At 40.2% G+C, this 72,089-nt stretch overlaps 2 protein-coding genes across 4 annotated transcripts; one reads left to right on the plus strand and one right to left on the minus strand.

The window, feature by feature from the left end:
* Window positions 1-4,418: 4,418 nt before the first annotated feature.
* Window positions 4,419-45,691, minus strand: LOC133127311 (protein FAM110B-like). Of its 3 annotated transcripts, XM_061240095.1 has the most exons (4): window positions 45,614-45,684; window positions 27,339-27,396; window positions 22,941-23,019; window positions 4,419-7,756 (listed from the first exon to the last, which is right to left on the minus strand). In XM_061240095.1, exon 4 carries the CDS (start codon window positions 7,448-7,450, stop codon window positions 6,338-6,340), a length of 1,113 nt encoding a protein of 370 aa, XP_061096079.1. In that variant the 5' UTR covers window positions 7,451-7,756; window positions 22,941-23,019; window positions 27,339-27,396; window positions 45,614-45,684; the 3' UTR covers window positions 4,419-6,337. The 3 variants fall into 3 exon arrangements, with proteins under 3 accessions (XP_061096079.1, XP_061096078.1, XP_061096080.1); XM_061240094.1 differs by lacking the exon at window positions 27,339-27,396 and having other exon boundaries at window positions 45,614-45,691; XM_061240096.1 differs by lacking the exons at window positions 22,941-23,019; window positions 27,339-27,396 and having other exon boundaries at window positions 45,614-45,687.
* Window positions 45,692-62,889: 17,198 nt separating this feature from the next.
* bpnt2 (3'(2'), 5'-bisphosphate nucleotidase 2) lies at window positions 62,890-68,273 on the plus strand. Its single transcript, XM_061239404.1, has 5 exons — window positions 62,890-64,001; window positions 64,708-64,870; window positions 65,099-65,194; window positions 65,402-65,563; window positions 66,114-68,273. The coding sequence occupies exons 1-5, from the start codon at window positions 63,663-63,665 to the stop codon at window positions 66,383-66,385; spliced, it is 1,032 nt and encodes a 343-aa protein (XP_061095388.1). The 5' UTR covers window positions 62,890-63,662; the 3' UTR covers window positions 66,386-68,273.
* The last annotated feature ends 3,816 nt before the right edge of the window (window positions 68,274-72,089 follow it).

Consider the following 72,089-nt stretch of genomic DNA (forward strand, 5'->3'; position numbering starts at 1 on the left):
ACCAGTAAGTTAATTTTCCATTGCATTAAGCATTATGTTAACCAAATTGATATGGATCCAAGTACAACTTCTCTGGGCCAAGTCATCGTTACATAAACAAACAGGATTTTAAAATAGGCTATATATTTGATGCTATTATTGCACTGTAATCCAAGGAGATGATCAAGCCATCCTTCAACAGATTATACTAAATCCATGCTTTGTTATTGCACTTGAATGCTTGTGCAACAATATGTTCAAACTATGTTTATTCCTCATGGCTTTATATATAAACAAAAATTTAATCTTACCGACATTAAGCAGTTTTTTTCTTCGCTGAACGACTTCCACACTCCCTTTGGCAGGACAGTCTGTTTTGAAAGAACACTCAGCGTGACTCGCTGACTGCGGTGTGCCGTTGGTCTTCAAACAGAGCATTCCTCCATGGGAAGAGATTCAGCTGGCACAGATGAATCAATTCAGACCTGCTTTTAGGCCTCTTAAAATAAATTTCAGCGATTTCAGCCGCGTACCGAACGCAAACCCCACGGAGTTAAGTAAACAAAAGTTTCAGCAAGACGAATGGTTCTTTATCTTTTATAGATGTGTCAGTAAAGGAAATGAGGTAGTCACTACACTAAGATAGACAGCTTCCTATTGCAAGAGAGCAAAATGACTGCAGCGATAAATATAGTGGAATTACTCAACTATTCCTCTTCTTACTTGAACAATGTGAAGTGCTTAAACTGTTTATTGTTAATCCGAAAATAAAGATGATAACAACCATGTGGTTTCAAAGCACCATACTGTATAACATACCATACATACAGTGGAGCAGCTCTATAACAATCACACCGACATTGTGGGAAATCCCACAGGTAATTAATTTCCTTTTATTGTCATTTTTTCACCAATAAATCATAATAATAAAATACAGTATACGACACATCTCCAGATATTTCATATGCTTTCAGTGCTCAAACAAGGAGTGATTTAATGTTCTACTGCATTCAAGCTATCATATATAACACTGATTTACTGTACTAAAAACACCATGCCTTTAATTCAGGCTTAATTCTAGCAAATCATTTTCATACAGTGCATCCTTATTCCAAAATTGATTAAATTCATTTTTTTCCACACACAATACCCCATAATGACAATGTGAAAAAAGTTTTTTTGAGATTTTGGCAAATTTATTAAAAATAAAAAACTAAGAAATCACATGTACATAAGTATCCACAGCCTTTGCCATGAAGCTCAAAATTGAGCTCAGGTGCATCCTGTTTCCACTGATCAACCTTGAGATGTTTCTACAGCTTAATTGGAGTCCACCTGTGGTAAATTCAGTTGATTGGACATGATTTGGAAAGGCACACTGTCTGTATAAGGTCCCACAGTTGACAGTGCATGTCGGAGCACAAACCAAGCATGAAGTCAAATGAATTGTCTGTAGACCTCCGAGACAGGATTGTCTAGAGGCACAAATCTGGGGAAGGATACAGAAATATTTCTGCTGCTTTGAAGGTCCCAATGAGCACAGTGGCCTCCATCATCCATAAATGGAAGAAGTTTGGAACCACCAGGACTCTTCCTAGAGCTGGCCGCCCGTCTAAACTGAGCAATCGGGGGAGAAGGGCCTTAGTCAGGGACGTGACCAAGAACCCGATGGTCACTCTGTCAGAGCTCCAGCATTCCTCTATGGAGAGAGGAGAACCTTCCAGAAGGACAACCATCTCTGCAGCAATCCACCAATCTGGCCTGTATGGTAGAGTGGTCAGACAGAAGCCACTCCTTAGTAAAAGGCACATGGCAGCCCGCCTGGAGTTTGCCAAAAGGCACCTGAAGGACTCTCAGACCATGAGAAACAAAATTCTCTGGTCTGATGAGACAAAGATTGAACTCTTTGGCATGAATGCCAGGCGTCATGTTTGGAGGAAACCAGGCACCGCTCATCACCTGGCCAATACCATCCCTACAGTGAAGCATGGTGGTGGAAGCATCATGCTGTGGGGATGTTTTTCAGCGGCAGGAACTGGGAGACTAGTCAGGATTGAGGGAAAGATGAATGCAGCAATGTACAAAGACATCCTGGATGAAAACCTATTCCAGAGCGCTCTTGAACTCAGACTGAGGCGACGGTTAATCTTTCAGCAGGACAATGACCCTAAGCACACAGCCAAGATATCAAAGGAGTGGCTTCAGGACAACTCTGTGAATGTCCTTAAGTGGCCCAGCCAGAGTCCAGACTTGAATCCGATTGAACATCTCTGGAGAGATCTGAAAATGGCTGTGCACCAACGCTCCCCATCCAACCTGATGGAGCTTGAGAGGTGCTGCAAAGAGGAATGGGAGAAACTGCCCAAAGATAGGTGTGCCAAGCTTGTGGCATCATATTCAAAAAGACTTGAGGCTGTAATTGCTGCCAAAGGTGCATCAACAAAGTATTGAGCAAAGGCTGTGAATACTTATGTACATGTGATTTCTTAGTTTTTTATTTTTAATAAATTTGCAAAAATTTCAAAAAAACTTCTTTCATGTTGTCATTATGGGGTGTTGTGTGTAGAATTTTTTGGAAAAAAATGAATTTATTCTGGTGCAGTGGGTAGCACTGCCGCCTCACAGCAAGGAGGTTCTGGGTTCGAATCCCCGTCGGCCGGGGGCTCTCTGTGTGGAGTTTGCATTTTCTCCCCGTGTCTGCGTGGGTTTCCTCCGGGTACTCCGGTTTCCTCCCACAGTCCAAAGACATGCATGTTAGGCTGATTGGAGAGTCTAAATTGCCCATAGGTATGAGTGTGTGAGTGAATGGTGTGTGTGCCCTGTGATGGACTGGCGACCTGTCCAGGGTGTATTCCTGCCTTTCGCCCAATGTATGCTGGGATAGGCTCCAGCCCCCCTGCGACCCTGTTCAGGATTAGCGGGTTAGGATAATGGATGGATGGATGAATTTATTCCATTTTGGAATAAGGCCGTAACGTAACGAAATGTGGGAAAAGTGAAGCGCTGTGAATACTTTCCGGATGCACTGTATATTTAAGAACAATGTATTATTGTTAAAGTGTGTTTACTGCATATGCATGCAGTTAAAATATTTGAAATAAAAATGTGTGGAACACTGAATATTGTTATTTCAAATATATGAGAGGAAAGTGAAGACCTGTTTAGTGAAGTTCCTGTTTAGACGAATAATTTTAAGGTGAGACAACAGACATCTGATATAAAATCATTATAGAGTTAGACCTGGGCTCCTGCTCATCTTGCTGACTGCACTGCATTTAATTTTTCATGAAAGAAGTGCGCCTTCTCCTCAATTACTGACATTTTAAATGAATTAGGTCATTTCCTCCCACTGAGAGAACGGGTGCCTGAAAAGAACCGTTTTACCAATCCGCCAGACACCTCCCACTGACTTTACGTATTCCAGATGGAAGATGGAGAGAAAACACCTCACATTTTCACAGCTTTGGAAAAAAAAAATCACAAAGCTGATTTTTTTGGCACAATATGGTGTGTAGTAACACTGACCATATCAACCTAATACGTTAATAATACTGCAGCAGTGCAATAATGGCTGTGTAATTGCACATCTTTCAGGTTTGTGTTAATGGCAGAAAATCTGGACTGGTTTTGCTGATTAATCTTTCCCTCTCACTCCATCCATTGTCCTTTGAGTGGATGAACAGTTCATCCACTGATATTCTTGGCTCTTCAAGGGAGGGAAGGCCTCAAGTCAAAACACACGTTTAAACATTTGTCCTGCTTAACTGGAAATAAATAATAATGTTTGCAAAATATCTGATACAAAAACAAAGCCAATTAGAATGGCAAGCATTATATCTGATCTTGCTCATTGCTAAAATGTGTAGGAACAGTTTTATATGTGTTTTGTTTAGACTACTCTAAGAACATGTCTCAGGCGTTGAATCTCATCATGTGACTGAATGGTGACCCCTCTGGTGGAACTGGCATTAGCTGTCTCTCTGCACAAGCTGCACAAAGGCAGTACACCTCCTAAATAAGGACAGCTCTGTTGGTGGACTGGTGTCACTGGCAGAACTGGTCTCACAGGACAGAGGCTGTGGCTGTGATTACAAAGGCTATAGATACTGGGCAAGAGATGGGATAAAGCTGTTTAAAGCTGGATTAATACAAATCAGGAACTGTGTATTAAAACCTATTTTACTGTCATTTATGACAAAACCACAAACAGCACTTAAAGGTCCCATATCTGAACTGACTTTGCCTAGTTTTGCAATTGATCATGCAGAGTGGTATGGCACTTATGTGCTGGTAAAATATGAACTTTGTTCTACTTCACATTTTCTGTTTGTATAAGAAAGTTTGGAGGGTCAGAATGTCCAATCAATAAGCTTGTGTACGGCAATGGTGGCATGACACATCATGTTAAAAGAAAGGAATATACACATTAAACCCACACATTATTCAAGACATCACAGGTGATTTATTCAAATTCAGAAATGTGCAATACCTAGAAGTAACAAATATAGTAGAAATACACTAAATCTCTAACAATGACAGGTTTTCCCACGAAGCCACAATAATGTTTCTTTCAATGCAGGAACCAAGTTTTCAGAAAAGTAAAAAAAAGAAATGAGTTGATTCATGGCCAACCTGAGCAGCTTATCAAGACCTATGGTGTGCAAATGATCCTAACAATACATACTGTTTGGAATGTTTACCAGCCTGAAGGCCAACTGCTTTCATCAAAAACAATGAAAAACGTTCATTTCTGGGAGAAAAGTTAATCATACATATTATTTCAAAAATATCTAAGCTTTATTTACTTTTTCAGTCAAAGATCTGAATAAAACAATCCAAGTGCCCAGTATCCTTTTCAGTAGTAGATGTGTTCCCCATACTGAAGTACCTGTTGTTTGCCTCCACTCCAAGATCAATTACAGATCTACCCAGACGCACATCATCAAAAAATTAATAGCGGCACTATTGATTAGCATGGTTCTTTTGTCTGGGAGAGTGATATTGTCTCTTGAACAAGACAGATGCTTTGATAGAGATACTTGCATTAGTTGTAGGAGCTTGAAGCCCGACTTTAGAAGCTTGATTCATTTAGTGTGAATCAATAGTACCATATGTTTGTGTCAGTGGGTGGAGGACAACATGTAGTATTTCTTAGTTATGATTATTGCACTTCAACAGCCACAAATTCAGCCGCCATCAGCACTTTCTCTCCATACAGTGACACCCAGGACAATAAGGCCACAGTGTTTCATCACATGCTGTATACTTTCACTCAAATAATACTCAGCTGACCTACTTCTTGAACGTGATGGGAACATTATTGCAAAACAAATTAATGTGAACAAAGCCATTTCAAATGTCTCCATTTATAATCAATGTTCCTTCCTGGAGTGTAAATGCTCAATGCCTAAGTTTAAAATGAGTCCTTTTTTGTTTTACGTTTATTGTCAACAGAGTATCAAACATACTCTTGCAGTGCAAGAACAAAGCAAAGAGTAAATGCGCCAAAAGCTATTTATTAGCATAGCATACTCCGCTTTACAGATTTGGTAACAACTTAGAAGTTATATACATATCCTTACAGCATTTACACAATAAAAAAGGTCATTATTCGCCAATGAAATAGAGTGGTTCTGCTGTGTATTTGACACCCAAATACTACAGGTTATGAGGTCAATCACTGCGCTCACTTCCATTCCTCAGTACCACAAAAACCCGCTGCTGATGAGAGAGGATGGAGAGGATGCACCAGATGGAAGCGAATCACAGAATGCTGATGGTATTACAATACTGTCTGCACCACATCACCAGTGCAAAACAGGACAGCTTAATGAAAACAGCAACATGTGTCCGAGAGTACATCTAACCCAGACTGTAACATGCTTCTACAGCCCACAGCTTTATACAGACAGCATGACTGCATCCATACACATTGAAAAGTAGAACTACTGATTTTAACACTGTATCCTTGCATTCACACTGATATGGCTACATGACTCACACAGGCTCAGTATGCTGAATGCTGCACAAAGTGGAATAACATTGAACAATGCACCCAGAGGAGCTGACATCATAATGCTTGTCTGATTGATATAAGCAAAATACTGTACTCTAAGGCAGAAGGCCAGGAACGGCAGCCATCTTAAATAGGTTGTTTTGCTTACATTTGCATCGGGAGGCCAAGTCAAAGTTGCATGTCGAGAAGCATGCAGATTCTGAAGACATTGCACACTGAACGCAAAGCAACTCAGAGGCTGTGAACTTGGGACTCACCATCAATTCAAGATTCAAAGCCAGTACACGGCTTTCAGAAAACATAAACATACGAAGAAATGAAAAGAAAAACGTGTGTCTTTTCTCAAACATGAGAAACTTTCTGTGACTCTCGGGCCTGCTTGATGCTGTAGAGCCATTTGATGACTCGGGCGTTCCTCTCGACGGCCGAGATGCCGTAGGGCACACGTTCGCTGGCGTCCTCGTCGTCCGTCAGCTCGTCGTTGCTGTGCCGTGACTGATCACAGTCTGAACTTATCATGCTGGCGCTGCGGAAGTTAAGCGATATGATATCTGAGTTGGCCCGGGTAAAGTTCTCCACGCCAAAGTTTTCAAGCTCTTCAGGATCCAGTCCACAGTAATTAAAAAAGCGTTCCACGTCCGCGCTGGCGCGGGCGTACCGGTCGCTCAGGTCAGACTTGGACCTGTGCAGCGAGGGCCTCCGGCTGACCGCGCTGCCAGGCTCCACCGGAGCCTCGTTCTCCGGGGACTTGAGCGTGTTGCAGGAGGAGACGTTGGGCTTGGGTGGCAGGGGCGGTGCGGAGCTGCTGCTGGGGGTGGCTCTGTGGGGCTTGCCGTTGCATATTCTCCTAATGTCCGAGGAGCTGTGGGAGACGTGCAGGGACGAGTCGCTGGAGTGCTCCTCGAAGAGCCGCTTGCTGATGTTGAGGTTGCTCCCCTGGGGGCTGGAGTGAGTGGGGAACACCTTCAGGGACTCAGCGAACGAGCGGCGGTTCAGTTCGGTGGACTCAGAGCGCTGGGGCGCCCAGCTCCGGGTGCTGTGCTTGTGGACCGTCCCCGTGGACGAGCCTTCCGAACTGTTGAGGATGTTCTTCAGGATCTCCAGGTTCAGGTTCTCGCGCTTGACGCAGGTGTCCGACTTGGAGTTGTTGTTGGAGGCCTTGAGGGCCGGGCTGCTCCCCGCTCTCCTGGTGACTGGGCAGGCTGGGGGCTTGGGCAGCACGGCTGGCTTCACCGGCTCCTGCTTGGCGTTGATCACCTCCTGGCTCTTCACGTATTTGGCCTTGTCAGCCTCCAACCTCTCCACCGCACTCAGCCTCTTGGGGTTAGGCTCCGCCTGTCTGCGGAAATAATCCGGCCCTTTGTTCAGGATGCGCAAGGGCACGGCCGAGGCGAAGGAGGTGGCTTGGCCGGCAGGCTTGACCATGCTATCTGTCTGTAGTGCTTCTGTAGGCATGTTTGACGGTATCTCCCCAGCAGCCGTTTTGGATTCCGTGGTAGGCTCTCCTCAGGGGATCGCTCAGGAACATGTACATGAAGCCAGATGAATGGACGATTAATCCTTTCTCCACTGGCTGTTAGCAGCAAGGCCTCATCTCACAGCTCATTAAATAGCACTGCGCTCTCTTTCAGGTTAGCCTTTGTGAGGAGAACAGAGGCGCCAGACACAAGTCTGCGTTAATCTGGTCCGGAGGATTCTTTCAGCTGAAAGAGGGGACGGAGGAGCCGCGTCTCTCCCTTTGTGCTCAGCGCAGGCAGCGATCTGAAACACAGAACAACCAACCGTGTGTCAGAGACAGTGTGACATCACATTTATAGCAACAACAAGGAGAGCTCTTGAGGGAGGAATACAGTTGGCTGGTAGAACCACAGGAATCAGAGCCATGACTCATGTACCCAGGAGATGATGGAATGGGTCTCAATGTGACAAGCAAATGGGGTTTTGGTTGACAGCATCAAATTAATTCATGTAAAGAATCTCTTCTTTGGAGCTATTCTTGTCTAATATGATTACACATTCACAAAGTATATTCAAAATAAAGGTCAAAGATAAAAACTGTCAAATAATGCATTGTTTTCCATATGTAGGCAATTAGACCTGATGAGACTCATGAAGATCAAAGCAATAAAAATGTTTCATTATACCATGATACAGTCCCAGATGAGATCACATTCAACCTAGACTTGACTTTCATTTGAGTCATTATGGGAATCTTATTCTCATCCTTCCATACATGTTAAGTAATAAGCAACCAAATTAGTATCGGCAAGGAAACCAGCGTTAAACATATATGATAATTAACATTGTAAATAGCTAAATTTAATTAAAAAACATATGACAAAGTATATACACACATGAAACACTATATGTCAACTGGGCTAAAATCTAATTTCATCATATTCCATGCATTGTCTGAGGATGTGTGCTTTTATGAATTCAGACAATATTTAGCATGAGGCAATGATCCGACAGTTCCAACCGAGAATGTCCTGGTGGGGGTCAAATGATGTTATATGACTTATTCTGACTTGAAAGTACAATGTACTGCTGACTCAGCTGGACTGTTTCTATGACATTCTCTGTCCCTGCAAAGAGCGGGCTCAACAAAACAGGGGCACACGAGATGCTGGCTTCTGTCAAGGCCACCAGGCTGGCACAGAGTGGAGTTGCAGAGGGTGCTTGAGGCACATTTAAAGTAATTACAGGGGATTTGGGACAGCACTGTCAGGGTAGATTAAAATAGAATGAGGTATAGCCATTACTCAGCACTTTTACCCAAACATTACCTGGCAGTTTCAATTGCATGGAAAAGAGAGAGCATACCTCTTTTCCTCCATACATCTGTGTCTATTTAAATATGATCTAGACTAGTGACACTACAATACTCATACCTGATAAATGTCTTCTGATTTAAGGGAAAAACTTGCCATCCAGTAGGTACCTTTTTGCATCAAGCACTACAATGTTGCTAAATAGCTCAGATGACATGTATCAAAGATGTAACTCAGCTAACTGTAACTGTATCATCTACACTGTGAACAGCTCTACACAGTAGGCTGCATCAGAACATGTAGCTTATTCGTAGTATGTAAGTCACTTTAATTTGGGTCAATATTGTACTTCCTTGTTTCCATCAGTTTCCTTCTACTGTGCATTATACCATATGATCTGGTTTTCTGTAATTCAATACATAATACTGCACTGGCCAGTACTTCCCTAGTTATTCATCCTTACCCATGTTCCCTTTATATTATGCAAAAATGGATTATCTAGCTTGAGAATGACATAAAGAGCATGAAATTAATGGTTGCCAGATTTCACTCAGATTTTAACCCTTAGAAGAGTCCCAAAAGCCAGCCATGATAACGGTTAACTCACTTCTATTTACTTTATTTATTTCTATACCTTTATATAAAAGTATTATAAAATGGATCCAATAAAAGCCCACACTGATAATACTATCCCACAGGGAAAGACACTTACAAAAGTCAAAACATATTAACTTTAATACATTCAAGATGAAAGGAAACTCAAGGCCTGATAAATTTTTTTGACCTTGACAATCGCAATTCTGATCCAATATCAACCCCTCTCAGCGTAGCCTAGTTCATTTGCAGCGCACCAGGGACTGTTTCCCCACAGAGGCACAGCTTGCCTTGTGATGCTTATTAAGTAAACATGAAATACCAGTCTTTGAATGCCATTAAACACCGCACCTAGGCCACACACAAACACTTAATGGTGCATCTATCATGGAAAGCAGGAAGTCTACAAATGAATCAAAACATCGTTAAGCCATTTGAGTATGATGTGAAAAGCAAAATGCTTAAACATTTATTTGGATCTGCGCTATTTGTGAGTAAAGTCCTACTAACAAATACTATGCACACAAACAGCTTTCTGTTAAATGCATAACCTCTAATAATCATCTGATTAATTACCATGTGACAAAAATATAATCCTTGAGACATGAACAAATAAGCAAATAAATACATATTTTTTTCTTGTTATAATGAGTAGCAGGTATGCACAATAGAATCAGTCAACAGAAGACAGAGGGTAAAAGGATAACACAAATAGAAAATCAGCTGTCATCTCATCCCCATCAATATCAGTGTCATCATGTCATTGAAATGCACGGGAGAAAAATTTTTTAGGGGCAAGTCAAATGCAATAAAACAAATATAGAAATTAAAAACGACAAATTAAATTAAATTAAGGGCAGCCTGTAGCTTAGTGCTGGCAAGGGTATGACTGGGACCCAGAAGGTTGCTGGTTCAAGCCCCATTGTAGCCATGATAAGATTCGGACAGCTGCTGTGGCCTTGAGCAAGGCCTTAACCCCACATTGCTCCAAGGGGATTGTCCCCTGCTCAGTTTAACCACTGTAAGTCACTTTGGATAAACTGTAATGTAATGTAAAACTTTCTACTATAAAGCAACAGTGTTACAAACAGTGCAGAGCCTGACAGTGTCCATTGGATGTCGTGCCACTTCCAGTCACCAGTCACTGGAGATTCAAAATGTGTCAGGCGGAACTAATCAAATGCGCTGGAGCCTTTGTGGCATGCCTGAATCCAAAGTTATTAGCCACTCTGTGATCATGAAAGGAAGTACACAGCCAGGGCTTATAATGATGCTTTTCACACACAGCCAATCAGCAGGGCCAGAGAAAATAACATTTGCATGATTGACCTCATAAAGAGAAACACGCTTGAAATAACAGTGGAAGACAGTGGCAACGAGAGAGCTTGCCGAGTTGAAAAGAAAAGAGCTTTCTTGCCACCTCTGCATGACATCAAACTGCCTGGCACATAGAGACAGAGTCTCGAAATGAAGGCCGACAGTGAGGAAATCGCAATGAAGGATAAACGGTGATGAAATCATTCATCTCAGCACAGCCATCTTTGTGACTGGCTCTGTAAGCCTTCAGTGCTGATGCACCAGCTGCCCGTTAGCCTGCATTTCCCTGGATGGATGACACAAATCTGCCTCTGTGGCATCACAGGTGTAATGAGCTTTCAGAAGGCTACGGGGATCAAACGAAAAATGTCAACATGCGCAACAAGCATGGTAATGCGAATTATAATCACTCTAAAAATGATGCGCTCTCACCCAATAGCGATCATACTCCTGACAGCTAGTCCGGTGTCACAGACTTCTGCTGAGCGGAATGAGCAGACCTAGTCTGCAGCAAGCCCTGACCACTTTAAGATGATCATTTCATTTAGGATTTTATTCGGTGATATTCACACAGTTGTTTTATATCAGTATGTCTCAGATGGGGCAGCTGATTGCTATTATACATAGCTTATGAATAAGAATGAAGTGAGAATTGGGTAGTGGGTACATACAAAACCATACCATGAAATCATAAGCTGCAATTTTCAATTATCATATAACTTTCCTTTTGTGGCACAGAGAGGTTATTGTTAGTGAAACAGCTGCAGCCGTGATTTAGTTTAGATCAATTCACTTGATCTACTTCAAGTAAATAGAGAGAGAAAGAGAATGAGAGAGAGAGAGATAGAGAGAGAGAGAGAGAGAGAGAGAGAGAGAGAGAGAGTTTAATCTGATGTTTCATTTCACAGTACATTTTAACAAACCACAGGGGCACACAGTACTAGAAAATTACAAAATGTTCGTTAAAATGTCGGGTTTAGACTTCCAAGGTTTTGCTAATTTGAGTTTCAGTTGCTACTTTTCAATTTAACATTCCTTTCTACGGAATGAACACATGACAGCCACGTGAGGGAACTATGTACAGTAACAAGCCCAGGGAGCACAAACTGCTCACTGTCTGAACATTACAGGCTTAAACGCAGTCACATTCAGACTGATTTCATTTAATATAGGAATAAATATTTTTAAAGAAAATATCAATGATGATGAATACTGGGCAACTGTTTCTGTGAGCAGTGAATGCCTACTGATTCCTGCAGTAGCATATATTTAAATATATATTCAGCAGTGCTGAGGCCCATAATTTAATGCCTGAGTGGATTAAGAAGGACTCATGTTTAGGTGTGTGTCTCAACCCCCAACAGCACTGAAAGCACTGATTTATTCCCCTCATCTCTCTGTTAATTAAACTGTCACATCGTATTAGAAAATACCACTTAGTTCTACCCACAGGACCTGTTTTCAATCAATTGCACTTTGAATGTACAACCTGTCTGTTACTTTCATTTTGTTCCTCCTCCACAGATGATGAATCTGTGTTTTTTCTTTTGAGCAAGGACACCACTTTCTGAGTCATTTAGTTTATTACAGAAAAACACACACGATTGACTGCAGCACCTAGTGTCTGTATATTAGATATGGTCATGATTGCTTTGCGCAGCATATACACTTATCCAGACACCCTATATTGGTTTGTGGTTTTTCAGGAGGGATGTGTTCCTTTTTATCCCATTTCAAATCACCAATTACCGCAATGCCACACATACCCATCAAAGTAGAACCTAGAACCTAGAACATTTAGCTGTCCAGTGAGTAGGTTGCTGGGATATATGCATCAGCAATCTGGGGGAGCCTGGCCCATCTTGGGACAAACCCATTTATGTCCAGCTGATGTGTATCCCCCGTCATAGTCACCTAATGATGTCATACAGACTTGAACTAGTTATGTCAAGGCCATAGCACAGATCTTGAGCTTACGCACTGAGCCCCTCAGCAGCCCACAGCCTGTATTGACTTCCAGCAGAAAATACGCTGCCACAGACAGTACCCCTAATACAGAATCCCAGCCTTCACACCAGTCAGACACGAGTAAACAAACCCACTGTGAGTAAATCAACTGAATAAAGTAATGTTTCATCCTCTACGATAGTGTTACCTCTGCATGCTTTATGGTACAGTAGCTGACTAACCTAATGTTGACTGGTTTGGCTGCTGCAGTCTGTTAAATTGCCCTGTCAGTTAGGTCTAAGAGAGAGTAATGCAGACAATGCCATGGACATGCAGTAGATAGAAGGATGACAGTTACCACTAAAAACAGCAACAGGAAGATATGGGTCAATGTGATAAGACTAGATAGACAGGGAAATTGTGAAGGGAAGCCATTAAGATTACATGTAAAGTTAAGCCAGACCACAACAAGCTGGGCTATCATTTACAGACTTTAATGGTCATACATTTCCGTGGGCAAACAAACTGCAATATGACGTGAAAATCAGTCAGAGGGGTCAATCAATTACTTTTATTTGATCATTGCAACATGAACATGAATGATATGTAAATAGCAAGGTTTGATTATGGTCGTTGACATAATACAGTAGAATTACAATAATTACGAAGATAACTACAATTAGCCTGAGTTTGAAAAAGTATTTTCATTAACACCCACTGTTTGCATGTGCAGCTAAATGTGATCTATTGGAAAGCACTGTTTACAATATACCTTTGATTTAGTATGTTGAATTTGTAGTGACACTCTGTGAAGTGACCCATCTTCTGCATGTTTACATTTCCCAACCCAAAACCATGTTGTTGATGATGATGATGATGATGATTAACCCTAACTCTAATCGCAACCCTCAACACCTGCCTCATCCATTTATATAGTCAGTGGAACAATCAAAGCAGGTACCATGCAACATTTCCCCAACATTAGAATTAGGAAACAGCTATTTTAAGGCTTACACTTACACTGCCGAAGTCTGCTCGATAAACAATATTTAATTAGATATTTTAACATATCCTCTTCCCCACAGACACACATTAACCTAAATAAAGACTAATTAACCTATAAAACACTATTCTTAAAGTCAAAGAGCAGCCATATGTGGTTAGATAATTCCAACCAAAGGGGCTAATTTGCAGGATTAAACAGAATTCACAGATGGGGCCTTCACCTTGGGGAGACCCGTGACTGTCTCAGCTCAACGAGCCAATATGCCACCTGCACGTACAGGGTGAAGGCTACATCGCAGCAGGGCAGTAATCAGGACAGCACCAGGGCATGTGGTGACTCCTCGGGTCAACACGCTCTCTCCCAGCCACACAAGGAAAGTGCCATTGCTGATTTCATGTGACAAAACAAACATGTCCTACAATTTCAGGACAAAAACCTAGCAGAGAACCTCAGACAAGTCCGTATAATATTACAGTATTACAGGACCAAAGAAATCCAGAAATAAACTCCTACAGCTTAGCATGGATGATATTAGCATGTGTCATCATAATAGCAAGAGCAGCTTTTAAAGGTTGATGCAATTATTGTTAATGCATGTATTAATGCCATTTCCAACCATGCCATTTCTTTGTTGCTTAAGTGTTGTTTGAAATTGGAATTGTAGCCATCTGCCCTACTACCTCCCACAAATGCTTTGTTGGAATCAATGCACTTAGATATGTGACTTTTCCATACAATGAAGTTCACAGCTACTGAGAATTATCACACACAGTAGCAATTTCAAATGAAGGACCACCTTCACTCCAAATGACCTTTTGTTTGCTTATCATTCTACTGGGCGTATTTCCTGTGCAGTCTAAAAGGAACTCGTTCTGCATTTGTCCTTAAAAAGCACTGTTCCCACTGCAGAGAATAATAAGTCCCTCTTAAGTCTTCTCACACTCTCTCACTATGAGACACACTCAGTTTCCCTAGTTGTATTTCTTGGAGGGGATCAAGCAGTTTCTGTGTATTTTCTCAGTGATTACATAAGCAGGCCAATAACTGGGCATTTGTTCTCGTTTCTGGAGCTCAAAGGGCCGTCTGATTTTGTGTAGTGCTGCTGGACACTCTCACAGGGGCAGGAGAGAAGAAAGGGGTTACTCTGATCCGTCAACTCAAGTGATAACACCAGAATCATTCATGGACCTTGGCACAAGCTCCACTGGGAATTCAAATCCAAATAAGCCTTAAGGTATCCATCATAGAGCAAAAAATGTTCTAAAGATTTCCTGGACACCCTGGGAAAAGTGGATCTCTGCCAGACAGCACCTTGCTGGGCCTTTAGAAAAGCCAAACATAGCTCCTCTAGCCCTGGGAATGAAAACTAGCTTCCAGTGTTGGGGAGTAGCGGAACTAAAGTACGTGTAATGAAGCTACTAGCTTAACTGAATTTCCTAGCAGCGTGTGGGAGCTTAACTACTATGAAAAACAAGTAGCTTTCAAGTAAAGTTATTTTTGGAAAGTAGCGTGAAGAAAGCTACATTTAAACTGTCGTAGCAAGATTAGCCTTTTAGAATTAATTTAAATTGCAAAAATAAATAAATGAATGGAAATAAACAGCCTATTGGCCTGTGCAGCTGTCTCTACTTGGCACGTGGATGATGTTCTGCGTTCACTGGTGTGAAAGTGAGGGTTGGTAAAATCTATATGTGAAGCGAGTTCTTCCCAGTGGGATTCTGTCCCTCGTCTGTCAGATGAAGTTAGTAGCATGCTAAGATATTTTTTAATGCAAGGCACATTTTGCTAGTGTAATAATAATAACAATACTATTAAACAAACTGAGTAATTTAGGAAGTGTGAAACGGTTTTTGCCAGTTTGTGGCTTTTGGTTTCATTAATGAGCAAGTGGCAGAAATGTGTCTGGTTAGCTAATGTTAGGTCATTCTTTATTAATACTGAACAGTGTTTATGAGAACTTATCTTCAACATGTAGCTTGACTACTTCTAGTGTCGGGAATCCGGTACCTCAGTTAACTACACTCACTGAGCACTTGATTAGGAACACCTATACTCATACTTATTCATGTGATTATCTAATTAGCCAATCGTGCGGCAGCAGTGCAATGCAAATACGGGTCAGGAGCTACAGTTAATGTTCACATCAACCATCAGAATGAGGGAAGAATGTGATCTACGTGACTTTAACCGTGGAATGATTGCCAGACAGGGTGGTTTGAGTATTTCAGAAACAGCTGATCTTCTGGGATTGTCTCTAGAGTTTGCAGAGAATGGAGCAAAAAAACAAAAAACATCCAGTGAGCAGCAGTTCTGCAGGCAAAAAGCCTTGTTATTGAGAGAGGTCAGTGGAGATTGGCCAGACTGACAGGAAGGTGACAGTAACACAAATAACAAGCATTGCAACAGTGGTAAGCAGAAGAGCATCTCTGAACACACAATGTGTCAAACCCCTAAGTGGATAGGCTACAGCAGCAGAAGACAAATAAATACCTCATATAGTGCTCACTAAATGTACATTTGAACATAGTTCAATAGTTATTTTTCTGCAATTTAGCCAACGACAGATGAATGAAGTGTGTGCAAGATAATGAAACCACCAGTGTCATGAGAAACAGTCTGATACTAAGACAGCAATAGAGAATGAAAGGCAGTGCCCGTTAATGATGGCTAGAGTGGCATTTCCTTCACTTGAGTATACTTGAGTTTGACTTCTGTACAGTATGTCATAGTGCTCGTCATGCAGCAAAACCATAGTTGGACAGTACCGACAAGCGGGCTAAAAATATACCAAGTTGATAGGTGCCATCAGCCTTTAGCTTCAGAACTAAGCTAGCACTATATGTATGTTTTTTTCAACTGTCAAGACAAACTCAAATGTGGTACTCCACAGCTGAAGCAAATCCTTGAAGTGTGCACACCAACGGAGATTAAGTATATGGACATACTGGAACTCTGAGCAGAATGCAGAGTTCATTTATTTACCTGCTTATTTATTTTTTGAGATTGTAGCCAAGACATGGCTGACTGTATCCCAAAAGCTTTCCTGAATCTGTTTGAATAATATTTTCCAAAGAGGATATTTTATTTATTTCAGCAATTTTCTTCTATTTACAGTTGTGGGTTTTATTTTAGACATAAGTACGCTATTCACCACAGACAAGAACCATTTGCTAGCACACTTGCAGCAAACAATATTAAATAACTAATTAAACACTGTACTGTAAATCTACTTTATGCCTCAATGCATCAAACTGCCAGGTAGCTGACTGTGAAATACATCCCTGATCGACTACTTTATTTATTATTATTATTACTTTGACTTGACTGTTGTAAAAATGTGTGTTGTTGTAGAGGATGTACTGTAAATGAGCTGAACTGCTGAAATAATGAAAATGGCATTGCATCGCACCTGAGGTTCGGATTAGAATGTCCTACAGAGCCCCACAAAGTCTTTACTCAGCGGTAATCTACAAAAAGCACCCGACTCCATATCTCCTAACAGAGGCTGCTGTGTAGCTTGTCCTGAATAACCTACATTTTTTCTTCATTTCAGAGCTGCTGGTTTTATCGGAATTGCCTCTGGAGAGTACAGACATGCCAGTGTTAAAGTGGGCACATTTTCACAACTGAACATCATATAACTGTTGCGCTGCAGCTAACCATAATTGATATTCACAGCACAGGGGAAACAGCCAGCCCTGTTTGCTATGGCCTGAATGAGCCACTCATAGCAGTTCTCAGTGGAATGTCTCAATGGGGTAAGTTTTAGTTGGACCTATTTTCACATAAACACCTCATAAACCTTATTTCATGTACTTGTCTAATAACGTCACAAAGTATTAGTTTACAAATGAAAACAAAAATATTAATCAGATGTCTGCGTATTGATTGGTCATTTATTTTCCTCCCTCAAAAGGTGAAAGGCCATTCAAAATCCACTCCTTCTGCACAGATGAAGAAAGGTCGAGTGACAAACTTTTATATAAATGTATTATTTATTTTATTTGTTGGCATCTAAGATTTATTCTCCCAAGTAGGTAAACAAAGTTCACAAATAAACGAATGGAAATGATTAGAATTTCAGATGCATCTTATGCAACAGCAAGCAGCTGTTATTAGCCGTGTGCTATTTATAGTGTTCAGCCTGCAGAGATGAACAGATAATTCAGCACAACAGAGATAAATTGAATTTTCCAGCCTCAAAAAAACAAAAAAATACTAAAAAAATATAAATTAATGCATGTCCAATGTATGTATATTCAAAATAGAGACAGTGCCATTTTATTTTTCATCATTCACATTGTTGTAATATTGGTTAATAATGTATAGCATCCACAAAGTGAGGTATTTATTAGACTTATTTTTTAGACTTGGTCTTCTGCTGTTTTAGCCTATCCAAATAGAGGTTTGACGCATTGTGTGTTCAGAGACGCTCTTCTGCATACCACTGTTGTAATGTAAGATTACTTGCGTTACTGTCACCTTCCTGTCAGCTTTGACCAGTCTGGCCCTTCACCTCTGACCTCTCTCATTAACAACGCCCGCGGAACTGCTGCTCACTGGATGTTTTTTGTTTTTCTCACCATTCGCTGCAAACTCTAGAGACTCTTGACCATGTCTGCATGCTTGTATGCATTTAGTTGCAGTCACATAATTGGCTGATTAAATATATATATTGACAAGCTGGTGTATAGGTTTACCTAATAAAGTGGTCACTGAGCATACATTTTGACTTGCCATACAGTAATGTATAACAATTTGGGCACCCCTGGTCAAAAAGCCTTTTACAATGAATATCAAGTGAACAGAAGTGAACCTGGACCTGAATGGTACAACACTAAACATGACACATTTCTTCACATTTTAAAGCAAGTGTTACTTTTAATTTAAAATTTAAAAAGGAAAAAGGCACTGGGGAAAGGTTTGGGAACCCTGTCCGTTAGTATTTTGTAACTCCTAGGGCAACTATAACTATAACCCCCACTGTACATATAAATAATTGAACAGAAGAGCATGGAGTAAAATGAGAGAAAACATTAAACATACCAACATCAGCAAATGTTTACATATGCATGCCTTGGTGACCTTGGTGCAATGCCCTGAGAGCTGTGCAGCACTGTACTCTATCCTGACTTCCAATGTGAAGAGTGGCAGACACAGTGACCCACTTTATCAGAGATGGAAGCTGATGCACTGCCAGAGAGGGAATATTACACCACAGGCTTTGTTACCGTACCGTTACATAAAGAGAGTGATAAACACAACCACAAGACAACCTTTCCAGTGATCTTCAAAGGCGCTGATAGTGATACCTACTTTGTCTTCAGAGTTATAAATTGCAATGTTTTATCAGCTAAATATAATGTGACACACATCTGGCTTCACAGGGGCACTGTAAGAGATATGTGCACTGAATGACAGAGAATCTTAAATGCTGGTTTTCAGGCATATTTTGCCATATAAAACCATTGTTGCAACAAAAGGTCATTACGTCTGCTTTGTACGGCTACACTGAGTTAATGTTCCTGAAACTAGCCCAAGGGTTTTGTAAACTAGAAAAATGGTTGTCATGCCAACAGGCTCTATTAACAATGCAAAATCGTTCCATTCATCGCAGACAGCCTGCCGACCTGCTAATTTTCAGAGGCAGAGCTTGGTCCACGTACACTGTAAGATTCTACACATTCCTCACCAATCTTTCTATGCATATGATGCAATGAGTGACTTTCCAGAGCTACTTCATTGCACAATTCCTCAAAGAAAAGCAATCTGACACATAATATCAAAGACATGAACATCCACACGTACCCTCCTGGAGTTGTCTCCCTTCTCATGTTCACCTCTTGAAGAGACAAACGGGATGAGCCTTCCTCGTTTGAAGGAGAAAGCCTATTTGTTAGGCTGATAGCAGGGACAAGCAGCACTTGTCTTTTTCCTCCAAAAAAGAGAAGCGTACTGAAGGCGATCACATGATCAACAAAGCTAGGTATTACTTGACAGCTGTTACAAATGGGATTGCATGGAGGGGGTGGGGATCAAAGATATTCAAATGAACAGAAACACCTTGATTTCACTACAAAAGTAGATCCCCTTTTCGCTATTTCTGGAGTATTGTGCAGTACTACAAGTAAATTACTGTACTACAGTGTCTATGATTAAAATTTGGGTTTTTCCATTTGTCTGTACCCTGCGGGTTATGACTGATGAGAGATGATTAAAGCAAGCAAAGCTTAAATACTTCACATACAGTATGAAATCACACTGCATTGTGCAATATTGTACTTTTTTTGGCTGGAAAACAGCATTGTATCAAGATAAAGCAGCAGTACTCCCTAGTTCATAGTATCTAAATGTGCTCTATTTCCCAGAACCATTTTCTTGTGTTCTACAATGGCCTCTGCTGGATCCATTATGAAGCCTCTAATGGCGTACAGTACATTTGTGTGGCATTAACACAGATCAATACTTTCTTTGTTTGGCAGAGAGACAATAGGGTGAGGGGTCACTTATCTCATAATTAACCCACATCCAAACAAGTTTAAAAATACATCATAAAATATCCTGAATACACTTTACCAAACATATAGACAACATAATTAGGCCATCTATCTACACTAGCACAAACAATCATGTAAGGTTTACAGTTGTTAAACAGTGCAAATTTCTTTCACATTTTTTCACAAGATGTTCTATTCTAATGTGAACTACAATGTACTGGATAAGACCATTTAAAAATCATCTGCATTTCCTTGATATCATTTATCTTTATATTCATTTTAGCATTGTTTCTACTGTATAACAATTAAAAACATTGCAAATATTAACATTATTATATAATGTTGCTGATTTGTGAAAAATGCAGGTTAATTAGCAGATTTATATGGAGGAGAAGCTCTTTGTCAGTTAGATAGCCATGGGGTAGGTAATCATCTGTGTAAAAATCTAGCATCTACAGTATCTAAGAAGAATACCAGCTTGCTTATATGGTACAGTAGCACAATAGTTAGCTAACTTTAGTAACTAACTTGCTAACTGAAAAATACTGATCAAGTACGGTACATACAGCACTGTACAATACATTACAATGTTACATTGCTGTGTCACAACCCTGGACAACATGATTTCATTGGGAAAGGAAATGATGCAATGTTTTCTCTTTGACTTTACGGTCGATGGCACAGCAATAACTGCACCAGTCCAGGATAAGCCATGAATCAGGAAGGCACAGGCCCCAATGTCCTCAGTGCATCATCTGTATCCAGGAAGTTGATGTGACCATGACTCATCCTTTCCCAGCACCTCACGTTATGGTCGATGTGATCTCAGATGGCTATTCTACAGTTTCACCTGACGGTGCCAGACTAGGGGGGACTCGCTGGGAATTAGCCTACAAAGATATGGGATCTTTTCAACTGATAATCCATTATCTCCCTTAGCCTCTCCAAAAACCACTTAACCACATACAATATAAAAGTAATTGCACAGCACAATAAGCTCTTGTCTAATTATGTGACTGTGCAAGATTTGATAACCGTGGAAGATCGTAACGATTTATGGATGCCTTATGCTCAATGTGAAACTATGCAACATTGAACCATTAGATTCCACTCTCAAGGGAGTAGGAAACCCAAGAGCATAAATTAAACGTATAAACAATTGAAAAGAAAAAGTAAAAATATATGCACAGGGGCACACTGAAATTCAATAAGCACACCGTAAAGTTATATTTCTGATAAATAAATTCACTGCCCGGACTAATATACATCAGATGTTTTTCAAAAAAAGAATGCTTAATCATTTGTGATTCACGTCACTGTGAATCACAGTGACTGATGTTCCAGTTTGTTCTGAAACTGTTAGGTTTCTACAGTTAGATCAACACTGCTGCCTGTCAACTTGGCTAAAAAATAAACAGCCAATGAGTGTAAAACACTCATTTGTAATACTCATTTTGTTTGGTTGCAAGTTATAATATGACAGGAATAAAACAAATATAATTAAACCGTGCCACAAATATCGAAACAGGGCAACAATCTTCCATAATGAATTAGGCACCAGAGAATGTGACAATACACACAAGATTGACTTTTAAAGGCCAGAAAAATAAATATATCACCGCCATTTCCCTTCCCTGGAACAAAAAACGATGACCACGCAAAACAGCATAAATGTTTTCATAGTAAAAAGATGCGACAGATTAATGAAGCGTTCTTAATGGGATGCAATAATAAGTGCTAAATGCCAGTGGCTGAGACAGGAACTCCACAGGAACATATTATTTCTGCAGCACAGGCAGACCAAGAGGCTTCAGCAGATAAACACAAACATGCTGTCTGCTGGAGCTCTGCCAGTCTCCATCTTAAAACATTCAACCATGTGATTCATGACGAGCACATGAAGGTCATTTCAGGAGTAAAACAACAGGACAAGTTCTATATGATAAAGTTCTCCTATAATGGTTCCATATGAAATCCAGGGTTCCAGTTTATGAAATGAAGAGCTATTGAAAGAAAATGGCTTGGTTCGCTATGAAAGGAAACAGAAAGGAAAGATTCTGTAGAGACAGACTGTCTCAGCACAATCACTCCAACAGTCTCTACCCCTCAGCACAATCACTCCAACAGTCTCTACCCCTCAGCACAATCACTCCAACAGTCTCTACCCCTCAGCACAATCACTCCAACAGTCTCTACCCCTCAGTGCAATCACTGCAACAGTCTCTACCCCTCAGAACAATCACTCCAACAGTCTCTACCCCTCAGTACAATCTTTTCAACACACAGGACCTGACACAGGTGCAGAGGAACTGCAATCCTGCTTGACCGCAGCTGCTTGGGATCTGTTGGGAGAGATTTCCTGCACAGCATACTCCTCCAGTCTAACCGTGAGCCTACAGATACTACGCAGACTGCAGTTACAGCTCCAGACAGACTGCAGGTCTGCGGTCACCACTTGAAACGCGATAATTGTGATTTCAGCCCGACCGATATGCGGTCACCATCCGATAGCCGGGACTTTGGTCACAGTGGTGACAGAGCACTGAGTGTCTGTCAGAGAATGCTGGCTAGGTGCGGACACAGTGCCCTGCGCCAGGACCTTGGCTCTGCGATGCCTCACGTCTCTCAGCCACCGCGCGGTGCCTGAAGAAGGCCGAGCAGAGCCGGCGGACTTTAATCAGAGGGTAATCACCCTTGAAGCAGACACATAATGGCGGTCACAAGGGGACGCTTGAGAGGAACGATGTGCGAGAGCGCTAATCATCAGCGCGGGGGTGATGGATGGGGAACAGGGCGGCGCTGAGTTAGCTCACCTGCGAGCGTGGGGTTCAGGACTCTCCGCCGTCAGACCCCCCCTCTCCTCCAGCTGCCTGGTCTCAGCGGGGGCGGTACCTACAAAGTCAACCACACACGCTGGTGAGGCACAGGTGTGGTACCTACAAAGACATCCACACACACACTGGTGAGGCTGGTGAGGCACAGATGCTTCCCCTGCCGTCGCCCCTTCCACACAGGCCCAACCCTCACAAATCACTGATCAATAGAGGCACCAAAGGGCTTAACTCATTTTAACACCATACTGAATCTACAGCATTCGATTTCATAAAAAAAACACAGCCTGCTAATAACAGTCCTCTCCGTAACATATTTAATGTACTCGCATAACCAAGGCCCAAAAGGAGAAGCGCAGTAATATGGTGTACCTTACTGCACTGCTGTGGCCTATCTGCGCCTGGTTAATGCGGCTGTAGAGGAGGCAGGTTGGGCCCGAGCCTGCTGTTTATGACCACGGAGTGGAGGGGGAAGGGAGGGGCGGCGAATAAGAGCCCTCCCCTCCCGGACTGTCCTGAGGATGGGGGGTGGAAGCCATGCTCGTACAGTACGCCCTGCTGCTCTCCAAGGTGACACCGTAAGTCTGGGCCTGTCTGGGACAGCAGAGCCAACCCTGCACAGCAACAGCCTATCTCTACGCTAAGCTACGCTAAGCTACGCTACGCCCCAGTATGAGCTCACCTCCCTCTCTCGCTCGCTCTGAAGCCAACGCGTGAACACAACGCAACCCCCCGCATCGCCCGGGCGTACATCCCGGGCTGCTCCTGACACGCACTGGTCGTGAAATAAGGGATGTTCCGCACAGGGTGGCTCCACATAATAACCACACTGAGCATTACTGCTGACGAAGGGCCACGGGTATTTAATAAAGCCAGGCCATTTCACAGCTTTGTTTATTTCGCAGGGAGTAAAATATTACCTCCCTCTTATTATAATTAGCTGGAAACATTAGTCAGAGATGATGTTAAGATTGGATGGATTGCCGTAAATGCTTTGAGGTGCCTTATGGCATGGTGATAGATGACCACATGACAGCCCTTTATAAATCAGACACAAAAACACAAAGAAAGTTCGGATGAATTCCGTGGAACCGCATGTTCCAAGAGCATTAGATTAATGATGTTTTAACGACGGAAGATACCTGCTTGTAAATCATCTGGTGAGGTGCAATCATTTTCAGCCTCAGTTGCAATATGAGCGTAAAACAGGTCATCTAACGTGACTCATTATTATATTGCATAACTCAAATGTGATTTTGAGTCAAATGTGCCTGGTGGATAAAATGGGTGAATCATGTTATCCAAATCATGTTTTTGTTTTATTTTTTTATAATTTGGCACACATATGGGCCTGCATATTTCCAATTCCCACTGTAATTTGGAGACCACAGCTGTTCTTTAAAATATGTGGTGATGCCAGCTGCTTATTTTAACACCACAGACAACAGCCACGCTAACACAGAGCAGAGTCAGAGAAAGACCTTCACCGACTGAACCCTCCCTGGGTGGTGAAATTCCTAATTGCACATTGGCCTATGGAGCTACTGGCAACCGTTGGCACTGGTGTGGTCTGGATTTCATCCGAGTCCATGAGGTTCATCCATGCACCAAGTGGTGCCTTAACCAATGAGCCATCCAGAAGGTTGTTATCCACATCATGTTTACCAAACAATTTGAATATTTGTTACATACACATTCACACATCCACAAAAATAAAAACCGACACTCGCACACACACACACAAACTTATATTTTGTTTCTAACTAATACAGTTCCATGCATTTTCTGAGATAACTTAATATTGATGAGGTTTCCTGATTTTTATGTTAACACGTCAATCAGAAAATCTTATATCCAATAACTAAGCCGCATCTCTTTAGATATCAGTGTGGACATAAGACTGATAACCCTTAGGGGGTGGGTGGGATGTGGACCGTCCTGATAATCCCTGATGGAGGTAACTCACCCCGGCATAGTCATCTTCTTCGGGCATGACCAGGATGAGAAGCGTTTCATTGAGCTTCTTTTGATGGTGACTTTCCCACACATGTTATCTAACATCTGCCCACACAAGTTATTTAAAGCCCTCACCCTAGAAACATATTTTTATTTTTATTTATAAAATTATCTCAAAACATTAAAATATGAATGTAATGCAAGCACATATTTTTATATTTGTGGTTTGGGCGAAATGCAAGAAAATACTTGCATTTATTGTGTAAATTTAAGGACAAATGTGATTAAATCCAGATTAAATCTACCACCCACATCAGGAAGAGTGGATATATCTTGTTTGTATACCATATCAGATTAGTTAATCAGCAGAAATGGGACATCAAACGCTGAAATTATATCCATCAGCAATAACAAGGCAATATGCCTCTGATGTTCCAAAAACATTTGTGAAATTCCTCACTACGCATGGGGTCTGAGTTCAAATAAACAAGGCTTATATACAAGCATCTTGTTTCAAGTCCACAGATGTTGGGCTCTTTGAGAAGACAGAACACGTTTGGACACAGACAGAGAGACTTTGTTGTGTTATTCACTCTAGCAGAACTAGCCAACAATACAGACAGTGTTATCATAACCTCAAACAAGGACCATCGCTTCAGAACGGAGGAGCACTGACCAGGACAGAGATACCACAGTGATTAGGAGCAGATGGCAAGGTCAAGCAGTCCACATGCACAGTATAAAAAGGCATGTATCAATTCATAAGAATCTGCCAACGACAGACCCAGCACCGAGAAATATGCTAACTCTCCTGCCCTAATCATGATTTTCAACAAATTAAAATTAAACTATTCTGCTACAGGAATAATAGCATGTTCAGTGTAAAGATGGAGTCAGGTATTTGAGAAGTGCACTGTACTCTCTCTATTGTGCCAGATAGATGACCGTCATGGAGGGAAGGGACAAAACTGAGGGGGCTGTGCTGGTGGAAAGGTGGCTAATTCACCAGGGTGCAGTTTTTAAGAGGCTTCCTGGCAGACACACAGATGCACCTTGCCCCCCTCAGGGCCCTTGTGGCATTAATCATGGGGGCCCGTGTGTCGCCCCACACAGAGGAAGACGCCCCCCTCCTGATTATTCCCCACTGCAGAACAATCCTTTGTTCCACGGTCTTTTGTGGGTGCTGCTAGATTTGATTGGCATGGAGACTAAGAAAACCAGTGTCATCGCAGTTCCTGGGAGTGGTGCATGCTGGGATACGGGGTGCATGAATCTGCCAGATCCTGGGGGGGACAGCTCTCAAAGGACACACTGGGCTCTGTTTCTGGTGTTACGGTCTTTGGGTTCCCACAAGGAAAAAAATCACGAGGAATAAATGATTCCGTGACTGCCTCGCGAGTTAATAAGCGTAGCAGCTTCCTGATCACCCAACGAGGGACACTAGGTCAGCTACAACACGCACACACTCGCAGGTGGATTACGAACCACCTTCTGTGCTGTGTGTCCTCACGCAAGGGTCCATACGCTCAAACATCTGCAGCCTGATCCACAAGCAAATCTATAACCAAGGCACACCTCTAAAAATAGTGCAAAGACCAAAAAAAAAAACTGGTTTTCATCCTATCAACATGCCATTATACACATTAGGGGAAGGACAAAACATGTACACTGACACTTCAAGTACCTTCTGGTCATACTAAAAACAGTTTACAGCATGACGTCTTGTGACAGTGACCTATGGTACTATATACTACTATTAAGCAGTTGCAGTTATAATCTCAATCCAAGGAAATTGCTGGGATTATGACCAATTTCCCTGAAACGCACATATGTGCCCTTGCATGCATCTATAAATCGAACATCTGAGGTTCCCCTGCGATATGACTAATCAGTTCCCTAAGCTGAATTAAATCAATATAAACACAACACCAGATGTAATGCAAGCGAAACAGAGAACAACAACTCAATATATTTGTTGAAAGCATCAGTTACTGAACGACATTGTAGTGCAGTAAAACATGGCAATAGCAAAAACAGGATGGGCGAACATATGCAGCCTTTTTACAGTTTTCATTACAATTCTGTTTTATTTGAAACAAACGCACAGGGAGCACAGCTATGCTCATAAACAGGCACTGAGAAACAGACAGTCTTAAATAAGAAATGCTATGCAGTAACCGGTTGATGATAGCTACTGCCCGTGATTCCTTTGCATGCCACTGAATATTCACTTATGATGCAGGATCCTGTCACTGAATCGAGTTATCCATCCATCCATCCATCCATTATCTAACTCACTTATTCCTGGTTAGGGTCGTGGAGGGACTGGAGCCTATCCCAGCATGCACTGGGGAAGAGGCAGGAATGCACCCTGGACAGGTCGCTAACACAGAGCACACAGACCATACACACACTCATACCTACTGGCAATTTAGACTCCCCAATTAGCCTGCATTTCTTCAGTCGGAGGAAAGCGGAGTACCTGGAGGAAACCCACATGGACACAGAAATCCATATGTTAATTTTTTACAACATTCTGTCAACATTATTCTGTCATAGGTCAAGTGGAAAACATATCCACGTAAAAAAGTTAATGTATAAAATTTATGTAATAAATCTTAGCGCTGAACCATTTTGCTTTATCCATCGTTATCAAAAGGCAGCACGCATGACTGGAAATGAAAGCCCTTCACAACAGGAGGACATAACCTTTAATAAATAGCACTAGGGTCACACTGGCCTTGTTCAGGATTTAGCACGAGCCTGTGGCTGAAGTCTGCACCACCACAGACCACGTGTGAAGAGAGCGCACAGGTTTATTTCACACAGAAGTTATGAGGATAAAGGGATTTTAACCACCTATACTCTACTAGTGAGCTGCAGTGGATATTTGCAGCATGGCGGGCCATTGCAAAATACTGTACTACTGACTCACAGCTCTAAGACATGGCATCATATGTGCAGTGTGCTGTATGAATTTAGCTCATTTTAGTTAATAGTGCACAACTGAAGACATTTGGACATTTGGAGTTTGGCAGCAAAATGCATGGATAAGGCAGGGTCATTATTCATGATAACCCAGTGGTCGCATTAACATAGGATTATATTTTTTTACATAGAAACATAAGCAGGAAATGTATGAAAAATGACACTGCGCTCTATAAATGCAGTCATTCTCAGCTCCTTTTTGCAAACAGCGAGTCAGCAAACCATCGTCCTTCAGTCATGCCATCCATGTTGTTTATAGATAATAATATTTACACAGCCAATTGTACCAAGCATTCAGAGAACGCGCTCAATTTGAATATCAAAAAGGAGATGTCATACTTTAGCTAGCTTGCTCAACATAAGTAAATTTAAAAAATTACTAGCCTGTTTTATCAGAATGCTAAAATATTACTTGTATCTTATTTAATTGTGCCAATCCTGCTCTTTCATCCAACTTCTGTGTCATGATAGAAGTATGAATGACATAGCATGCATTTATTGTGTTACTATTATGAGTTGGCAAAGTTGGCAAATCAGTGAAATAGTGTGAAACTCAGATTCGTTTTTTTTAAATGTTTTTTTAAATTTTTTTATCAAACAATATTCCTGTGCTTGACTGGAGGTGCTTTTGGTAGGTTATAGATTAAAGAAAACAATGTGGGGGTAACGAGGACATCCTCTCCAAGCGACCCCCCCCTGAATAAACTGCTTTGACAAAGCTCTAACATTCCATCATGACGCCCGCCTCCTCTCACCGAGTCTGGGTGTTAATGAAACAGACACAGAGTCAGACAGAGCAGTATTTTGTAAGTTGTGCAGAATTAGGAGCAGTGAGGTGAATGTGCTGAGTAAGCATTGCTGCTCTGCCCACTGCTTCCAGATCTGAAGCGATCAGCACCATTCTGTCTGTTTACTTTTAATGGAAGCGGCCCCTGAAATATTAGCCGATTTCCTTTTTTTATTTTTTTTTAACGACATGATGCAATATGCAATGTGATAAAACTCCTTGAGATGTAGGAAAAGAGAACAAAAATGTTTTATATACATGATTTGTGGAATATTCTAGTCTCTTTTTCAAATAAAATCATAAGATAAAATTTTTTATCTCAAATATGTGTAGGCCTGCTCGATAGACAAATGCCTGAGCCCAACGCAAGCGGACAGAACTGACACAAACTGAGAAAGTACAAGCTAAGAATATACTTATCATGTGTAGCTGTGAGGAAGTGCAGTACTGGGCCACACCAACTATAAACATGGCACAGAGCCAAAATATCATCAAACTGAACAAAGACTAAGTCCACAAAGGAGACATGTTGAATTGACAACATAAAAGTTCCCCCTACAAGGAAACAACAACCAAGTGAAATAAAATCAACTGTCCATTCCTATGTTAACCAGCTTTTACAAGGCAGCTGCAGGATTTTATGGTGTACAGTACTGGACCGATCAGCATTTGACACCGACAGAGATGGCAGTACCACATAGGCCTACTACCATACACATAGCTGGAGAAATTGCTTTATTTACTATTCAGGCAATATCCATGCAAATGTTACCCAACCAAGGCCAATGCAATGATAATCCTTTGACAGCTTGCCTTGCATACACACAGATAATATAGACTTGCATACAGTACACCACAGCTAATTGTTTCAAATGGGTTTCTGTATGCTGCGCTAGTTTTCAGTTAAGCACTGCGATCATAAATAACCAGCTCCTTACTTTTCCTCTTTTTCATCTCTCTCTCACTCTCACTCACTCACAATCTCTCTCTCTCTCACACACACACACACAGACACACAGACCTATTCACCATCCAAACGTCTACTGGGTATGCTGTTGTTTACCTTGCACTAGACAATTTAGGGTTTCTTACACACACACACACACAAACACAGTCTCTCTCTCACACACACACAATCAGATCACACCGCCATTATCATCAGCATTCATTGTGTGCAGGGCCGCGTTTCGAGGAAGGCGATAAAAGCCCGGAGCGATTACCGTGATGCTGCCTCTCCCGTTCGCTGCCGCGGCCCCAAGACGGACTGACCTTTACGCGCCGAGGAAAACAAAGCAGACTCCGCTGCCCCCCCCCGCAGCCTCACTGACTCACCGCCCCAGCCCCCCTCCCTCCTCCCCGCGGGGACAGGTACCTGGAGCAGCTGAGCCGTGCTCTCCGGTGCAGTGCCAGACTGCCGTGGAGGGCTACAGGCTCTCAGGTACTGACGTCAGCTCCACGTGCCTCCGAGAGAGGAAGACGGACACCTGCAGTATTCTGCACATGCTCGCTGGGGCTCCTCCGCTGCCATTGGCCCTTCCACTAGCGGCTAATCTGATTACAGCCATTGGCCTGCCCAGTGGGGTGGGGGCAGGGTTGGGGGGGGGGCGGGGTTGATGGCAGTGCAGGGTATCAGTGAAATTAAATTTTAATAATGAAATCCTTGGGAGACAACATGATCCAGGCATTCATTTAATAATCCTGCCTCGCTATTGAAAGGAGAAGAGCAGTTAATGCAATCCACCCTTCTTTTGTTACGGCTGCTGCAGAAGACTCGTTTTTTTTCCTGATTTATTGTTTATATTTGAGATACAGAGTTAAAGTCACAGTGCCCTTTTTCCTCTCTCTCTCTCTCTCTCTCTCTCTCTCTCCTTCTCCCTCTCCCTCTCACTGTCTTGCTCTCTCATGCGCTCTCTCTCTCAATAACAGCCCGATTTTATACCCCATGTAATGGGACCTACTCTGTGTCTGTCTGACTGGTTGTTGTGCTTTGATCTCAGGGCAGTGGCCTGGTCTCAAAGTCACTGTGCTGGGCATTGCAGTTCCCACCAGCCCAGCACAGGCCTGGCATAACCAGCGCAGGCCGAACGGCGCGGAAGAGAGCATCCTCTAACAACACAAACTCAGCTCTGCAGAGAATTTCACGCTTGGATCTGCGTGATGTTGGGCGGCGAGTGCACGGAGACGTGGCACAATGGAAAACGCTGGTGTCACAGTCCCGTCTTTGATCTGCGATGAACGCGGAATGTCCGTGCCGCGGGATCCCGGCGGACTCCACCAGACACCGCGGGGAAACCTCCACACAGATGGGAGTCAGCAGAAAGACAAAACTGCAGAAATCGCTGCACTTCAGAAAATCTAATCCTATAAGCTCCAGCCCATTTATAAACAGTATGGAATCAGACAGCAAAACACATCCGGAGCTACAAATGTAATACAAATAACCTTTGGGCTTTTAAATGCTGTCTGCGGTCTGTTGCCTTCACCAGTGGCCTAGTGCGAGGGCAGATCCTCTTAAGGCCCAGGTCCGTGAGCTAAAGCTAGGTCAAGGTTTGGCTAAGAGGCACAGCTTATGTCAGTGGCAGCAGCAGATATTCACACTGTCGGACACACTGGCTAGCTAACGATGAGCGTGTTAAACTCCAGATGTCAGACAGCTATGCTGCAGCAGCGCAGAGGGAGCTGAGCAGATGGGTCTCCAGAAACGCTCAAACTCCCAGCACGGTGAACCTCCCCTCTCCCAACATACCACTTCTCTTTGTGAATCACAGATGTCTCCTGGTCGAGGCCTACAACAACAAGGAATCCTCACCAAAGGACACCAGCTACAAACCAGTCTGACTTTTAACAAGGGACAGCGCTCTCTAATTTATTGCATACAGTACATGTATGAGGCAGGAAAAACACAAATGTTTTCCACTTCACCTTCTTCAGCATGCTACTGTAAATAAATAAATACCTTAAAGCATGTGATATAAACTGACCTCCTGAACAGATTTCTTTCTCCGTTATCCTTTTTTTTTTTTTTGAAGCCCGAGGACTGAGCCTATTGTGTTTCCACAAAGTCAGCTTTTCTCAGGAATTTGGAATACCTAATCATATTCATCAGTGCTCAGTGCTGCGAGCTCAGATATTGATTTGGGGGATCACAGACCAACACGTGCTCTTCTCAGCCCTGGGTTCTTATCGCACCGCTGTTTGTGCGTCGGACTCACAGACACGAGATTGCAGCTCAATAAGCAGACTGGCTGGTGCCTGTTTGACCAGCGAGGGATCACGATGGAGTACTGATAAAAATGTAGTTTCCCAGCCGCTCCAATGAGTTATCAACAGAATATGTTAAATCCGCTCCAGGAACAAGGGCGGATCCCCAGGCTGAATTATTCTTGGAGTCCCAAGAGAAACAGATGAATTTGGAATGACCTGGAATAAAAGCCCGTGTCCTTATTGCTCAGTTTTAGCTCCTGTAAATCCTGCAGGATACTGGCTAAATGTGTGCTGCCCATAGTCATTCTACTGCCCTTCAGAGCTCGAAAAATCAGCTCTGCAGATTTAGATACTGCAGTCCCCACTCAAAAAGAATCACAGTCTACCCATCTCCCATAGGCACCTTTATGTGCAGGACAACATCCCAGATACCACTGTGACAGACAACAGTGTATCTACCTAGTAATGAATTATGGATGCCCATATATCACTGATGTTATACATTAGAGAGCCCTGGCCAGTGCTTACACACATTGTGAAAAGAAACGAGTTGTAAAATCCTGTTGTGAAGTCATATTTTGGAAGATATGTTATCTTTTACATTTGCAATAAACCAAACTTGAACAGCCAAAAAGCAGACTCGGGATTTGCACAGTGTGGGCTGACGTTAAAGCACAGATTTACACTCGAATATCACTGAAAACGTCTACAAATACAAATCTGATACATTTCCCAACAGTAAATTACACTGGAGGCTCTCCAAAAACTGCATAAATACGTAACAAGCTGAGGAGATCCACTGTTTTTTAGTCAAACAAATGCATATTACATATTACACTTAAGGCTTGACTATTGAGTGCTACCAATGTTTTATCCCAGGGACTTGAAAATAAAGAAACAACTGGTGTGCCATCCAAACAAAAGCTCACATCAGTCCAACGTCATTCTGCTTCTCTGTTTGGCTCTTACTGTAAACCAACCCTCACAGCGACCTCTGTTCTGTTAAAATCTAGGTTAAACTACTCGAGTGTGTCCTTGTTTAACTGGGGGAAAAACCTCTGGCAAACCGGCAGCACAGTCTGCAAAATTACTGCAGCTTTGTAAGCTAGAGTTGAGAAACAGAGCTGTCTGACAGAGGATGACATATGTGCAGAAAGCACTCATTTTCCTGCTGGAAAAGGAGCCAAATTCAACAGCAGAAGATCATGCTCAAAAGAGAACCTGAAAAAAACAGTTTAAGCTCAGTTAAAAGATGATAGTTTGGGGTAACCCCACTGCACAGAAATGTACAAAAACTCACTCACAGGTTGTGCGATTTCAGAAGGCCCAACGATGACTGCACATTTCCTGCACTGTCATAACACAAAGCCCAGGATGACTGTACACATTGTTTGATCTCCTCTTAAAACAACACACATCATAAACTTGAGCTGGACCTCCACAGAGCTCCACACACGAGCAGGTGATAGCCCCATCTGCCTGCCTTCATTTCAGTACAGTACAACACTGTGTGTTGCCTAATCATTCTCTGACATAGCAGAGCTCACAGGCCTGTTTACAGTACAGTACAGTACAGTACAGTACAACATTGTGTGTTGCCTAATCACTCTCTGACATCACAGAGCTCACAGGCCTGTTTTACAGTACAGTACAGTACAGTATAGTACAGTGCAACACTGTGTGTTGCCTAATCACTCTCTGACAATGCAGAGCTCACAGGCCTGTTTTACAGTACAGTACAACACTGTGTGTTGCCTAATCACTCTCTGACATCGCAGGAGCTCACAGGCCTGTTTTACAGTACAGTACAACACTGTGTGTTGCCTAATCACTCTCTGACATCGCAGAGCTCACAGGCCTGTTTTACAGTACAGTACAACACTGTGTCTTGCCTAATCACTCTCTGACATCACAGTAGCTCACAGGCCTGTTTTACAGTACAGTACAGTACAACACTGTGTGTTGCCTAATCACTCTCTGACATCGCAGTAGCTCACAGGCCTGTTTTACACTACGCATGAAGCATTTATGCAGCATGAGGGCCCTGGCATAGTCAAGCGTATCAGTGCTCGCAGAAGGGAACTCCGCAGGGCCCAGATGAAACGTATGCGTTCACTTATTTAATGCACTTGAAGAATAAAAGGAGATAAGAGTTGGCAAATAATCCTGTCATTGTAGTGTAGTTTCCAGCCAGCTCTCTCAACAGATAAAAGGTACGGTATTAGTGTCATTGCAGTCTCACTATAATACATACATATAAGATGTTAAACACTTGACCTTGTACTTGATCTGGCCTTGACTTACATATCACAACAAAAGGCTGAAATCAATGCAATAATTGCAATAATTATGGCATTTCTATATCCATAAAGATAAAGCATGCATTACTGATGCTGTATTGCACTTGTAATAAATAAGCTTGGCAAAAAAACAATTACAATGCACCAAGGTACCAACCAGAAGGATGGACATTGCACCTAAGTAGCATATAAAGACTTGGCCCACAGTGACTGAATTCACCCCAGCTTCCCCTGCGGTCGCCATGGTACATTTCCATCACAAGACCAGCACTCTGTCTGTGGTGTACGGTATGGGCTGAGCTCTCCTGCAGTGTGCGGGCACCGAAAGCAGCTATTAAAATTCACTTTCTTCCTTTGCCAAGAGATTGCCATGAGGTTGCCTGACACAGGCTCAGAGCGTGAACACTTCAAACACTCCACTTTTTTAGGGAACGTACTGTAAAAGTACCGACCCCCCTCAGTACAGTGGATTTGGGTCACCAGTTAATCCTTCAGTAAGACTGATTATAATTCAGCACAGAGGTGAATTAATCATGATTTATCCACTGCCCACTTTGCTTGCATTCTGTGGAGTAATGGGGGCAGCACATAAAATGGCACGTATTTTGGCAGAAACTCGAAGCTGTGATGTCTCTCGTCCAAAAAAGACAGCAGCGAGTCTTTTCTGATGTTAACAAAAGAAAGAGGCTAGCAGAGATCAAACCATGATAACATGCTCTGTGAACTACACTGCTGGCAAAATTGCCGTATGAATTAGATTTTTAATCTCAAATTTTTATCTTGCCGCATCACTGCCATCACTGCCTGCTTTTATTATATTTAGTTTTACGGCACGCTTACAAAATGTTCCCCTTCCAGAATTCAACCTTGCCAGGTTGTAAAATGCATGTTTCCTGTGTTTCAGCAATAGTAAAGAAGGGGCAAATACACAAAATTAATTCCTTGATTTTACTCTTGTTTACAATTGCAGTAAAATTACATAATTTGAGGTCCACATTTAGCAAAAAAAACAAAAACAAAACAATAAAACAAAAAACAAACAAGCAACAAAAGATATACTACTTCCTTGGTACACAAAATATTTCAAGCCCACATTTCCACATTTCCCTGAGACCTGAATTCTGCAGTATTCTCTGTATCATTCTGAATACTCACTTTTACCAATAGTTTACTGCACACTATCACACCAAATAAAGTATGGATTTTGGCACAGTAAGAAATTATTCATATCCTGGTTCCATCAGCATGATCAGCCTTAACAAGAAGGTTGCTGACTTGAAACGTAGATGGGGCACAACAGTTGCAACCTTGATTACAATAATTAACCAAAATTAGGCCAGATTCACATCCAGTTATACAAACGGGTTATCTGGTTATCTGTCAGTCCAAGTCCTTCAGAAGCAGGATATCTAGTGAACCTAATGATCTAATAACCTGAGCGTGATTCCCACAGCGACCTCACTACCGGTGCCATCTGTGAGCACTCAACATCATCGTCCTTTTAATCAACCTTTCTTTTGATTCATTTACTCTCACAGCCTCAGAGATCGCAATCCTCCTTCACTCTGTCTAATGCTGAAATAATCTTATGATTTAATTAGTGGCAGCCATCTGCAAATCTGAAGTCGACACTCAAAACACAAAGGACCAGTCACAGGGCGTACAGCGCCTCTTAAGCAGTCAAAGGACTTTTTCTGTCTGTGCGCTATTTTCACATGTTCCACACATTACATAAGCATGCAGGTGTGGCTTTCCTGTAAATACATTTCAGGCCAATTCAACAAATTTACTACAGTGTTATTATTTGCCAAAATACACAGTTCAATGAAAACATGCCTTTGCTTCAAAGTGCAATTAGGAATACACAAGTCATTTCTCACCGTTCCCTTGAGAGTCAATGGAATAATCAGAATGAGCTAATGACAGTAATTAGCCTATTGCTTAGAGACTGTTATTACAAATATCAGTAGGAATGTCACATTTAGATGGATAATACTACAGTAATTAGACATCATACTGCAAGAAGACAAAATTAATTATCTGAAATGCAACAGTTCGGATCACAAATGTCAAAAACAAATATTAACTGGTATAAGTATAACCCCAGTTGCAGTTTGGGAAGTTGGGGAGTAGATTGTCTGATGACTTCCTTCAAGGTCACACAAAATTAACTCACATGACATTAGCATGGGTCCTGAGTGTTGTTTGCACATACAGTACAGTGCAGTCCATAAATATTTGGACAATGACACGTTTTAATGCTGGAGTAGAGTGAAAACAACTAAAAACGTGTCCAAATAATGACTGTAGTGTAAATCACTGAAAATATAGTTTCCCCTTGAAAACCTCAACATATCCAATTATAAAATAATCATATACATTCCAGTTTTGCATGAAACAAATGTACATGTCTCAAATGATGGCTCGTTTTGTTTACTTCAATGTATCTGGTATGTACTTTAACCGTTTGAAGGCTATTTGAGGTAACATTAAAGGCATTTCATGTGAAGTTCTACACTCTGTGTAAAATGCGTGAGAAATGCTTTCAGTTTGAAACCGTACACAGTATGATGAGGAGAAAATTGATCACATACCATACTAAGAATGCAATATTGTTCAAAAATCTGCCCCCAGCAATGTATTTTGGCCCGCTAACCCCAACCACACTCCCAACCACACAAAAAAAAAATATAATAATAATAATTGTATATGGTCAAATTAAAAACCTTGTAGCATGAACAAAGCTACATTCCCCCTAGGTTAAAATGTAGATGCAAGATCATCTTTAAAGTGAATTTAAATTACAAAAGAAATTTAAAAAACATTAAAAATAAATACGCATACAGATCTGTGCAAATCCAGTTGGAATATGGAGCACTGTCTGGCCACTCAGAGTGAACGTGAGGTCCAGTGAAATCAATGCGCACAACGAGTGCTTCTAGCCCAGATTCTTCTCCCTCAGGAGCAGTGAACTAAATCATGCCATGGATGAGGAGTCAAGTCTGCAGTACCATACTGTAGCTCTGCCTCTCGTACTGCTACACTATTTAATCATGTAAGGCACCTTTGTTAGTGTTTTAATGAACAAACTGCTTCATTTAGAAAGTTTATTTATTTATTTATTCTCAATGCAGTTTAGGTAATGGAGTTTAGGCAAAGGACTATTTTAGGTTTTGCTAGGTGAGTTCATCACTTTAGATTCATAAAATTATGAATGAGCAAGTGTCAGAAATGTGTCTGGTTAATGTTAATTCATTTTTTATTAAAAACAAACAATGCAGGTTCATGAGAACTGATCTAGAACATTTATCTCCTGAAATCAACTTGAAAAAAGATGCAACAAATGAATTTAACTTAACAGCAGCATTAGCCATGTCGGTCAGGTGACTCAAAAGGTGATTGTTAGCTGTGCTATAGCTTAACTACTGCCAATTTTGAGTAACTGGTAGATTAATTAACTGCATATTCAGTGCAGTTTCTCCAACACTGCCAATCCTATAGTAGACTAGGCTACTTGTTACACACTGACAGCCTGTATAGAGTTTTCCCGACAATCCCCACCAAATAAACAGAGATTAAATTAAAATAGATATTTCAGCAAAATTAGCAACACTGAATGTGCAATTTGTAGTGTAGGCCTAATGATCTGGCCCACCAACTAGTAACTTGAAAAGAAATTGGCCCGAGGAGAAACTAAGTTGCTGACCCCTGCTCTAGAGAGAATGAGCTGTTTTTTGTTTAATTGAAAACAGCCTTCAGAAAATATATGCCTACTTACCAAAACCTCCAAACGCAAAACAGCAGCAACTCTACTAGAAAAGGCAAAAACACAGGCAAAGCTGCCCAGAGAACAGTATGTTTCTGCACATCATAAAAAGGAATAGATGATGGAGGATGCTTCAGCTGGCAGCTATTAGCACTCTCAGCTGTTGCCAGCAATGGCTTTCAGTTCGATTTTCTGTTTGAAAACAGAGAGATGACATTATTGGCATATAGAGGAAAGCCTCTTGTCAACCCCTATGGTTCAATGTTATTTTTACTGTGCCAGATACATCTACAGAGCAATGGTGACTCCAGAGCAAAATAAGAATCAAAGTGGGGGGAAAACGATGAGTCATGCTGGCGTTCAGAGAGGAAGAATTACTCTGAACAATAACCCATTATCTCCACTAACAAAGTGCACATGCACAACTATTAGGGGAACATATACGCAACTTAGCACCAATGCTCAAACTCCAGGACAAGTTTATTTTGTGAAGCTGAAGTAGCAGTCATTATTCTTAGAATGGACTGTAAGAGTCTTCAACAGAATGACAAAATGATGGTTCACAGTAAAATGTTGAGAGTTAATTAAACGCTAACACAGTACATATGGTCCTACTCTTGTCTTATGTACTCGGTGAGTGTTTTTTTTACCGTGTTGTTAGCAGGGTTATTGTCATCGAACACATATAGTGCACCTTTAATTGGCTATTTACCATGCAGCCTGTTTTGTAACATCTTTACAAAAACAACAAACAACAACAGGAGAATAAAGAGTGCTAAGCATGCAGACACTGCAGTCGCGGAGCGGAGCGGAGAATAAGGATTTACAGCTTAGGCCCAGGAAGGATGTGATGAACCAGACACAATCCCTCCAGGGAGACCACACTAAAAAACCAGGGGTATGCACACGAGAGCCCAGTCAAACCTCGCCTGTTTATCCAGCTTCCATACAGGAGACTAGTTTGTGTGAATCAAACAAACAAAATATCACAGCACAGGGACAATGAAATATGTACTAAAAATATCAATATTTAAATTCTGTCTGTTTTAAATTCACCAACCAGCTTATGCTGTGCACATACTCGTACAGTACTCATTCCACCCCATAAATCCATGTGGCTTAACCCAGATATTAAAACTACCAACAAAGGCCCTCCAGATAACACATAGCAAAGAGAACAGAACACAAACATCCCCCTACCTCTTGCGCCACCTGTCCCCAGTGGGTGAGAGGTTCACCCTGCAGCACATCTCTCCTGTGTAACACTGGCTGGCACATGTGGTGACAGACTCATCTCTCGCACCTGTGAAGGGAGGCTCTCCATCCTACCCTTGCATGCAATGACGTAAACTTCTGTATTCAGCACACATAGATAATTCCCTCACCAAATGAACCAGAATGTCTAACCTTCTGTAATGTCCAGTGGTGATGCTGTGGAGGCCTCCACGTAAGACAGAGAACATTTCCACAGCTGTTGTTTCTGGCTGTTAGTAGAGCTTTCTCTCATCATGACTGCCGTGTGGAAAGCAAATCTTCAAGCTTGAACTCATGATGATGATGATTGTTGTTCTTGTTTATTTTACTGCATTTACTCTTTAATTATGACATATTAACTTTTGTGGGCCAGCCTGTTGCTTTGGACTGTAGCATGAATACTCTGCTAGCCCTCATCTTCCACTGCCTCTCTGTGGGTTCACCCATAGTGTTGGAGAAAAGCCCTGCATAGCACAGGAGAAGACGAAGGAAGGAATGTCCCCCACAGCACTCCATAGTTATTTCACAGAATATGTATATATCCACAGAACAGGGGGTCATAACCATGAACCTCTGCTCCCATAATCCAAAAAAATAAAACGCATATCCCATCGTGCAGTGGAATTAAGAGAAGTGTCATTCAGTTATCTATCTATGACCAGGACTGCTCATAATCAACGTTAATGGGCAACTGCATCTCTCACAGTTATGCACATTGAGATGCTGTAAAACGGTGCAGACCTTGGACCTGCATATGGATTCCCTCAAGTCTCAAAGGGGGCTATCGCACTCAGGTGAACTCTTGTCTCTCTCTCTTGTGTCTCATCCTGAGCACAGAGGGGATTTATGGTTATTCACTGCTCCTCAACCCTGCCCCCACCAACCCCAACTCTTACCCTTGGGCTGTCGGGACAGACTGCAGCCCCGCCACAACCCCGACTGCAATAAGCAGCTTTGGTATAATGAAATTATTAATAACATGAATGGGGCCTGTCCCCTGGGTTTAGGGGGATTTTTAAGTCATAAACCGTAAATCTGACTCATGTGACGTCTGTCTGAAGGTGGCCCCAGCCGGATCGATGGCAGAACGGAGCACAGCTCTCTGTGCATTCATGAGTTCTCCCGTGTCTAAGGCCGTGCGTCGGGGAGGTAATGGCAGCGGCGGTTTAGGTTCCGTCCTGGCTGGGCTCGGGAGACCGCGGAGCGACGGGGAGAGACCGACGCTGCACTGCTCTGCCTGTGACACACCTTTTCCACTGCAGTCCGCCGCGCGTGCGTTTACCAGCCGCCAGCTCAACGAGAACAGGTCCCGTGAGGGGGAACCCACACCCGCTTCATGTCCTGAGATATATACTCTCCACCGTCCAACACCAGCACGTCTGCCAAGGGCCACCAGGCTGCTCTGTACATCGTGCTAGTGGAAAACGGCACAAACCTTAATTACAACAGCTGGAAAACATTTTCCTATTCACCAGGATTCCGTGCAATAAAATGGCTCCGACCACCACCGCCTCCACCTAAGATTCAATATGCACTCGGCAAAACAAAACCAATAGCTTTTTTGTTTTTTGATTCACTGATAGTAATGCTATGAGAGTATCATTGTTAGGATACTTTTTTGCTCTGTAAAACATGTAATAATGCAAAACATTGTAACAAAATATACAAAATGATAATAATTTGGGGATGGCCATGTACGAGGGTACTGAGAGCACCGTTGTCCGAAGAGACGCACGCAGACCAACAAAATGGCTCGAAGTGTCAAAAAGAGTCAAAAGGAGTGTAAACTATGAAAGCATAAGACCCATACACTTGATGTAATGCTTCAAAATCAAATGACAGTGTCATTTGCAGATATTGACATCAGATATTAACAGAGCAGAGTGAAAAGCTGAAGGAAAATATGTATTCCAAAAACCCATATCACTGCTGTTTCTTGACTGAGTGGAAGTACAGATGGTATGCTGGGGGCTAAGGATGATGATACCCTATCAAGCCAAACTGTCATAAATTCTGATTCTGTGCAATGGTTTCCAGTGATTATCAGCATACAAATGGTTCACTTACAAGGAAATGATCTATGGACTGGCTTTAATTACTATCACGCTCTACCATGCGTTTCCCTTGCTCATATCGTAAGAATGCCAAAAATGTGGAGATTTCCCTCCAGTCTGATTCCAGCGACTAGCTTGCCCTTGCTTTATCAGATCACAGGATTCACTCATTGGAATTACAAACTAATGGAAATAAACTATTGCAGGAAGCTACAGTATATGGTTGACAGACTCCATTGTAGAACTAGCATGTAAATGTTTCCAATGCAACATATCTCTGAAAGCAGGCTGCAGCTTAGAGACACATTTGAATGGAGGATACTGTTAGCCCATTCTCTACAGGTGGAACTGGTGCTTTTCTGATTCACCTTCTGTTGAGTTGAAAAAGAACGGCAAAGAACACTGGATCAGTAACACAACTTATGCTAGCTGTTGTATTGAGGTTGAAAACGCTCTGTCAATGCATATTAGTAAAGAACAGAAACAAAGATGGCAAACACACTTTCCTCACTGCTCTGGAAAACAGATATCGCTTAAACACTACCCATGGGGCAAGACTGACATCTATAATAATCAGTGGCCATGTCAAACAGTCTAAATTACAGATGTTTTGCAAACCAAGGCCACATACTGGTGGATAAAAACTTCATACTGTTACCAAGTTTTACAATGATAGTGACCTTTATGCTTAAAATGCTTCCAGCTTCTGAGTGTGTAGATAGCAGATAGCTGTACTTAATCCTAGTTCCAGTTCAAAAAGAAGACAAGGGAGCTACTGTCTCTGGCCTTAAAGGTACTGCTCTGACATATGGCTTTTTCTGATCACACACTTTCCACTACGCACATGAGAATCATTTCAGAAAAGCAACTGTTTTGGTTTGACATTTCAATTACCCTCAAAAGGTAACGACTTAACTGAAAATCCAAACCTGCCTCTGCACATCTAAAAGATCAGGTGTCATACAGTTTTGCACAGTCAGAATGAACCAATAAATCAAAAGTTACCAAGACACTTACGTTAGACTTAAAGTGCTTCAAATCTGCATAACAACATGAATAATTATCTCCATTTAGTAGACTTACAAAACAAGATTGAATCTCTATACTGTATATGTAAATAGCCCAAATAAAAGTGGACCAACAATTTTCTTTTTCTAAGCTGCTATTATTAATAGAAATGTCATTCTGATTCCTGGACCTTACCAGATTCCCCAAAATGCATCATCCTTTGCACACTAATTATTATTCTTTCAAACAGTTAATGACTAGCAGCTATAACACTATCCATCCTCCAAAACTGACAAACCCATTCATCCCTTGTTCTGTAATCCACAAAATGTGAATGGAAAAACATCTGTGATATCAGCTGACCAAGAAATTACTTTGACTGCAACCCTAGTACACAGGACATATTTTTCTACTTTTGAAAAACTTTTTCCCAGCTTGGAAAATAAATGTTCAATAGTACTAAGTCCTGTACACACATAGACACACACAGAACTTACTCCATCAATTGACCACTAGACCTGACTACCACACTGAAGTAAATATTGAAAATACTTGTTAGCACAGTTTGCTTTGTTTGGTTTGTGTTTGAACAGTGACCAGACTCGAAGTACGACAACAGAGTAGACCCTAGGGCATAATAACAAAAGCCACAAGATGCTATAGCAACCTCTTTCATATGGGCTGGCCTGTCTGTGTGTGTGTGTGTGTGTGTGTGTGTGTGTGTGTGTTTGTGTGTGTGCGTGTGTGTGTGTGTGTGTGTGTGTGAGAGAGAAAGAGAGAGGAAGAGATAGAGAGATTGAGAGAAGAAAGAGGCCAACATGCCTATAACTTCAAATATCAATCCTACCAAATAATAAACTCACACTTTCATAGTACCAGATGTTCACTCGTTTAAAAACGTTATGCTCTTCCCAAAAAGAATAATACTTGTAGTTTGTTACATTATGTCATAATATGAGTAACAATGTGTTTATGCAATTAAAACAAGCCATGTCTTCAAAAGTAAATAAACAAATAACACAGCCCAACAGAGCTTGGCTTCCTTTCTGCCAAAGTAAATGTGCTTGGCCATAAATATGAAATATGCATGCACATCTTTAAGGATGTTAACAAATTTTTTTTACCTTTCCATGTATTTCTAGCCGTAATCAAATACTCCAGCTAATGTGTTGTTTGTTTGGATAGGTCCTCTTTGCTTTGCCAGTAAAAAAAGTGTGTCTGTACCCATGCGCACAATATGAGCTGTTGTGGGTTTTAGCGAGAGCGGGTCGAAGTATACATCAACGCACATCGTGAGAGACTTTATGCTCCACCCACTTTTCAGGCATCCCAACACATCAGCAGAGCCTCCGGGCACATACCATCACAGGGTGCACTGATACTATAAGGGGAAACAGCAGTATGGCCAGTGCAGTGTTCCCATCATCCAGATATGAAAGTAACAGCTAAGGTTTTACAAAAGCCAGATGGTCAATGGCACTGGCCAGTTATGCAAACAATGGATTTTCTAAATAATAGCTGCACTCTGCATCCAATGTTTAGAATAATTACTGTTTCAATGTTTAAAATGGTGGACAATATCTTTAGAAGGGAAATATGATAATCAATGAAGTTTCCTTCAAAAGCTAAGAGGTTTCTTGGAGCAAGTGAACTGTCTTGGTTTGCCTGCAACAATCACTGCAACAATGTCCACTTCAAATTTGCATTCACAATTTGCTGTCTTCAGAGGTGTAAACACCCACTGAGCCCTTCATAATAGTTACAATTTGCTGTTTTTACATTTACAGTATATTGTAGAGATGTCCCAAAGCATCCATCTTATAATAGAAATAGTGACACCAGAGGGAGGCTCTTCCACAAAAATGAATCCGCAAAAAAAGTTAAAGTGTTCAGCAACATGTTTTGTACCAGACATGACACTGGTAGAGTACACTCTCCTTGGTCTCATATAGCCTAAGCTCTACATTTCACTGAGAGAGAAAGTTTCAGGACATCATGTATGGAGTCTCAAAACCACTTAATTTCCTTTCCAGGACTGCTGCACTCTCCTGGGAAGTTTAACGCTGAGTAGTCAAAAAAGCCGTTTTCCATTCTCCACATCAATTACATCACAAGGTTACAGATCAGTGGGAGGCTAATAATAATGGAAAGTAGCCCCGATGACACAATTTGCGTCATTGTACAACCCCTATATCAAGCCAGCGTTTATACAGGAGTTTGGCAGAATATCTGGTGGCATTTGAAAGGGATTATTATGTTTCAAAACTCTCTGAGCCCTGAAAATGATTGTGATGTAGTCTACAGTAGACTTTATTGGCCTGGCTTTCCTTGTAATGTTTTGTGTATGGCAATCACCGCGCAGATACTTTAGATTAAACTTCATCCGCAATTCTCAGCCAAATAGGCTACAATGTGCGATTAACGAAAAACACAAAACGTCGCTGTCAAGTGAAAAAAAGATAAGAGAAAAAAAGGGGGGAAAAAACGGGGGAACTGGGGGATGAGGCGAGTCGAGATTACGATCATCAGAAGGAAATGAATCACGGTTATGTGTAATAAAATGAAACGATACTTCACAGCATCTAACCAGATGCGATCAAAGTTAGCACTCCTGGACGTGGGCACAACGATGTAGAAATGCAACGTGGTTACATTAATAGCACATTTAATTACACTCAGTTTCGTTTACAGACTCTAATGAAAAAAATGAAACTTTTATCGCTTCTGTTACAGAGAAACCCTAAACCCCTACAGAGGATGTGGTCTACTACACATATTGTTGACTGGCAGTGTAATGATCGTATACCACAATTAGCTTGCTGCATTGTTTAGCGTGTAATTGACACAACTGACAATAAAAGTGTTCCTCTTTTTCTTGCCTGTAACAGAGCAATGATTACGAGTACGTAGCACTGATTTGTCATTGCAGCGGTGCTGTGTTACTTCAAGCTTTAACGGGACACTTCACTGCAGAATTGGTAACAAAACTGAAACATTTTCTGCAATCCTGCACTTACACAAAGATTGTCAAAACTTCCATCATTGACTAATGACTTCTTGTCATGCTTTTTAAATGACATGTCTACTAAGTGAATCATACAATTGTAACCATTCCATAATTTTAAATTTACACTACACGAGGCTGGTTGTGTAGCACCAATTTAACAAGCAATAGCAGCCAGACTACGGCAGGCAGCACATAGCCTACAGACGAACAAAAGAAGTGTTTTCTTTTTGGAATGTTATGACGAGCATATAACTCGTCATACGATTTCAGGAAAAAATATACGGTAGGCCTGTGTGCTTTCAATCTGACCAAAGAATTAAATTAGACGTACCTCAGCTAATTGGTTGGCGGCTGCAATTAAGAGTGATGCTCAGCTGTTGTATTCTTTCGCAATGTTGCTTAGTCTGCGGTCTGCCCACTCAAGCCTTCCAGCATTGGTACCGTCTGTAGGCTACTGGTAGAACCCTCAAGATGGGGGAGTATACAAAAGACAAGAAAGTGCTGACCGCGAATTATTTCTATAGTATAGTAGAATTGTTTAGCATTTACATTTTAGAAATAAACAGATCTCTTTTAATATTTTAAGCGTTTTGTTGGGAGAGCTATTTACAAATACTTTCGTTGTCGAAACAATCTTCCCCCACAGCTTTACATGATATGTCCCATTTTCTCTTAAAGAGACCGATTTCTTTTTACATGAAAGTCGGTCAGTGGCAATCAAGACAGGCAAAGCAGAGGTCAAAAAACATATGCTAACATCTATTTATATACAATTACATTTTATTTATTAATTAATTAACTTATTTATCATTTTACATGCTGTATATTATTTATTTATCTGTTATATATCTGTTATGTTTTCCACCTCTTTCCAGAAACAATTTTAGCAAAACATTCTGCTGCATAATATTTTGCAGATAACAGATCTTCATGTGATTTATTGAACTTAAGCCATAGCTTGAAAGGAAAATCAAATCACCCTTTATTATATGCGGTAATAGGCTGCTGTTTTGAATCCATTTCATTAGCTGAAACTACAGTATCAGGACTAACTGAATAATTCATCCTTATATACTTGGGAAAGTGAAAAAGCACTCAATTATGGAAACTATCTCTACAGCACTCAAGTTAACTTATGAACAATGACAATGAACTGGCTCACAATTTGTTTGGGAGATGTGGTAAAATTACAACAAAAAATATTGCGCTTTAAATAACAGCAATTTGAAACTTTACTTACACTGAGCTAACCATGTGGTACACATTAATATGGTTTAAAAAAAGAAAACAAATACACAATGCATTCTCTTAAATGGGCTCAGTCAACAGCGTATCTCTCAAGTTCTGTAATACTGGCTGGCACAAATATATTTTCCAAAGACAAATCTTTTGGAATCAAGCTGAATTAGAATTTCAGCAACTTTTTCCCCTATTTGAAATGAAAAAGTATGAAAAAGTTTGGGCACCCCTGACAATTTCCATTATTTTCATTTATAAATCATTGGGTGTTTTGATCCGAGACTTCATTTTGATCTATCAAATAACTGATGGACACAGTAATATTTCAGTAGTGAAATGAGGTTTATTGGATTAACAGAAAATGTGCAATATGCATCAAAACAAAATTAGACAGGTGCTTAAATTTGGGCACCCTTGTCATTTTGTTGATTTGAATACCTACAATGTCCTGGAATGGCCATCCCAGTCCCCAGACTTGAATATCATTGAAAATCTGTGGGATGATTTGAAGCAGGCTGTCCATCCTCGGCAACCATCACACCTAACTGAACTGGAGATAATTTGTAAGGAGGAATGGTCCAAAATACCTTCATCCAGGATCCAGACACTCATTAGAGGCTATAGGAAATGTCTAGAGGCTGTTATTTTTGCAAAAGGAGGCTCTACTAAATATTGATGTGATTTTTCTGTTGGGGTGCCCAAATTTATGCACCTGTCTAATTTTGTTTTGATGCATATTGCACATTTCCTGTTAATCCAATAAACCTCATTTTACTACTGAAATATTACTGTGTCCATCAGTTAATTGATAGATCAAAATGAAGTTGCAGATCCAAACACCCAATGAAAATAATGGAAATTGTCAGGGGTGCCCAAACTTTTTCATACGACTGTACAGTCCTCCAACACACTCAGCCTTGAGCCACTGACTGTTTTATGCTTTCAGGACTATATCTCACTGATGACAGGTATGAATGCAAGAAACACAACTAAAGTTGGCTGAAATGATTGTTCTCTGGTTTTGTTGTTGAGAGCTGAAAGCTGGACATTTGGAGAGTACAAGACTCAAACAGCATGAACGATCAATCACACAAAGATCAATACAGATCAATATTTACTGGAGCTTGATGAACATGCCCAGATCATTTTCTTCAAGTCCTCTGCTACTTGCAGGAACATACTGTATATAGATGCAACAGGATTGCCTCTGTTTGGTTCCATTCAGCTATGATATAAAACAGCACCTCACACTGTTTCTGTTTTCCACCAATAACACTAAGAGACAGAGTCATCTGTCAGCAGTCAAGCTAGGATTTGTGCCAGGGCTGAGCTTACTGCCTGCATATGCGTAATACTCTACCAATACTACTAATAATACATGATGCACACAGAAAGCCTGAGCCACCATTAACACAGGAGTACTTGTTTGCTTGGCACAAAAAAGGAAATCAGATATATTGTGGTGGGAAGTTAGTAACAGATTGTCATTTAGATTGTCATTTGTAATGGAATGTTTTTCATTGTTTTTACTGTCCTGTTTTTGTCTGTGTTGTAGTACATGGTTAAAAGTAGAATCATTTAAAATATTAATATTTCCCTGGTGTTTCATTGCATTATAATAACAAAAATGTATCTGCATTAGTTAATCCCATGTTCTTCAGATAAAGGAATACAGAAACACAGTGCAGCATAGTAGTAAAATGGCTTATTTTTGGGCTTGGAAGAGCTTTATAAATACAGAATAAAAGCAAGTATGGCCAAGGACTGAATAGTATGACTTGCCTGCTATTGTAATGTGATACTCCAGATGGTAAAGAGTTAGATGAACTCTTGGCAAGCTGGAGTCGATGTTGGACACTGCATCACTCTGAGGACAAAACCTTCTCTCACACAGCACTCTGACAAAAAAAGCTCATTTTCAGAGACAGACCTCTTACATAATTTTTTTATTTTTTTTTACGTGAAACGTGTTTCATTTACTGCCATTTCCATACTTCATCCTTTTCCTTAATTTGGAGATGAGATACTTTGCAATATTACTTGCAGTGTAAATATTTTTATACATACTTGGCTTATTTCATATACAGAATTTTCTCCATTTTGGAAACTTCAGCAGCAAGTTCCCTCAACATAAGAGGGAGCATAACAGGATTTTATTTTACCACACAATAAATCAAATGTTGTATAATAATAAACTAATGAAAATAAAATAAAAGAGAGTGCTGTATATTGTTCAGCAGACAAACAAAAGTGGAAGCAACTAGATTCCCAAATTCTACAGAGGAAATCCAGCTCTTCTGAATCTATTAATATAATATAACTGGCAGGAAGCTACAATTGTGCCTGCAGTACATGTTTGCACACTTGGTTGGATAAGATCAAGATTATTTCTGGCAGGCAGTTTACTGTATATCTATGCACTAATTAAGCACTGGCTGCAATTCTATGCGGAAGGAGACATGGACCAATCCTTTGGGGATCCTGCCAAATGTTTGTAATTAAAGGCGTCAAAGTTGTAATCTAAATTAGACAAGTGCGTCTGTTCAAACGCACATGGTAAGACTTAATAAATGAATGAGTTTAATTTCTTGGAGTATGACAAATAGCCAATGCTGCATGGTATAGGTTTTTGGCTTTCTATATGAAAATGTAGTCTGGATTAGAGATTTTGTAGATGGCAATATGGTTGTAATGAGGGACAATATCTGGCACACTCAAGGCTCTGTCTTGGGTTTAGCCCCGTTGTCTTTCTAAACCCCTGCACAGGGTTCCTATCAATTTTGTTTCTAATTGCCGAAAAGCCAAGACTCAATAACTCCTTCATTCTGATTCCAGATAAGTGTCAGTTAAATATTTGATCTGAAAATACTTATTGCATAGGCTTGCATATTATTGTCTTATATTGACCAATTTCCTACTTTAATCAATATATGTTCTGTTTTCTTCCCTCTTATATTGTGGATCATTAGATTCAGTGTGTCATTAGAATCAGTGTGTCATTAGATACAGTAAATACAGTTGTTCGACATGCGATTTCATGTTGTCTTAGTCCTCTAATCGTCTTTGACTCCCAGTTGCAGCAGGCCATCATTTCATGTGTAAGTCCTTTTCTTGTGTATTAGGAAATTCAAACCTCTACCCCTTTCCATCTTCAGTCTATCACTTATTTTGACATTACATCTTGTCCTTGTTTCTCCACAGCCATCCCACCAAGCCCTCCAAGTCAACCTTTTACAGGGGTACCAAAAATATACTCAATGGTGCATTTAACACCGCCATGGCTGACACCACATGACTTTTGCATGATCGGCCAACTTGGTCTGACTTCATTTGCATCACTTGCGATTTATATTGCACCCTAGGAGAAAACCAGCATTAGCCTAGCACACTGACCCAGAAAGCCACCCTGACCAATGGGAGATGTGTTATGCTCTTGGTAGTGCAATCTATTCACTCTTTTAAAATAAGATATATATATATATATATATATATATATATATATATATATATATATATGTAATATCTTATTAACTGTATCTGTCTTCTGAAAACAAGTCTTTAAATGACATGTTCTTGCGCTCAAGTTTTTCTTCAGTTTTCATTTACTGTTTCCAATTTACGTGACGTGATGTTGTCAGGCATGTAATCGTTAAATTATTGACTGTTAAATTGTTGCCTGATTTGTATCGTTTAATATGGTCACAAATAACCTGAAACAAAAAATACTAGAAACATGCTGAGAGGCAAGCCCTTGCCCATGAAGTGGTTGTACGGTACCTCTGTACCTGTGAATCTTACCAGAAAATGGGCTGAATGAGCTGAACTATGCTGTATTTATCTGTATTATATACTTTTAATGAGCTGTATATACTATAATAAAAACCAACAAGAGGCTGATACATGCTGATACACATAATCATATGTATTATTCAGAATCTACGTACTCTCCTAGTATTCTGATTTGTAGCTGATTTACCTTTAAGCTTTGTGATTACAAGCATTCCATAGAGATCATGCCAGTATGCAAACATATACAATATAGTTAAGCAGTTTTTTTTAGTGTAGCTATCTCGCACGCCTTCAATACTGTATATCCCTCAGAGAGCCAGCAGAAAAAATTATTTATTTACTTATTTATTTATTAGCATAATACAAATGTCTTGGATGAGGAAATCTTTATTTATTTTATTTCCTCTAAATAGAACACCAGGTCTCAGCCATGTAGAATATATGGTTCTTGATATTAAGATCATAGACTTGTGTTCCCTATAGAGGCCAAAATTAGGTCGGGAGGTTTTAGGAGCATATTTATACTGTACGTTATATTCCAATGACTTATTATTAGAAAAGATGCATGCATTTTTCTGATCTCATACCCTGTGCCATTGCTCATTCTCTGTCCTGTGTACCTTTTTCTGGGAGTATAGAGGAATATAATGTACAAAGGGGCTTCAGGTCTGCAACTGACATTCCTGTGATGCCTTCATTTGTTTGGGACTAGGTAACCCCATAGCTCTTGAACCACAGGATGCTGAACTATAGATACTGGATTATGGAGGAATCCATGAAGTTGGATTGTGGTAATTTCTTGTACACACACACACACACACATACATATAATTTCCCATATAAATGAAAATACTTGAAGATACTTGCAAATACTTGAAAACATGACACATGTAATCCATGGAAAAAGGGTCTATTTTTCTTTTAGCATATTTCTAGTGCGGTATGTTTCAGTCATTTTCATCAATTACAAGTCTTTACAATGTCTTATGCACATAGATATACTTTTTATTTCTGCTTGTGCTATGTGCTACAGCTAGTATACAACTGTGGGAAACCAGTGGCAAAGAAGGTTTTCACTTCAGGCAGACTTTCTTTCACAGTTACTAAGCAACAGCAAACTGGGTTAAATATCAGAATTCTGGTTGTCAGGCAGAAAAACAACCTCAGCATCACAGTCCTCTCACAGTATTATAAGCAGGGGATGCCTAGTATTGAAATTACTGTAGTGCTTGGGCAATACAACAACAGCATAACATACAAACAGTTTGGACAAACAGATATTAATAAATATCCAATGTTATGTTTGCTTTAAATAGTTAGACAACACTATACATGTGATATACTACATTCTTATTTGCCATTTGTAAGAGTTGATTTGAAAAACAGCAGCAATCAGTAAGCGATCCCAGCCTCTTCTGAGCCCTTAAAAGGCCAGTGGCTGCAGTACATCAGTTCAATGTAAAATTTAGTTTGTTTTGGCCTCCATGACTGTAATTTAATGCAGAAAATAGGCAGCTAATGCTCAGACTGACATGGTGTACCTTTTGTTTCATAAATGTGACTTGCCATCCCACATGGATAAGGAAGAGTCATTTGACATTTGAGTCTCAATAGCTGCCTTATGGTAATGAAAGGGTTCCTTTATTCCCAATTCTGATTCTAATTTAATACACAGAACTACTGTTTATTTGAACTTTTTTAAGTTAGCATACATGGACAAAATTTCTGTGGGCAGAGCTGTTTTCCGAAATATTTGGAACTTTATAGCAACAAGAAATAATAGCAACAAGAAATAACGATAGTTATATAGTACATCCAAAACAGTCAGTTGATTGAAATAAATCAAAAAATCAAAAAAATCAAAAAATCAAAAAATCAAAAAATCAAAAAATCAAAAAATCTAAAAATCAATACAAACAAACACACAAATAAATAAACAAACAAATAAATACATCATCATTGTTATTATTATTATTATTATTATTATTATTATTATTATTAATAATAATAATAATAATAATAATAATAAGAAGAAGAAGAAGAAGAAGAAGAAGAAGAAGAAGAAGAAGAAGAAGAATGATAATGATAATGATAATGATAATGATAATAATAATAAATAAACTGGGAGTAGAATAAAAAAAGACTGCAGTAGAAAAACACTGCCTATTGGTGGTTATATAATTCTATGATCATTTGCATGTGATCCACTGGAAAACTACCACAGAATATTTCCACAAACAATCCTCAGTTTTAAATCTTCCCAAAAATTGTGCTCTCTTCCATGTTGTGCTGGAATCACCCACAGAAGAGAAGTTTTTTTTTTTTTGTTATTTATGCAGAACTTTCAGCTGTTAAAAAACAGCTTAAAACTTAAAAGTAAAACAGCCGTGTAATGCAGAGATTTCCTCTGGCATATTTGCACCATGAAACTTTTCTTCTTCATGAGTTTTGATCTGGATAGTGGGGAGACATTTCAACAATGTAGGACGCTTCATACTTTGTGTGTAATCCAACAATGTCCAGTGTTAGGCTTCTGACTCTGACTCCTATCAGGAGACATTACATTTCCACCCAACCCCCCACTCCCCCACCCCTTTCAAATTAGGCCTGCGCATGCATTTCAAGGGAATTTGGGTTTTGCTGATTCAACGGCAACTCAGTTCCGTTCCTGCACGGGCCGCATCTGCAACTAATCCAAAACAATATGTAGGTCAAGTTCCCACACTATACCAGCCCTTAGAGGTAATCAAGAGCACATTTACTCATTGTGTACACATCCAATGAGAATGAAAACTATTATTGGCAAACACTGAATTGATGAATTGTGAATGAATGAATATGGCAGTATATATGACAACTGATTCCCATACAGAACCAACCACAGCCCAGAAAAAAATTACATAGAATGAGTCATCTGTCAACATTCCAAAGAGAAAGCTGAATATGCTGTGCCGTTAAGAACAAGGAGGATTTTTTTGTTTTTCATAATTAATTTTTTTTAATGACTTTCATAGCATCCGTATTTTCACATAGAAAATCTAGCATAAAAACATAAACATTTACAATTTACAAATTTAATTTTTAACATTTTCCAAGAACACAATTGTTATTTGAATTGTGGATTTTGTACTGATTTGGGGCACATGCAGAATTGTGGACAGAATTGTGGATTTTGTACTGATTTGGGGCACATGCAGAATTGTGGACAGAATTGTGGATTTTGTACTGATTTGGGGCATATGCAGAATTGTGGATTTTGCACTGATTTGGGGCACATGCAGAATTGTGGATTTTGCACTGATTTGGGGCACATGCGGAATTGTGGATTTCGCACTGATTTGGGGCACATGCAGAATTGTGGATTTTGCACTGATTTGGGGCACATGAAGAATTGTGGATAGAATTGCGGATTTTGTACTGATTTGAGGCACATGCAGAATTGTGGATTTTGTACTGATTTGGGGGAACATGCGGAATTGTGGACAGAATTGTGGATTTTGTACTGATTTGGGGCACATGCAGAATTGTGGATTTTGCACTGATTTGGGGCACATGCAGAATTGTGGATTTCACACTGATTTGGGGCACATGCAGAACTGCAAATTTTGCACTGATTTGGGGCACATGCAGAATTGCGGACAGAATAGTGGATTTTGTACTGATTTGGGGCACATGCAGAATTGTGGACAGAATTGTGGATTTTGTACTGATTTGAGGCACATGCATTCAGACTTGGGGACTTGGGGTCATTGTGTTTCTTCTGTCCGATGTTCCTGACTGTGTTAGCGCACTGGTAATACATGGGTGTGGAGGCCCTCATTGAGGAAGGAAACGTCTCTTAAAGAGGCACCAGCACTGGAATGGGGTCAGAAAGGCAAATTGTGTTTTATTGATCTCTTGTTTGTCCTCATTAAAGTATTATTCATACAATGCCACCACTTGGAAATGAATGCCAAAACAAAGAATATTTAGCACCTTGTGTAACAGGCTGTGTCGATACACAGTATTTCATAGAGGCTGTTCTTGTTCTTTCTGTCTAGTCTGTCTGAACCAAACCATTTTTGGAACAAGGCAGGGGTCATTACACAGAGGACGGGTTATGGTTATTGGTAAATTGATGGAACCATAACCACCATAACCACCTAAAACTAATGTGCACATACACTATGCAGAAAATGAAGCCTGTATGTTTTTGCATGCATGTCACTCAGAGGCATTGTGCATGGGACCCTGGAGTCTTTGTTTGAAATTCAAAATGAGTTTTTCCAAGCAAAAAGCAAAGGGCACACCTACATAGTGCAGAGTGGCACTTGCAAACAGCCATGCATGGTAAGAATCCAAACTTCCACACTGAGCACATGGCACATGAAAAATGTAAACCCTCAGGGAAATTGATTCGCTATTGTTCCCACTGTGAAATAATTTCCAAAGAGTGCCATGTTTTATTTACTGAGCTTCCAGTGGGGTGCTTTCTCTCAAAACATCACCTTCTCAGTGCCACTTCTCATTCCCTAGGGGCTGGATATATATTTTACTTTTCACCTATGAATTACTGTATCTGAAACCATTGGAGTAAACCAGAATAAATCAGAATGAGCTGCAAGGTAAAGAATAGTTTTTTCCTCACTACACAGATTCAATTCTCACACTTTTATTTATTTACACTTTTATTTGTTCATTGATCAGTGACATTGCACAAATACATAATGTATGTTCAGTTGTGTAAAGCATTTCTTCATGTTTAGCCATAGGCTAGTTTTCATTGGTTCAAGAAAAGGGTAAAATGTTCCTTAAAACATTTGTCAAATTAGTTTTTTAAAGTTGGTATCCCACTGAAAAAGTTTAATCTCCAATACACAACCTATGTACAAGTGTGGTCATATATGCCCCTGTTTGGGAGAGTTATGTTAGGGGTCACATGGTGCAAATCTGTTTCTTCTTTTTTAGAATGCCATGCACGAGCAGACCGGGGGTGGAGGAGACCCAATCATATGCATGCACAGAGAGCAAACCGCAGGTACCTTGATGGCTGACAAGGGTTGCTCAAGCAATTAATCCATGCTGAGTGAGCCCCTGCCATACTGTATATCCACTGGGAAATGCCAAGCCAATTGTGTTCTGCCCCAGCAAGGCTGCCGGCCCCAGCACTGTCACAGGATGGATTCCATCTGACACCGATATTATCTTTTTACACAGACTACGTAATGAAACATCTCTGTTCTTCTACTTTTTACTTGACATACACATATAATTCTAGACTGCACTCCCTTTTCTGTTGATTGCACCCCCATCTCTCTCTCTCTTTCTCTCTCTCTCTCTCTCTCTCTTTCTCCCTATCTCTCTCTCTCTTCATCTCTGAAGGAGATACTTACATTTAGGACACTAGTAGCTTGTGAGTGGGCTCTGACTTGTTTAATGACCAGAAAATATATTGACCATCCAGTGGCTTTATTGGAGCTCCTCTGCATCATGTGTATGACAACAGTGCTGAATTATTTATCTGCTTCATAGATCAGGTTTGTTTCTGGGCCACATGCTCTACAGGATACGGGCAATGGGGGGGGGGGCAGCAGCCTGTCACATGATTTGGTGCTGTGGAGTTGTATGCTCCTTATTTTGAACATTGACTGTCCTTTTTGAGATACAAAATTATATGAAATTAGACCAGAACACACTTCATTCTGTGCAGAAGCACAATGGACATATTTAAGAAAGACATACTTGCTTAATGATGTTTAAATCTGTCAATCGCATTCCAGTGTTTGCAAGCACTCCTTTCTGCAGGATTTAGCAATATAACATGATCATTTCATTCCTTTGCAACAGACAAGGAATTGATATAAAGAAGGCTAAAAAGCACAAACATCCAGTCGCTTGACCATTGTTAAAATGTAAAATAAAATACAGAGAAATGCCATTCCTGTTTGTCCTCCATCAGGGCAATGGTGATTGCATGATTCAGCCTGTTGACAGTCAAGTCTGTTGAAAATGCAGAAAAACACACAAAGTAACCAATACACCCTGCTGTTTTGGAGACAGGACTATGACAGCAGACTGTTACTGGCCAGCTGGGATGAACACTGTGCAGTGGCAGCAAGACATTTCAACCACAATCCATCAGAGATAGGCCTCAGACCTCACTATGAGCCGACAGCTCACTGAGATCTGCAATTCATCACAATTTCATAAATATTGGCTGATGATTGGTCATTCGAATGAAAACATGTAGACTATGTATCTCTTTCTGTATATGCATATGAACTTGCCCTGTAAATGCCAGTAGAAATGTAATTACTTAAAATCTACCTCAGCAGCAAAAATTACTATGGAACCACTGTTTAACATTATTTTCAAACTAAATTAAATCACAACAGACATGCTTTCAGCCAACCTAACCTGAATTAAGTATAGTACCAGCAATCAATCAAGATAAAACATATACATGAAACAACTGGCAGGAGAACATATTTATTCTGTGTGCTTCACCATCTCTATTCTTTAAGATTTCACAATTCAGTTCTGCCAGAAAACTGTTAAAATTATGCACATACAATACAAAAGTTTTGCAGGCTTTTCTATTTAATTTATCAATCAATAAAGTACTTATATTGCTGAAAAAACAGACAGTTGATGATTGTTTATCTGTCTTAATAAAAATTAAAAAAAGTAAATTTCATTTTTAGGACTGTATAAAAACATTTACAAACAAAAGAAGCAAGGTTTTTCAGCATGTACTTCATAGCTTTGGGCTGTTAAATCAAATGAAATGACAATGTGATTCACATTATGTGAATTAAATTAACCTCTATCTAACTCCCCTTATGATCGCATCTATGGTCTGTATTCACTGTAACAATACACAACCAAATGTGCAAAACACTATGCATGGGTTCACTTAAAATTAGGATGCTGCATCATATCTGCATCAGGAATGTGTCACATGGTGGGGGGAAATGTGATTAACATTCTATTTTCATTAAATATAGCCTACATTTCTAAAGTGAATGAGGGTGGGGGGTGTGGGAGGAAGACGAAATGTTTGATCAGATCAAGTGAAACAAAGATTTGGCAATGAAAAACAGGCCCACTAATTACCCCTCTGTAAGCTTTGTTGCTGTGTGACTCACGATTTGCTCTTTGGAAGGTCAGTGCTTCACTCTTTTTCCTATTGCCTAGATAATGAACATGGCTACAGGTAAACACACATTTACACTAGAAGAACATTGATGTTAGCAAACTCATGTTTTGAGCTTGTGTATGATATCTTTCTAGCAATTTCTTAGCGCCATTGGCTTGGCCGGATTCCCCCGAGGCCTCTTCATACGATGCCTGCAGCAGGGCAGCTGAGAGAAGCCAAAGGAAACAGAGAGGTACATTAATCAGTCTGCGCATGCACTTCCTCTCTTTCTCCTGACAAACTCACACGCCGAATGCAAAGGCACATTACCATGCACACGCACAATACGCAGCGCTGTCCAAGCAGCTTCAAGGAGCGTAATGTAATTCCCCAAATTAAAGTCCTGGGTCTGAGCCAGGACTTCAGGAAAGAATATAGTAAGAGGTACATTCTTCCCCATTGCCTGCTGATAGGAATGACAGACCCTGTATATGTGGCAGGACGATCAGTCGATCCACCATCTGTGTGTTTGGCACTCAGAGCCGCCACATTGCCAGTAACACAAAAAATGGACAACAAATGAATTCCTGAAGTGAGGCTCGGTATCCCAGCAACTGAATTCAGAGCGACTCGGCCCATATAATGCAATGCCACTCACATGTAAAGATGTCCTGTCTGACCAAGAGAAACACTAACTGGGACACGAATACAAACAGCCAGAAGACAAATGTGAATGAAAACAATGCAGGGGCTTGTATGGTGCTGATGGTGGGTTAATTCATACCTGAAACAGAAGGTCTGCAATGATGAAAAATGTCTAAACCATTTTGGGGAAAGAAATGGAAAAGAATGGCAAGTTTGTATTCACGTGGATCTAATTTATTTTCCCAAAGATTCTATTACTATATATTAGTTAAACAAAACATGACCACATGGAGAAGCCTTATTTACAGCAAACTTCTACAATTATAAGTGGAATGTTTGATAGCTCATAATTATAATTAGCTGTCCTTGCTCTCACACAGAAAATGCCCTGGGAGAAGTTTAGGTGCAAGTGTGAGAAAGAAAGGAAGCACATGTGCCTGTAATGAGCCCTTGTATAAGGGGCAAGGAATGAAACTCAGTTCAGTTGTGTGGTTTTATGGGTCCAGATGTGTCCGACCTCACAGGGGATTTTCTTTTCTTTTTTTTAAACTCCTACTGTTTCATTGAAGAACTATTTCCAGGTTATAATGTTACTACTGCTAATAACTTAATCAGGTGATCAATTTAATTTATGTTGTTATGTTGTTTACAACTGTCTCTGAATCAGGTCAAGTTTAATATAATAAGTGGGATCTTTTGAGATTTCACAATGTAAAAGTTAGATGGCACATACACATAAACACACATAGCTTGAGCTTTGCTTAGACCAGTGCAGTGTTTTTACTTTTTCACTATTTAAGTTCTGGTATGAACAGCTTAAATCCAACTTTCTGGAGGAAGAAAATGCACTTGGTAGCATTTAATAAGAAATGTATTATTGACTCCAGTATGACTCCTGCTATATCCACTGCTGTAGACTCCCAGACACAGTCAGCTAATAGCAAAGTTTAAACTAGCAATGTAAACAGCACAAGATGCCCTATTGCCAATGTACAGTACAGGTACAGTGGCTGACTTCATATAATTATTAGAATATGACATTTGCTAATCTCTCCAATGGCTTGTATTCATTTTGCATTTAATTAATTTTGCACAAACAGTAGCAAGACCATCCACTTTGACTCAATTTACTGTCATTCCCATGTCTCTGAGAAGTTGTATGTTCTATCCATGTTCTATCTCAGTTTCTTTAGTTCTATGCAGGTCTTACTGAACAGTACAGACCATTGTAAACCAGCAGATCAGACAAAATTCAAGAAGTCAAAAATTACATATCAGAAAGCTTCCTGAGGAGGTCAATCTAATCATCTGACCAAAGTTTAACCAGCCAGGTTGTTATTTCTTCACATCAGTCAAGTATAGGTTTTTTTATTAAAAAATAAATGAAATAATAGATTATAGATTAAATCACATTTTCTTTTTTTAATGGGCAGTGTGTTGGTTTAGACAGACACAGGCTTTTAAGAACGCACGTCTAGAAGATGTGCATGTCAGTGAACAGACTACTCCTGCGGTCAGTTCCACATTGTTTCCCTCATCCCCTGTTTCCGCCTTCGGTGCATTCTGATGTTCTCCAGAGTCTGTCTTCTGAACATCTGTCCAGATCGCTAGGCTGCTTCTTCTCCAGAGGAAAGCACTTTAACATTAGCAGTCTTCTGAGAAAGAAAACATCAGCTAAGCAAATCAGTTATGAAAGGCCTCTCTATCGCTATATTCAAAAGCTGCATAAGCGCTGTATTTAAAAACTATATACATTTCAGCCAGGACAACACACATATTTACAAAATATATGAATGAATATGTAAGTAAATGATTCTAGGTTTGGCACTGAATGGGTCTGCTTCAGGTGCACAGACCAGTGTGCACTACCCTATCTACAGGGAGCACAATAAATCTCCCATACTAAACAGGGGAGTACCGGGGCCCCTCAGTACCTATGAGCAGATCCAAACAACAGGTGGTAGCTGGGGTGTGGAGGGTGAGAGCAGTGCTGCAAAGCAGGCGAGCACAAAGAGGCAGGACAGGCAATGAGCAGCATGGGGAAGGTCTGACTGTCGGTTCAAGACAGTCAGACCAGACAGTGCTCTGAGGTACTGTGTGCATGTGATTGGATGAAATGAGTTGTGTTAATGCGATTAGCTGATTATGGAATGTGTGTGCATGTGATTGGATGAAATGAGTTGTTTTAATGCGATCAGCTGATTGTGGAATATATGTGAATGTGATTGTATGAAATTAGTTGTGTTAATGTGATTAGCTGATTATGGAACGTGTGGGAATGTGATTGGATGAAATGAGTTGTGTTAATGTGACTAGTTGATTGTGGAACGTGTGTGAATGTGATTGCTGAAGCTGACTGTAGGTTATTGAGTTCCCTGACCAAATTTTCTCTGCGTATTCCATGAGTGTTGCTCATTTCATGCGTGAAGCTAATTTATTTTTGCATTACAATCAAGTGTACATATCCCACGCATACATAACATTACAAAATAAGTTTGGAGTCTTGCAGAGGCAGGAAGTACGTCAAATACATCCACATGAAATGGAATGTACATACAGAACACTGCAATGGTTGATTAATGTCTTCCATTTTTTATGGATATTTTAAGTGCGTGTTCATATTTCTGCTGAAATCTCACGCACAAGAGTCTGAACAAGATGTTCACCCAGCGTAAATATCAGGCATGTGCTATGTCTTGTACCTGGAAGCCCTTGAGGTTGCTGTCCTCTTGCTTTCTGCTGCCAATGAGAGGAAGAAGCCCTGCTGCCTGGTCCAGCTGCTCCAGCTCCCTGTTGGGATACTTGGTGGCTGAATGCCACATTTCTCAACTCTGCACTGCATAATAAGCACTTACAAACTGACCTCTTGTTGCTATTGTGAGGAGCAGCTCTACACATGTGTTATGCTTGGTATCTAATATGGTACATTCAAGGAAAACTTCAGAGGAGAAACATGAATATGCAATTCACGAAAAAAGAAGTCTCAGCACTATCGTTTTAGAGGATTCGTATTAATACAGTTATTTCAGTGGTTGTCCAGATCAAAACAGATTTCCCAAATACTTTATCTTTGCCACCAAAACATTATGTAACCATACTACCTAGCTAGCTAATCAATTAACATAAATAAACAACCTAAAATCTGAATGCAGAACATTTAGTCTACAAAATGCAACATATCACCACTTCTCATGAAGCAACCAGACATCTGGAGCCTGGAGTGTTATCTCCCTGTATTTTAAAATGACATTTGCAATATCATATGTTTGGACCGTGTGTTATTATTGGAATAAAGCCTGCAATTTCACTGCCTCACATTAAGCATCTTTTTAACAGAAAATCGCTCATATATCTTAGTATTGTGCTATTCTTAGTGGGATGAAGCAAAATATTACTTTTCTTTGCCCTCTGTACAGTTGCATTTACTCAAGATTTCCTCTCACAGTTATATGTATATGTTTACCTGCATATTACTCTTATTAAATAGGGCCCCTGTTGGATTTTTTCAGAAAAGCTTTAAATAGGACTAATATAACAAAGTTGAGTTTGTAGTGGGAATGGTCTTTGGGGATTCATTTAATTATTTACATATTTTCTTGACTCTGACCAAAAAGAATGCTTTGTCACTGGTGAAAAATGGAAAGGTAATCAGTAACCAAGGTGGGTTTGCTTACTTACAGAGGCCTTCCTAGAAGAACATTTGCTATCTATCGATTCTTGTTATTTGTACTTTTATAATTTCTAGCTTTCTCTGCATTATTGTGCGGCTGGTTATATTTCTGGTCTTTGTTAGAACCTATCATGCCAAATTTATTTTCCAGTTTTGTGACCTAAATATTATTGCACTAGAGGAGCAAAAATCTTGTGCCACTATACAGGCTTACTGTTGTGGTCTGATTAACTCCTTTGTGACCCTAGTGGAGGACCAAAGTTGTCATGACAACTATCTGCAGCTGCCACATGCAATCACCATTAGCAACCACATGAATCTGAATTAGATGTAACAAGGAGGCAGCACAATACTCAACTCTACTGGTTTGCATTCTTGTGCATAGTTCCATTGGTGTTATACTGACTCTTTATATTTAAATTTTTTTTTTTAATCATTATGATTTCAAAATTCCTACTCAATTAAAATATGAATGAACAGTTTTACACATTAACTTAACAAGTAGCTTGCAGAATTCACAGGAGCAATACATATTTTTTGTGCAGCTCAAAAAAAAAAAAGGAATAACATATTTTCTGAGCATAATTCTGAAATAATTCCTGACAATTCTGGAATTCATCAAAGGCAGTGACATCAAAGTTGCAAGAATAAACGTGTAATGTGTAAGTTCCCAATTTAGGTCATGATTTTCAGATCTTTTGATGAACTCCCTGCATTCAAAACTTTGTTGAGGTAATGTCTAGTAAATAAATTGTACCACACACAAGACAAGAGTTTGATTTTATTGGCAGGCTTGACTTTTTCTAAGAAAGCAATGCTAAAGGGCTGGATAGAGGATGGATTCATACAATGCAGACGCTGTCTTGCTGAAAGGGTACCCCAATGGAAATCCTCTATCATGTGCCACTGGTTATTTTCTTGTAATCTGCTGACATCCAGTGGCACCATTACTCTTTAACTTTTTTTTGGCTTGCCGACATCTAGTGGTCGACTGTTTTATTGAAAAAACTTGTACACATAAAACTCCGTTGCTGTAGGTGGCAGTAAAACAACGTCCAACAGTTCAAACTTGAATAAATAAAAAAAATGTTGTTCACGGTGCTCATGGCAGCTACAGTCCAGATTAGTACTGTAACGAGTGTTTCGGTGCAAGGTTTGGACTGCAGCTCCCATTAAGCGTATCAGTGAAACGATTTGTAATTAACGTGTTGTTTTCTAAAGACGAGTAAGACAGAACACAGGCATTTGACAGTTCGCAACTTCTTTGACCTGGAAAAGAAACACTACCTTTGACCTGGCTCGTAGACGTGGAAGGGCATCAATGTGTGGTTACATTTCTTGTGAAAACTAGGTGCCTGTTTAGTCAACGAGCTAGCTATTTTGGTTCGTTATTGTTTTTTTGCATTTTAATTGGAAATGACATGCATATAGGTTGGTAGCTACTTCAAAAACAGGCTTAAAAAATGCAGATCCATTCTGCGTTTACCTTTCTAGCTGGCTAGCTAACGTTACTTTTCACGATTTGTAAACTGGCTGCTTAGCTAGGTAGCTAGTTTGCGATCATATCATATAGCTAATTCAATTGAATTGGTGACACGAACCTCCAGTGATCAACCTAAGAGTTAGCGTGCTTCGATATTTTAGTTTCTCGGTATTTGTTTTAGTAGTTAGCAGCGTTTCTAGTTAAGTTAATCTAAATTGATCACTATTTGACGAGCGCGACAGACTAACATAGAGTAGCTAGCTCGTTAGCTGGATTTGCTCGCTAATGGGAAATTGACACGTACGTTAACGTTACTGTTTTCAAACAGTCACCAGGGTGGGGTAGCTAATTAGTCTTTATCATACCGCAAATATTCTGCCACCTTTGGAAAGCTCATTTATTTGGTTTAACGCGGCAGCCAAGTGTCATATTTTGCGATGGCTCCAATGGGCATTCGATTGTCTCCGCTTGGCATTGTGGTGTTCTGTTTGCTTGGACTTGGCGTGATCTATCACCTTTACTCCGGGGTTATATCCAACAGAATAGCTGCTTTCAAACAGGGAGATATTGTGGACCTTCGGGACCTGCTTGCTATATCTGTTGAGGCGGCTGTTCTGGGTGGCAAAGAGGTGAAACGGATTCGAGACGATAACGAGTTGGAGGAGAGGTCTAAAGGGAAAACTAAAGAAGGTGCAAATGAGAAGCTCACTCTTGGAGACTTGAACTCACACAGAAAAATGTTTAATCTCATCAAAAACACGTTTCCCTATTTACAGGTAAATAAAAATACACCGTATCAACCTCCTAATCTTCCGTCCAGCTAGCTAAGTTAACTAATTTAGCTTCTCCGTTTGCTTCTAGATGCGTTACTGAATGTCACAAGCTAGCTATTTTTCTGATATTTCTGGATTGCTTGAATGTACGTTAGCTAATTAGTGTTGCTAATGGTTCATGTTAAAAGTAGGTTGTTTTATTTGTTTACTTTGTCACATTGTGTGCGCACGTTAATAATATATCAGTCATTTCGTTTTGGCACCGGCCCAGACCTTAAGTGGCATAGCCTAATGCTTCTGGAATGTGTATCACGCCGCGATAGTTACTCGAAATGTTAATTAGGCCTGTGGTCTCAAGTGCAACGTACATTCTCCAAACTGTAGCTACAGTACATAGAAAAGTGTATGTAATTTTGCTTGTTAAAATGTTAAGTGGGCTTAGATGGCTTTTTTTGTTATCTTTGATTCAAATGACTGGTGTGCGTAAGTGTACCTGATCTTTTGGCTTTCAATATTGTCTACAGATTCATGTGTTATAGTGATATTAGCTCTCTTCGGGTTTGGCTCAATTTCTCTTGAAAGCAGCTGGTCTAGTAGTTTGTGGTGATTTCAATTCTGTCCTTAAGGCGACTTTCCCCTCTGATCACTGTGAAGCACATTGAGTCGCTCTATAACATGCAACACACTTAATTAAATGAACACATTGCAGGTGAATTCAGAGGAGCATGATGACGAAGGAGTTCAGGAGACTTCTGTGTGGAACCGTGTGATTCCCAACGACATACGTGCGGTGGTGACCTCCAGCAAGGAAGTCCCAGCGGGGAGCGTCACTGTGTGGATTGACCCACTGGATGCCACGCAGGAGTACACGGGTCTGTCAGCCACAAGGCACTGTTTCAACCACTGCTCCGTCATTTAGCCCCACTAATAACCACCAATGTTTGACTGAAATATAAGTGCTTATCAGCTCTGTACTGCTATGCTGATTATAGCAACAAAACATTGCCACGACATTTGGTCCACATTTGTGAAAATGATAGAACTTTGCCCTCATTTTTGACTATACTAGTATGATAATATTTGATGTTTTCCTTTTGCAGAGAACCTCCGTCAGTATGTTACAACAATGGTTTGTGTGGCTGTGAATGGTGATCCAGTTATAGGGGTAATCCATAAGCCCTTTACAGGATATACAGGTATGTCCTTTGTGTCTACATGTGCATAGTAGCGTATAATGCAATTCAGTGTTACAGTTGTGTTCGAAGATGGCAAAATGGAATAGTTGTATCTTGTTGCCAACAGTCTGTAAATCTTAAAATCTATGTGTAAAAAAAAAAAAAAAAAAAAAAGTCAAACTTTTTTACTTTTAACTCTCTCACGACCATCTTTTGTGTTGTGTCCAGCTTGGGCGATGGTTGGCAGTGGCTCTAATGTGGCCGCCCGTGATTCGTACAATGAGAAGGCGCTGCAGGTGATCGTGTCACGCTCCCATGCTGGTAAAGTGAAGGAGTTTGTCGCGGCAGCGCTTGGCAACGATACCGTGGTCATTCCAGCAGGAGGAGCAGGTATTTCCTGTTTTTCTTTCATGTTTTGGGAATACCTGTACACATACTTATTCGTTGTCTAATTAGCGAATCATTTGGCAGCAGTGCATTGCGTAAAATCATGCAGATACGGGTCAGGAGCTTCAGTTCATGTTCACATCAAGCATTAGAATGGGGGAAAAAAATGTATCAGTGATTTTGACGATGGGATGATTGTTGGTGCGAGAAAGGGTGGTTTGAGTATTTCAGAAACTGCTGATCTCCTGAGATTTTCACACAGCAGCACAGCAGATTGTGTGGGCAAAAACACGTTGTTAATGAGAGAGGTCAGAGGAGAAGGGCCAGACTGGTCAAAGCTGACAGTAACACAAATAGCCACACATTGCAACAGTGGTATGCAGAAGAGCATCTCTAAACACACAATGTGTCAAGCCTTTAAGTGGATAGGCTAAAGCAGCAGAAAACCAGTTAGTAAAAGATAAGGCTTATACATACCTAATAAAGTGTAAATTGAGTGTATATTCTAATGACTTCCATAACACATTTTATGATGGTTGTTTGGTGTTTTTAGGTTACAAGGTTCTTTCTCTGTTGAATCCATCTGATGAAAAGGATGATAAAGCAGACATCTACATCCACACCACGTTTATCAAGAAATGGGATATCTGTGCAGGGAATGCCATTTTAAAAGCACTGGGTGGTCACATGACAACGTTAAAAGGAGAAGAAATAGACTATAGAGGCTCTCCAGCCAATAGCGGTGGACTACTGGCCAGCATAAACACTGATCACGAAGCGTTAGTTGAAAAGCTGTCAAGCCCAGACAAAGAGAAGGGCAGATAGAATAATAAAAAACTGTTTAACTTGCAACATTGTCTGAAATAATATGTATATCATCCTAGTTCTGGAAAAAATATAAATATTTTGTTTTTATTTGGCAAGGAACAAAACCAATATATGTATGAACCAGGGGAGGATGCACAAGCACAACCACATTGATCACAAGGGCATGCTTGAAAGTACTGTTTATAAGAAAGACTGGTACCAGCACAGCCCCAAGTCAGAGCTGCTTTCATTTTACACATCCTTGAGCAAACCCCATTTTGGCAATCATGGTCCATTTAGATGTGCTTAGTATATCCACAAACGGTACTGTATATACTCATTGAGTCCAGCCTTGTGTGATATTATGAGAACCGTTTGGTTGTGAAGATATTACGTAATGCATACAATTTGTTTCCCTTTTTTAGAGAATGGTTGCACATTGCACATGTAGTTTTGTGACTGCCTTACCATACAGGTTGTTAAATTGACGTGCTTGACATTCCCTTCTCGTACTAATTTCTTCATGTTTATTTCTTGACCCACAAAATAAAAACCCAATTGCTTGTACATGCAATGGGATACACTGATTATTTTAGTGATATTAGTTTGTGTAAGCAGATGGCTCTGCTTACCCTGCTGGTGAGAGCCGGTTCAAATGCTGTTTGATAGTATGGCTACACTGGTGTGCGAAATATCATTCTGTTTTAATATAAGAAAATTATGTCCTTAGTGTTCAGTTCACTAAAGACACGCAAAGGTACACACACAATTGGGAACAGTTTATGTTGTCAAGTAAAACTTTTTAAAGCTGTCACTCCCAACCCTGGCATGTATGAGCCTGGCAGAAAAAGTTACCTGACCAGAATTTGTTCGTAAATGAATCGTGGCTGTGGTTGGGTATCGGTTGAAGGAGAAATATTTCTATTGAGTCGGTATTTTGCTTTGTTGCTTGTATCATATAAATTAAGCATTGGCTTTGTAAGTCTGATGAAGAATATACTGCAGGTATGTGGACTAATGCGGTGTAGGTACAATACGTTAGTTAAGGTGAACATATGTACCACTACTGCCAAAATGGATTTTTAGTGGTACAACTTTTGGTTGAAAGGTAAATTATGAAATGTACTGTATACATTTGCATGTCAAAGCAAACCTAACACTTTGTTCAGAGGAAAATGTATTTTAAACAATATTTGTATTTTTTTTTTTTTTTTTTTTTTTTTTTGTCTGAGTATTTGACAAAATGCCATCCAGGCCCACACTTTGTGAAATCAATTTCAGCAGAAGTTGTATTTGATTCTGTTGTCTGTAATGGGTGCAGTTTTATAAATAATATGAATGAAATTAGGTAATCTGTAAATTTATTACGGTTTAAAGATAATTATTGTAACAGTGCAATAGAGCACATTCACTGTGATAACTAGGTAGTTGCAAAGCCTTTTTGAAGGACCTTTTTGATATGAATGTGTGAAGTGTGTGCTTATGTTCTAATGCTTTGTATGTACGTAAGCATTGGTCCTTTGTGCCTACCTTTTTCTCTTAAACCTAGAGGTATGCATGATAAGCCAATTAATAATTATGTGCACTATACTGTGACTGTGTGAATTATCAGAATGCTTCCTTTCTGCAATTGCTTGCAAATGGCATGCTTCGTTAAGCTTGGCTTCTTTTATTTCATTTTTTTTCCCCATAGTGTTTTAAAGATCCTACTTAAAAGTTCCTACTGTCAAAACAGATGGAGATTGTAATTGGCTTTTCGAATGCACTTATTGGAACAAGTGTAATGTTGAGGGAATTTATTTTGAGGGAGGACAAATGTGAAAAATTTGTCATGAAGATATGCAAAATGTGTTTTTAGTTGGGGGTAATTTGAACTGGAAAATAAAGAATTATTGTGAAATAAGAAGTCTGGTTATCTTATTAAAATGAATTATGAGCTGGACATTTCTTTGCTAGGAAATGCTATATATATATATATATATATATATATATATATATATATATATATATATATATATATATATATATATATAAATAAAAATGTGTGAGTGTGTGTGGCTGTATACAAGTCTAATCGCTGAAGTATAGAGACTAGGTGATTAACACAAAAGTCAGCTTCTATGTTAAGACATGTATTATTGCTAACAATTTGAATAAATGGTTCTATCTAATCTGCAATATTGGTTACATTTACGGGGCATTATTTAATTACCCAGAGCTTTTGGATGTTCGGTTTTGTTGCCAATCAGAAATGGCTTTATAGACATTAATACTTCAGTATCCCCACCGGGTGGCAGCAAAACACAGGGGCCGTCGGGGGCTGGAAACCATTACTCACAGTTTTAGGGCATAATGAAATGATTAAAATTTAATGAACCCCACATAAAGATTTCAGAACTCTGTTAATGATCTTGTTTTTGCAATAAGACTATATAACGTAACAGTGCGAATTGTGCACCTCGAATGGTTTATATACTTACCAGCTGGTTGCTGGGATACCATACTGTTCTCTCAGGTATTCTGTATATTTTAGGACCCCCTTTTGCCTCCCGAACAGCCTGGATTCTTTGTGGCATGTATTTAAGAAGGTCCTGGAAGCATTCCTTAGGGATATTGGTTCCTGCTTACTTGATGGCATCACACAGTTCCTGCAGATCTTTCAGCCATGCATTCATGCTGGGAGCCTCCTGTTCCAGCTCATCCCTAACATGCTCTACTGGATTGGGATTTAGGGTATGCAGTCCATTGGAGTAAAGTGAAGTCACTGTCATGGCTGTGGAATCCGCTTAAGAAGATCTATGCATTGTGACATGGCACATATCTCTCTTGTGAGTATCTATTTGAAAGAGGGTAGACCTTGGCCCTAAAATGATGCATATGCTCAACAACAATGCCTAGGCATTCAAATGATGTCCAAGAAAAAAGTAGCCTGGACCACTGACACAGGACTGGATGGATGTTGCCATTTATATTGTTGTTCTTAGATGACAGGAGTTGAACCTGGTGTGGCCCATTTTTGCAAGCAGCTGTTACTATATAGAATAACAAACATAAATGTCATATTTAGAAGAAGAAGCTCTATAGACCTCACCAGATGCTGGGTATCTTCCCTGATGATGCTCTGCCAGGCCTGTATTCAGCTTTCTGCAGTTTCTGTTTGTTTCAGGGTCTTCAACAAGTGTAAAGCATATTCAGTTGGACTCAGGTCAGGTGAGTGACTTTAAGTGACTTTTCAGTGGTCCTGAAAATGTTCATGGCCACTTTTACAGTATTTTGGGAGTCACTTGCTGCAAGCTCAAGTGCTGTCTGGTGAAATTTGAGGCATTTGCTTGGATCCACCCTGCCACTGCTGTCAGTAGTCACATCATCAATAAAGACAAGTGAGCCAGTTCCAGTCTTTATTGATGTTCTCACCACCTCCACCATGTTTCACAGATTGTGTTTTATGTTCTGGATCATGAACAGGGTGGTCTGTTGCGTAGTGGTTAAGGTAAATGACTGGGACCCGCAAGGTCAGTAGTTCGATCCCCAGTGTAGCCACAATATGATCTGCACAGCTGTTGGGCCCTTGGGCAAGGCCCTTAACCCTGCATTGCTCCAGGAGAGGATTGTCTCGTGCTTAGTCTAATCAAATGTATGTCGATCTGGATAAGAGCGTCTGCCAAATTCCAATAATGTAATAATGTAATGAGTGGTCCCGACCTGTCGTAAAAGTCATGCACTGTAAACAAGAGCCTAAACAAAGAGGATGAAACCTTCAAACTAGGTGTTACAGATCAAATATGAATCAAGATTCAGTGACTTCATTGCCTATTTCTACCCCTTAATGTTTTCAGAAATGTCATTCAGTAGATGGTTGAGGAGAAAAAAAACAAAGTTTATCAACAGTACACTATATTACTGTATTATGTTTTGTGAAAAACTAAGGAACGGCAGTCTACCCAATCAGGTATCAGTCATCTCTCGTTCTTGTTAATCCCATTGGCCATCTATCTGACGGAACCCACCTACAGTGTATACTGTATTATAACGGATATTTAGGACAGTTGTCTGAAGTTAGGTGTGTTTGTTGAATCATTCCATTCCTTTGAAAAAAGTAAGATGATAATGATAAGTAAGATAAGAATACGAAAGTGTTCTTGCATGAGGCCCAATGTATCAAACAGTTGATACACCCAGTGGCTTGGCCATGTCTCTGATTTATCTTATGCTTTCAGCCTCATGATGACCTGCTTTACTGGCATTGCAACATATTTGGTCCTCATATTGAGATGGCAACATACTCCAACTTCCACATGCAAATTCTACACCTGTACTTACTATAGACCTTTTCTGCATGAAACAGATGATCAGACAATTCTTTTTGACAGTCCTTTAACCTCATATTCTGTTTCCTTTCAAATTTCAAATGTGCTGGAGTGCAGTTCTTGTTTCTTCCATTTTTAAAATATACATATACATATACAATATATATATTTATATATAATATGGTTATTATTACCTGATATTAATAAGAGTGGGTGTAAGTATTATATGATTACTCATATTATCTTTTATTCCATGTATCAAAATAATTGTTTCACAAATCATGTGAAATATGTTGTTTTGTGCTCACTTAAAAGCCCTTGTGACAAGTATTGAATATGAAAATACTGGAAAAAGAATTCTGCATTAATCAACTAGGTTTAAACAATGCTGCTTTAGAACTGCTTTGCCCAACCAAGCACATATTCTTGCAGCAGCAGGATTCAACAGCATTGCCTTTGTGCTATCTCAGTTAGCATATTTTGTAGGAATTGGTTAAAAGTTATTGTTTTCATAATGTGATGCATAATAAATGGCATGAACTGGATTCAACATCATTCTTCCTTTATTATAATTTCTGTCATCTGAAGCTTTAGAGATGCATCTCCCTGAAGAAGGGCCAATCAGCTGCAGTAATGCTTTCCCCAGAAGAACATGCTTTTCAGCTTCTTTTTTGGGTAATACAATAACGTGAAGCTTTAATTTGTTTTATACATGTAAAAAAACATATCTATTATAACTATCCATCTACAGATATACTGTAGGTCCGTGCTGCTGACATGACAAATACATTAATTAATTCAAATCATGAATCAGACGTCAGGGGGAGTGTCAAAACATATTTATTACTCCCTCATTTATTTATAAAAACTAGTTTCTGTACCTAGCATTATTGCAGGCTACAGCACATGCACCAAGCACTTCCCACAAGCACCAGAATGGATGTGTGCAAATGGTACTGCACGTATCACTCTTATCAGGAATATGGCTCTGCGGGAACCATACATTAACAAAATTGATAGCAATGGATGTTTAAGATCTGTTTTGCGGTTTGTAATTGGGTTGTTTTGCAGATTAGCCAAAGGACAAGTTTCAGAATGCAAGCACAATTTCTTTTAGTTCTGGCAATTTCTACACCTGACACTGTCCCTCTTTCATCCCTGTCAATCACTTTTACACTGGGGATGTCCCACTGGGGAGTATGTTTTCTCTTCATAAATCCGAAACACTTAAAGCTCTCCACTATTCAAGTTGATGTTTCAAACTAAATGTAATTTTTTATAGCTGAGTGCATTTTCTCCCGATAAATGCTACTATTCATTGCTGAACGATTATTACCTGCTGTTTTAGCAGATGGAACTGTCCAATCTGTGAGGGGTTCCTAGGGGGGAGGGCACAGAGAGTGTGAACTCCCTTG

This window comes from Conger conger, chromosome 4, assembly GCF_963514075.1.
Source record: "Conger conger chromosome 4, fConCon1.1, whole genome shotgun sequence".
Taxonomy (NCBI): domain Eukaryota; kingdom Metazoa; phylum Chordata; class Actinopteri; order Anguilliformes; family Congridae; genus Conger; species Conger conger.

Coding starts and splice junctions, on each gene's coding strand:
- bpnt2 (XM_061239404.1), top strand. CDS start 63,663: ATGGCTCCAATGGGCATTCGATTGTCTCCGCTTGGCATTGTGGTGTTC. Junction 64,002..64,707: donor ACACGTTTCCCTATTTACAG/GTAAATAAAAAT, acceptor AACACATTGCAG/GTGAATTCAGAGGAGCATGA. Junction 65,564..66,113: donor CATTCCAGCAGGAGGAGCAG/GTATTTCCTGTT, acceptor TGGTGTTTTTAG/GTTACAAGGTTCTTTCTCTG.
- LOC133127311 (XM_061240094.1), bottom strand. CDS start 7,450: ATGCCTACAGAAGCACTACAGACAGATAGCATGGTCAAGCCTGCCGGC.